The sequence below is a fragment of the Oncorhynchus keta genome, chromosome 34 (assembly GCF_023373465.1).
Source record: "Oncorhynchus keta strain PuntledgeMale-10-30-2019 chromosome 34, Oket_V2, whole genome shotgun sequence".
Classification (NCBI taxonomy): Eukaryota; Metazoa; Chordata; class Actinopteri; order Salmoniformes; family Salmonidae; genus Oncorhynchus; species Oncorhynchus keta.
Genome location: NC_068454.1, coordinates 75,969,132 through 76,021,691, shown reverse-complemented (window position 1 = coordinate 76,021,691; position 52,560 = coordinate 75,969,132). Strand labels below are relative to the sequence as shown.

The 52,560-nt window shown below is 46.7% G+C and overlaps 2 protein-coding genes across 5 annotated transcripts; one reads left to right on the top strand and one right to left on the bottom strand.

The window, feature by feature from the left end:
• Positions 1–8,532: 8,532 nt before the first annotated feature.
• LOC118371239 (rap1 GTPase-activating protein 2) lies at positions 8,533–16,746 on the bottom strand. Of its 4 annotated transcripts, none has more exons than XM_052494916.1 (19): positions 16,069–16,746; positions 15,885–15,917; positions 15,625–15,718; positions 15,087–15,122; positions 14,926–14,973; positions 14,447–14,644; positions 14,227–14,324; positions 14,051–14,129; positions 13,882–13,935; positions 13,600–13,683; positions 13,402–13,502; positions 13,113–13,242; positions 12,826–13,011; positions 12,665–12,736; positions 12,494–12,580; positions 10,071–10,226; positions 9,895–9,981; positions 9,760–9,785; positions 8,533–9,687 (listed from the first exon to the last, which is right to left on the bottom strand). In XM_052494916.1, the coding sequence occupies exons 1-19, from the start codon at positions 16,137–16,139 to the stop codon at positions 9,588–9,590; spliced, it is 1,740 nt and encodes a 579-aa protein (XP_052350876.1). In that variant the 5' UTR covers positions 16,140–16,746; the 3' UTR covers positions 8,533–9,587. The 4 variants fall into 4 exon arrangements, 3 of the variants coding, with proteins under 3 accessions (XP_052350876.1, XP_052350878.1, XP_052350877.1); XM_052494918.1 differs by having other exon boundaries at positions 14,447–14,638; XM_052494917.1 differs by having other exon boundaries at positions 15,625–15,715.
• An 18,120-nt stretch (positions 16,747–34,866) lies between these two features.
• On the top strand, positions 34,867–47,375 carry LOC118371240 (caspase-2). Its single transcript, XM_035756615.2, has 12 exons — positions 34,867–34,955; positions 35,640–35,793; positions 36,196–36,357; positions 36,482–36,622; positions 38,791–38,863; positions 39,394–39,485; positions 41,944–42,126; positions 43,430–43,558; positions 43,642–43,732; positions 43,841–44,029; positions 45,060–45,169; positions 45,281–47,375. Exons 2-12 carry the CDS (start codon positions 35,641–35,643, stop codon positions 45,413–45,415), a joined length of 1,458 nt encoding a protein of 485 aa, XP_035612508.1. The 5' UTR covers positions 34,867–34,955; position 35,640; the 3' UTR covers positions 45,416–47,375.
• The last annotated feature ends 5,185 nt before the right edge of the window (positions 47,376–52,560 follow it).

The following is a 52,560-nucleotide window of genomic DNA, read 5'->3' as shown; positions in this document are numbered from 1 at the left end:
ATATTGATCTTCAACTAATAGTCATAAACCACCTGAATATTGATCTTCTACTAATAGTCATAAACCACCTGAATATTGATCTTCAACTAATAGTCATAAACCACCTGAATATTGATCTTCAACTAATAGTCATAAACCACCTGAATATTGATCTTCAACTAATAGTCATAAACCACCTGAATATTGATCTTCAACTAATAGTCATAAACCACCTGAATATTGATGTTCAACTAATAGTCATAAACCACCTGAATATTGATCTTCAACTAATAGTCATAAACCAACTGAATATTGATCTTCAACTAATAGTCATAAACCACCTGAATATTGATCTTCAACTAATAGTCATAAACCACCTGAATATTGATCTTCAACTAATAGTCATAAACCACCTGAATATTGATCTTCAACTAATAGTCATAAACCACCTGAATATTGATCTTCAACTAATAGTCATAAACCAACTGAATATTGATCTTCAACTAATAGTCATAAACCACCTGAATATTGATCTTCAACTAATAGTCATAAAAACCACCTGAATATTGATCTTCAACTAATAGTCATAAACCACCTGAATATTGATCTTCAACTAATAGTCATCATAACCAACTGAATATTGATCTTCAACTAATAGTCATAAACCACCTGAATATTGATCTTCAACTAGTAGTCATAAACCACCTGAATATTGATCTTCATCTAATAGTCATAAACCACCTGAATATTGATCTTCAACTAGTAGTCATAAACCAACTGAATATTGATCTTCAACTAATAGTCATAAACCACCTGAATATTGATCTTCAACTAGTAGTCATAAACCACCTGAATATTGATCTTCATCTAATAGTCATAAACCACCTGAATATTGATCTTCAACTAGTAGTCATAAACCACCTGAATATTGATCTTCAACTAGTAGTCATAAACCACCTGAATATTGATCTTCAACTAGTAGTCATAAACCACCTGAATATTGATCTTCAACTAGTAGTCATAAACCACCTGAATATTGATCTTCAACTAGTAGTCATAAACCACCTGAATATTGATCTTCAACTAGTAGTCATAAACCAACTGAATACTGATCTTCAACTAGTAGTCGTAAACCACCTGAATATTGATCTTCAACTAGTAGTCATAAACCACCTGAATATTGATCTTCAACTAGTAGTCAAAAAACCACCTGAATATTGATCTTCAACTAATAGTCATAAACCACCTGAATATTGATCTTCAACTAATAGTCATAAATCACCTGAATATTGATCTTCAACTAGTAGTCATAAACCACCTGAATATTGATCTTCAACTAGTAGTCATAAACCACCTGAATATTGATCTTCAACTAGTAGTCATAAACCACCTGAATATTGATCTTCAACTAGTAGTCATAAACCACCTGAATATTGATCTTCAACTAGTTGTCATAAACCACCTGAATATTGATCTTCAACGAATAGTCATAAACCACCTGAATATTGATCTTCAACTAGTAGTCATAAACCACCTGAATATTGATATTCAACTAGTTGTCATAAACCACCTGAATATTGATCTTCAACTAGTAGTCATAAACCACCTGAATATTGATCTTCAACTAATAGTCATAAACCACCTGAATATTGATCTTCATCTAATAGTCATAAACCACCTGAATATTGATCTTCATCTAATAGTCATAAACCACCTGAATATTGATCTTCAACTAGTAGTCATAAACCACCTGAATATTGATATTCAACTAGTTGTCATAAACCACCTGAATATTGATCTTCAACTAGTAGTCATAAACCAACTGAATATTGATCTTCAACTAGTAGTCATAAACCACCTGAATATTGATCTTCAACTAGTAGTCATAAACCACCTGAATATTGATCTTCAACTAATAGTCATAAACCACCTGAATATTGATCTTCAACTAGTAGTCATAAACCACCTGAATATTGATCTTCAACTAGTAGTCATAAACCACCTGAATATTGATCTTCAACTAATAGTCATAAACCACCTGAATATTGATCTTCATCTAATAGTCATAAACCACCTGAATATTGATCTTCATCTAATAGTCATAAACCACCTGAATATTGATCTTCATCTAATAGTCATAAACCACCTGAATATTGATCTTCATCTAATAGTCATAAACCACCTGAATATTGATCTTCAACTATTGGTCGTAAACCACCTGAATATTGATCTTCAACTATTGGTCGTAAACCAACTGAATATTGATCTTCAACTAATAGTCATAAACCACCTGAATATTGATCTTCAACTAGTAGTCATAAACCACCTGAATATTGATCTTCATCTAATAGTCATAAACCACCTGAATATTGATCTTCAACTAGTAGTCATAAACCACCTGAATATTGATCTTCAACTAGTAGTCATAAACCACCTGAATATTGATCTTCAACTAGTAGTCATAAACCACCTGAATATTGATCTTCAACTAGTAGTCATAAACCACCTGAATATTGATCTTCAACTAGTAGTCATAAACCACCTGAATATTGATCTTCAACTAGTAGTCATAAACCACCTGAATATTGATCTTCAACTAGTAGTCATAAACCACCTGAATATTGATCTTCAACTAGTAGTCATAAACCACCTGAATATTGATCTTCAACTAGTAGTCATAAACCACCTGAATATTGATCTTCAACTAGTAGTCATAAACCACCTGAATATTGATCTTCAACTAGTAGTCATAAACCACCTGAATATTGATATTCAACTAGTAGTCATAAACCACCTGAATATTGATCTTCAACTAGTAGTCATAAACCACCTGAATATTGATCTTCAACTAGTAGTCATAAACCACCTGAATATTGATCTTCATCTAATAGTCATAAACCACCTGAATATTGATCTTCATCTAATAGTCATAAACCACCTGAATATTGATCTTCAACTAGTAGTCATAAACCACCTGAATATTGATATTCAACTAGTTGTCATAAACCACCTGAATATTGATCTTCAACTAGTAGTCATAAACCAACTGAATATTGATCTTCAACTAGTAGTCATAAACCACCTGAATATTGATCTTCAACTAGTAGTCATAAACCACCTGAATATTGATCTTCAACTAATAGTCATAAACCACCTGAATATTGATCTTCAACTAGTAGTCATAAACCACCTGAATATTGATCTTCAACTAATAGTCATAAACCACCTGAATATTGATCTTCAACTAATAGTCATAAACCACCTGAATATTGATCTTCATCTAATAGTCATAAACCACCTGAATATTGATCTTCAACTAGTAGTCATAAACCACCTGAATATTGATCTTCAACTAATAGTCATAAACCACCTGAATATTGATCTTCATCTAATAGTCATAAACCACCTGAATATTGATCTTCAACTAGTAGTCATAAACCACCTGAATATTGATCTTCAACTAGTAGTCATAAACCACCTGAATATTGATCTTCAACTAGTAGTCATAAACCACCTGAATATTGATCTTCATCTAATAGTCATAAACCACCTGAATATTGATCTTCAACTAGTAGTCATAAACCACCTGAATATTGATCTTCAACTAGTAGTCATAAACCACCTGAATATTGATCTTCAACTAGTAGTCATAAACCACCTGAATATTGATCTTCAACTAGTAGTCATAAACCACCTGAATATTGATCTTCAACTAGTAGTCATAAACCACCTGAATATTGATCTTCAACTAGTAGTCATAAACCACCTGAATATTGATCTTCAACTAGTAGTCATAAACCACCTGAATATTGATCTTCAACTAGTAGTCATAAACCAACTGAATATTGATCTTCAACTAGTAGTCATAAACCACCTGAATATTGATCTTCATCTAGTAGTCATAAACCACCTGAATATTGATATTCAACTAGTTGTCATAAACCACCTGAATATTGATCTTCAACTAGTAGTCATAAACCACCTGAATATTGATCTTCAACTAATAGTCATAAACCACCTGAATATTGATCTTCATCTAATAGTCATAAACCACCTGAATATTGATCTTCATCTAATAGTCATAAACCACCTGAATATTGATCTTCAACTAGTAGTCATAAACCACCTGAATATTGATATTCAACTAGTTGTCATAAACCACCTGAATATTGATCTTCAACTAGTAGTCATAAACCAACTGAATATTGATCTTCAACTAGTAGTCATAAACCACCTGAATATTGATCTTCAACTAGTAGTCATAAACCACCTGAATATTGATCTTCAACTAATAGTCATAAACCACCTGAATATTGATCTTCAACTAGTAGTCATAAACCACCTGAATATTGATCTTCAACTAGTAGTCATAAACCACCTGAATATTGATCTTCAACTAATAGTCATAAACCACCTGAATATTGATCTTCATCTAATAGTCATAAACCACCTGAATATTGATCTTCAACTAGTAGTCATAAACCACCTGAATATTGATCTTCAACTAATAGTCATAAACCACCTGAATATTGATCTTCATCTAATAGTCATAAACCACCTGAATATTGATATTCAACTAGTTGTCATAAACCACCTGAATATTGATCTTCAACTAGTAGTCATAAACCAACTGAATATTGATCTTCAACTAGTAGTCATAAACCACCTGAATATTGATCTTCATCTAATAGTCATAAACCACCTGGATATTGATCTTCAACTAGTAGTCATAAACCACCTGAATATTGATCTTCAACTAGTAGTCATAAACCACCTGAATATTGATCTTCAACTAGTAGTCATAAACCACCTGAATATTGATCTTCAACTAGTAGTCATAAACCACCTGAATATTGATCTTCAACTAGTAGTCATAAACCACCTGAATATTGATCTTCAACTAGTAGTCATAAACCACCTGAATATTGATCTTCAACTAGTAGTCATAAACCAACTGAATATTGATCTTCAACTAGTAGTCATAAACCACCTGAATATTGATCTTCAACTAATAGTCATAAACCACCTGAATATTGATCTTCAACTAGTAGTCATAAACCACCTGAATATTGATCTTCAACTAATAGTCATAAACCACCTGAATATTGATCTTCAACTAGTAGTCATAAACCACCTGAATATTGATCTTCAACTAGTAGTCATAAACCACCTGAATATTGATCTTCAACTAGTAGTCATAAACCACCTGAATATTGATCTTCGTCTAATAGTCATAAACCACCTGAATATTGATCTTCAACTAGTAGTCATAAACCACCTGAATATTGATCTTCAACTATTGGTCGTAAACCACCTGAATATTGATCTTCAACTAGTAGTCATAAATCATCTGAATATTGATCTTCATTTGTTTTTTCTTGAAGGTTGTGTCATCTTTAAAAATGTATTTTTATATCAAGAACATTTTCAAACCATCCAGCACAGATCTGTTTGGCCAAGTCTCCTGGAGAGAAAGCAGGATTTTCTTTCCATCCCTATTTTAAAGAGATTGATCCCAAATGACAAAATATTAAACGTTTGTGTCCTTACCTTCAAAGCAGTCTTTGGACAAGCAGATTCCAATCTATGATTTGGTTACCCACTACCATCAACCATTAATAGTAACATTTCCTGTGCAGAGCCTTGATGTAGTGTTTACACCCCTCTCTATGTGTCTCATACAACGTTCCACCTGATAACATTGATCAATCCCAGCTTCTAACCGTCCCACTGTTTTTAGCATTTGCCTGTCTCTCTACCTCATTTAATTACTGTGTCAAAGTGTCAACCTACCTCAAAAAATGGTAAAGAAAAGATGTTAGCATTCATCACATTACCTACCCCAAAAAAGTAACAAAGTAGTCAAATTTGGAGTGCTCATTTAATGTTCAAAGCATCCTGAATAAACCTAATTTTCCACCCTGGTAATAAGCCTAAGCCATGTCAAAATACATTGAATTTCAGGATATTCACTTTAAAACAGTAAACCCCCAGTCCCTCGTCTATGGATTGGCCAGGGGGCAATGACATTCACATAGCAAATCTCACTCCAAACTTTCTTCAAATGTTGGCAGCCCTGAATTGTTACAATGCTCTAAAATAGTAAAATAGTAATAAATATTGCATGACTTCGTTATCATACATTTACTACAATGATGTACACATATTAAAATTGAAAATATTCTAAAATAATATATCTGTATTACTTGCTATGAAAGCATCAATTTCAACATTTTACAGCTTGTACAGTGCATTTGGAAAGTATTCAGACCCCTTTACTTTTTTCACATTTTGTTATATTACAGCCTTATTCTAAAATGGATTAAATATTTGTTTTCCTCATCAATCTAAGCACAATATCCCATGATGATAAAGTGAAAACGGGTTTTTAGAAATACCTTATTTATATTTGTATTCAGACCCTTTGCTATAAGACGCGAAATTGAGCTCAGGTGCATCCTGTTTCCATTGATCATCCTTAAGATGTTTTTTACAATTTGATTGGAGTCCACCTGTGGTAAATTCAATTGATTGGACATGATTTGGAAAGACACCTGTCATTATAAGGTCCCACAGTTGACAGTGCATGTCAGAGCAAAAACCAAGCCATGAGGTCGAAGGGATTGTCCATAGAGCTCCGAGACAGGATTGTGTCGAGGGACAGATCTGGGGAAGGGTACCAAAACATTTCTGCAGCATTGAAGATCCCCCAAGAACACAGTGACCTCCATCTTTCTCAAATGGAAGAAGTTTGGAACCAATAAGACTCTTCCAAGAGCTGGCTGCCTGGCCAAACTGAGCGATCAGGGGAGAAGGGCGTTGGTCATGGAGGTGACCCTGAACCCGATGGTCCCTCTGTGACAGAGCTCCAGAGTTCCTCTGTGGAGATGGGACAACCTTCCAGAAGGACAACTGTCTCTGCAATACTCCACCTAGAAGGCCGTTGTGGTCGAGTGGCCAAACAGAACTCCTCAGTAATAAGCACATGGCAGCCCGCTTGGAGTTTGCCAAAAGGCACCTAAAGGACTCTTAAACCATGAAAAAACAAGATTCTCTGGTCTGCTGAAACCAAGATTGAACTATTTGGCCTGAATGCCAAGCGTCACATCTGGAGGAAACCTGGCACCCTCCCTACGGTGAAGCATGGTGGTGCCAGCATCATGCTGTGGGGATGTTTTTCAGCGACAGACACTGGGAGACTAGTCAAATCAAAATCAAATCAAATCAAAATCAAATCAAATTTTATTTGTCACATACACATGGTTAGCAGATGTTAAATGCGAGTGTAGCGAAATGCTTGTGCTTCTAGTTCCGACAATGCAGTGATAACCAACAAGTAATCTAACTAACAATTCCAAAACTACTGTCTTATACACAGTGTAAGGGGATAAGGAACATGTACATAAGGATATATGAATGAGTGATGGTACAGAGCAGCATACAGTAGATGGTATCGAGTACAGTATATACATATGAGATGAGTGTGTAGACAAAGTAAACAAAGTGGCATAGTTAAAGTGGCTAGTGATACATGTGTTACATAAGGATGCAGTCGATGATGTAGAGTACAGTATATACATATGCATATGAGATGAATAATGTAGGGTAAGTAACATTATATAAGGTAGCATTGTTTAAAGTGGCTAGTGATATATTTACATAATTCCCATCAATTCCCATTATTAAAATGGCTGGAGTTGGGTCAGTGTCAATGACAGTGTGTTGGCAGCAGCCACTCAATGTTAGTGGTGGCTGTTTAACAGTCTGATGGCCTTGAGATAGAAGCTGTTTTTCAGTCTCTCGGTCCCAGCTTTGATGCACCTGTACTGACCTCGCCTTCTGGATGATAGCGGGGTGAACAGGCAGTGGTTCGGGTGGTTGATGTCCTTGATGATCTTTATGGCCTTCCTGTAACAACGGGTGGTGTAGGTGTCCTGGAGGGCAGGTAGTTTGCCCCCGGTGATGCGTTGTGCAGTCCTCACTACCCTCTGGAGAGCCTTACGGTTGAGGGCGGAGCAGTTGCCGTACCAGGCGGTGATACAGCCCGCCAGGATGCTCTCGATTGTGCATCTGTAGAAGTTTGTGAGTGCTTTTGGTGACAAGCCGAATTTCTTCAGCCTCCTGAGGTTGAATAGGCGCTGCTGCGCCTTCTTCACGACGCTGTCAGTGTGAGTGGACCAATTCAGTTTGTCTGTGATGTGTATGCCGAGGAACTTAAAACTAGCTACCCTCTCCACTACTGTTCCATCGATGTGGATAGGGGGTGTTCCCTCTGCTGTTTCCTGAAGTCCACAATCATCTCCTTAGTTTTGTTGACGTTGAGTGTGAGGTTATTTTCCTGACACCACACTCCGAGGGCCCTCACCTCCTCCCTGTAGGCCGTCTCGTCGTTGTTGGTAATCAAGCCTACCACTGTTGTGTCGTCCGCAAACTTGATGATTGAGTTGGAGCGTGCGTGGCCACGCAGTCGTGGGTGAACAGGGAGTACAGGAGAGGGCTCAGAACGCACCCTTGTGGGGCCCCGTGTTGAGGATCAGCGGGGAGGAGATGTTGTTGCCTACCCTCACCACCTGGGGGCGGCCCGTCAGGAAGTCCAGTACCCAGTTGCACAGGGCGGGGTCGAGACCCAGGGTCTCGAGCTTGATGACGAGCTTGGAGGGTACTATGGTGTTGAATGCCGAGCTGTAGTCGATGAACAGCATTCTCACATAGGTATTCCTCTTGTCCAGGTGGGTTAGGGCAGTGTGCAGTGTGGTTGAGATTGCATCGTCTGTGGACCTATTTGGGCGGTAAGCAAATTGGAGTGGGTCTAGGGTGTCAGGTAGGGTGGAGGTGATATGGTCCTTGACTAGTCTCTCAAAGCACTTCATGATGACGGAAGTGAGTGCTACGGGGCGGTAGTCGTTTAGCTCAGTTACCTTAGCTTTCTTGGGAACAGGAACAATGGTGGCCCTCTTGAAGCATGTGGGAACAGCAGACTGGTATAGGGATTGATTGAATATGTCCGTAAACACACCGGCCAGCTGGTCTGCGCATGCTCTGAGGGCGCGGCTGGGGATGCCGTCTGGGCCTGCAGCCTTGCGAGGGTTAACACGTTTAAATGTCTTACTCAGGATCGAGGGAAAGATGAACAGAGTAAAGTACAGAGAGATCCTTGATGAAAACCTGCTCCAGAGTGCTCAGGACCTCAGACTGGGGTGAAGGTTCACCTTCTAACAGGACAATGACCCTTAGCACACAGCCAAGACAAAGCAGTAGTGGCTTCAGGACAAGTCTCTGAATGTCCTTGAGTTGCCAGCCTGAGCCCGGACTTGAACCCGATCGAACATCTCTGCAGAGACCTGAAAATAAAAGCTGTAATGGCTGTCAAAGGTGCTTCAACAAAGTACGGAATTTGCAAAAATATCTAAAAACCTGTTTTGACTTTGTCATTATGGGGTACTGTGTGTAGATTGATGAGGGGGAAATACTGTTTCATCCATCTTAGAATAAGGCTGTAACGTAACAAAACATGGAAAAAGTCAAGGGGTCTGAATACTTTCCCAATGCACTGTACATACAAAGTATCCACTCGGTTATTACTCAAATATACACATAATTCTGTCTGCCTACGTATTCTCCTGGGGACTGGAGTGGTCTTTGACCTCTGTGGAGCCCAGGTTGTCTGTGGGCGGAAAGCTGGTTTCAGGGGACTTGTAGGTCAACTCTCTGAAAGAAAAAAAACATCTGTCTGTCTGTCCATCCATCTGTCTGATTTGTCCGTTCTCTGTAGTGTCTTACCTCTCTCCATCCCTCTCTGTAGCAGCCTGGAGAGGGAGACAAAAACCAACAGGGGTGGTCAGTATTTCCCAAAAACACATTGATTAGATATTCACTGATAAAAGAGAAAGTGCTTCCATCTTCAGTATGGGTTACCTTGGACTTCTGTGGGAGTGGCACCCCACCCATCTTTCTAGGCCCCCCAAGAGTGTCAAAAGAATTACTGCGTACCCTAATGGCTCTCTGCAACAAAGACAGGAAATATGGATGCCAAGTCGAAAACCCACCCTTTCCCCACACTGTAGTGAAAAGTCAAGGATTTCTGACCTCACCTTAAAGTTTTCGATGAACCCTCCACTCCCCTCAGTTACACCCCTCATCCCCTCAGAAGTCGAGAGGGTGGACACAGGCGAATCTCCCATCATGCACTGGGAGCGGGTGGACAGTTCCGCCTGCAGACCCTCCAGGAGGGATGAACGAGTGCGCAGCTTGAAAAGATAGGATGAGAGGAGAGAGGGAGGCAGAGACGGAGGAGAGAAGGAGGCAGCATAGAGGAGAGAGGGAGGCAGAGACGGAGGAGAGAAGGAGGCAGCATAGAGGAGAGAGGGAGGCAGAGACAGAGGAGAGAAGGAGGCAGCATAGAGGAGAGAGGGAGGCAGAGACAGAGGAGAGAAGGAGGCAGCATAGAGGAGAGAGGGAGGCAGAGACGGAGGAGAGAAGGAGGCAGCATAGAGGAGAGAGGGAGGCAGAGACGGAGGAGAGAAGGAGGCAGCATAGAGGAGAGAGGGAGGCAGAGACGGAGGAGAGAAGGAGGCAGCATAGAGGAGAGAGGGAGGCAGAGACGGGGGAGAGAAGGAGGCAGCATAGAGGAGAGAGGGAGGCAGAGACGGAGGAGAGAAGGAGGCAGCATAGAGGAGAGAGGGAGGCAGAGACGGAGGAGAGAAGGAGGCAGCATAGAGGAGAGAGGGAGGCAGAGACGGGGGAGAGAAGGAGGCAGCATAGAGGAGAGAGGGAGGCAGAGACGGAGGAGAGAAGGAGGCAGCATAGAGGAGAGAGGGAGGCAGAGACGGAGGAGAGAAGGAGGCAGCATAGAGGAGAGAGGGAGGCAGAGACGGGGGAGAGAAGGAGGCAGCATAGAGGAGAGAGGGAGGCAGAGACGGAGGAGAGAAGGAGGCAGCATAGAGGAGAGAGGGAGGCAGAGACGGGGGAGAGAAGGAGGCAGCATAGAGGAGAGAGGGAGGCAGAGACGGGGGAGAGAAGGAGGCAGCATAGAGGAGAGAGGGAGGCAGAGACGGAGGAGAGAAGGAGGCAGCATAGAGGAGAGAGGGAGGCAGAGACGGAGGAGAGAAGGAGGCAGCATAGAGGAGAGAGGGAGGCAGAGACGGGGGAGAGAAGGAGGCAGCATAGAGGAGAGAGGGAGGCAGAGACGGAGGAGAGAAGGAGGCAGCATAGAGGAGAGAGGGAGGCAGAGACAGGGGAGAGAAGGAGGCAGCATAGAGGAGAGAGGGAGGCAGAGACGGAGGAGAGAAGGAGGCAGCATAGAGGAGAGAGGGAGGCAGAGACGGAGGCAGCATAGAGGAGAGAGGGAGGCAGAGACAGAGGAGAGAAGGAGGCAGCATAGAGGAGAGAGGGAGGCAGAGACGGGGGAGAGAAGGAGGCAGCATAGAGAAGAGAGGGAGGCAGAGACGGAGGAGAGAAGGAGGCAGCATAGAGGAGAGAGGGAGGCAGAGACGGAGGAGAGAAGGAGGCAGCATAGAGGAGAGAGGGAGGCAGAGACGGAGGAGAGAAGGAGGCAGCATAGAGGAGAGAGGGAGGCAGAGACGGGGGAGAGAAGGAGGCAGCATAGAGGAGAGAGGGAGGCAGAGACGGGGAGAGAAGGAGGCAGCATAGAGGAGAGAGGGAGGCAGAGACGGGGGAGAGAAGGAGGCAGCATAGAGGAGAGAGGGAGGCAGAGACGGAGGAGAGAAGGAGGCAGCATAGAGGAGAGAGGGAGGCAGAGACGGAGGAGAGAAGGAGGCAGCATAGAGGAGAGAGGGAGGCAGAGACGGAGGAGAGAAGGAGGCAGCATAGAGGAGAGAGGGAGGCAGAGACGGAGGAGAGAAGGAGGCAGCATAGAGGAGAGAGGGAGGCAGAGACAGAGGAGAGAAGGAGGCAGCATAGAGGAGAGAGGGAGGCAGAGACGGAGGAGAGAAGGAGGCAGCATAGAGGAGAGAGGGAGGCAGAGACGGAGGAGAGAAGGAGAAAGCATAGAGGAGAGAGGGAGGCAGAGACGGAGGAGAGAAGGAGGCAGCATAGAGGAGAGAGGGAGGCAGAGACGGAGGAGAGAAGGAGGCAGCATAGAGGAGAGAGGGAGGCAGAGACGGAGGAGAGAAGGAGGCAGCATAGAGGAGAGAGGGAGGCAGAGACAGAGGAGAGAAGGAGGCAGCATAGAGGAGAGAGGGAGGCAGAGACGGAGGAGAGAAGGAGGCAGCATAGAGGAGAGAGGGAGGCAGAGACGGAGGAGAGAAGGAGGCAGCATAGAGGAGAGAGGGAGGCAGAGACGGAGGAGAGAAGGAGGCAGCATAGAGGAGTTAAGTAAGAAATGGGGATCAGAAGAGAGGAATTAGAGAAGAGGAAATACTTGTTTCTTAGGTTTCTGTTCCACTTAAAAAGATACCAGATTTGCATCTAGGAAGTCTTTGCCCGTGTGAATGTAATGCCTCAAGCATTACTGTATACATTTATAATGGTGTTAGTGTTGTTCTTCTGTGGTTACCTCCAGTCTACTGAACCTCTCAGCCTTATAACAGGAGATCTCTGCATTGATAAGCTTGGTCAGAAGGAACTCTCTCAACAGGGAGCTCTGGAAGATAGGCCAATAGAGACACACTGAGAATGCATCAGGGCCTTTACCATGTCACCAAGTTCAGATGTGAATTCTGCTCACCTCTGTGAATATGGGAGGATCAGGGAGGGAGGGACCAAAGGGAGGTACATCCTCTCTGGCTGTGACTGACACCTGCAAACAGACCACTTCCCGGTTTGAAAAAGCCTTTCCATTCAGTGATAAACGATCAATGTGTCTCTCATTTTGTTTTATCTTCTTACCTGGAACACCCCTCCTCCTCCTGCCTCCTCCCCCTCCCCCTCGTCCCCCACTCTCTTCCTCACCCTCCTGACCACTAGGAAACAGTGCAGGAAGTGTGAGCCGATGACATCAGACAGAAAAGGGGTGTGGCCCTCCTGGTAAACAACAGCAACGATGTCGTTGCCTATGTGTCTCTTCCTCTGTAGCTGTAAGGAGTAATGAACAGAGGGTAAGAGGGAGTCACTGGAGGGGGGTTGAAGTGATTGACTGTGGGTGAGGATGATTAGGTGTCATTATTCAGGCTAACCTGTTGTGCATCGCCCTCTGTGAAGGGCAATTTGGTGGACACATGGAACATGATCTCTCTGCCGTGGAAGGAAGTGAAGACCGCATCATTTCCTGTCTGGCCGTGATACACATCCAAACCTCCTCGGAACCTGGAAGAGAGGGAGGGAGAGAAAGAGGGAAGAGGCAGTCGGGGAGAGGGAGTGACAGTAAGCTGCTGGTATCTTCTTATTCATCTCTTCCTGTTACAATGTCATATTTCTGTAATTTCTCCATAAGGCCATGTCACCATGTAGGTTACTGTACATTACCCAGTGAACCCTTGAAGTGCGACTGTAGCTCCCAAAATAGAGAGGAATTCTTGAAACTCTTCACTTTCCTCATTGTTACAGAGTATGTCCTCCTCTGTCAACTGTAAAAGATAGAGAGAAAATATGAGAGGTAATGTACAGTAGACAAGTGCTACTATTTAATGCTTCCAAGCTTCTTCCTGCATTCCAGTTATTTACCTGTCCCTCTCTCTGATACAAGACACCAAACTTGAAATTCGGAGACACTCTGTGTTCATCAAATGCTGTTATAAGATCTGGTGCCTGAAAGACAGAGAGGGGAGGAGAGAGAGAAAGAAAGAAGCAAAGAGAGGGAGAGAGAGATAGAGAGATAAAGGGGAAGGAGAGAGCACACATTTTTTGTCAAAATGGTCTCAGGGTTTAGAGGTCATTTGAAGAGTACATTCTGTGTAACATGAAAGCCTAAAGCATTTGGGACTGTGTACAGTGAAAAAGAAGTACCTTGAGGTAACTGACCACATCAAATCTGGACACAGTCACACTGTCACATAGCATCTGAAAAGGACATGGTCAGTTTGGGTTTTTTCAATGATGGTAAATGTTTTCAGTAAAAGCACAGTAAAGGTTCATCTAAAATACACACGTCTGTTGGAGAGACTAGTAATGGTACCTTGGCCAGCTCCACAGCAGACGGGATGTTTGGGAACAGAGACACAGAGAAAACCCCATGCATAGAGCATTCCCTCATCCTGGAAAGAAAAGACAGACGTAATAACTGTTGCTCATGGAATTCACCAGGGTGTTTCATTACATGAATTGAATAAATTATATTCTTTCTGATATAACCTCAGGATTACTCTCAGCCTCTTCTCTTCTTCCTCCAAACAGATAGAGAGAAGGAGGGGTCCCAGGGAGGGGTCCACTGCTGTGAACGAGTGATGATACTGACATAGGAGAGAAAGTCACACAGCTACTATGTATGTATTTCATCATCTTGGATCATAGTCCATCTCTACCATCAAATGGAACAGAATAAGAGTAGTCCTATGGGCGCTACTCTACTAACTCGTGAGCGGAAGAACTGCTGGTAGTATGTGGCCTCGCTGTCTCTCTCCATGATGTCATAGGTCTCTGGGTCTAGTCCATAATGAGAGGATGTCGGACTGGTCTCAGCAAACTTCTGTAGCGGGGGGTCTATCCAGTAACCACCCAGCTTTGGAGGCAGGATCAGAGGAAGGTCACGACCTATCTTCAAAAGCTGAGACTTTCAAAAGGGTGAGATGATAATTAAACGTCTGGTGTATCCAATTAAATGTAGATCTAGCAGTATCCGTGGGATGATGTTTGAACTGACATGCTCATGGTTGCATCAGCAAACCTAATAATGAGTTGTATGTATGCTGGTATGAGTGTTATAACTATTGTGATGTCAGTGTTTTAGGGAACAAAAACATCTGTATCATTGAGAATATTGAAAGGTCAATGTCAACACACACACACGTGTGCACACAAATCTTGACATTATATTTTAGGAGAAAGACTCACCCTCAAAGGCAGAGGGAATTCACAGCGCTGTTCATCTAGCCTGCTGCTCTGATGAAGGAGAGTGAAGGTAACAGTGACTGACTGATTGACTAACTGGGGAGAGAACTGATGTACACACAGAGACTACACAAAACAGAGAGGGAATGGTGCTGTACACTCACCTGCAACTTCTCAATGATCTCAAACAGCTCTGTCACCTTACATGGAAAACACAGACAGACAGACAGAGTCAGACAGACAGACCAACATACAGTCAGACAGACAGACCAACATACAGTCAGACAGACAGACAGACCAACATACAGAGTCAGACAGACAGACCAACATACAGAGTCAGACAGACAGACCAACATACAGTCAGACAGACAGACCAACATACAGAGTCAGACAGACAGACAGACAGACAGACAGACAGACAGACAGACAGACAGACAGACAGACAGACAGACAGACAGACAGACAGACAGACAGACAGACAGACAGACAGACAGACAGACAGACAGACAGACAGACAGACAGACAGACAGACAGACAGACAGACAGACAGGAGGTTCAGCGAGAAACAGGAACAGAAAGAGAAACAACATTAGACAAACACAGATGCAGGGAAATGCAAGGAGACTAAATTAGTGACGATGTGATCAACAAATGCAAAAAGGATATGATGAAAGACACATTATCACAATGAAGTCCTTTTACCTTCTGGTTGCTGCCAGCAGAAAGGAACGGTTTGGTCTCGCTGGTAGGGGAGTCCAAAATATCCAGAATGCTGTGTTCTAAAGGCTCTGGTCTGCTGCAACAGGTGGAATGACAGAGCAAAGCAATTGCAACCCATCACTTTTCCTATTCGTCAACTGCAAGTGTATCAAGCTTTAAATCCAGTGTAAAATGACAAGCGAGAAATAAACTACATCTAATGTGGATAAAGGTAAATAAAGGTATTTTTAATTTTTTCTCACCTCGTCTCATTTTCACATATGAACTTGTCCACACTGTGAATAGGGAAAGTGGTAACTCCTTAGACAATGTGCCGCATGACATTAAGAACTATTTCTATTATCAACTATTTGAAGATTTTATTCAGATTCTGACACTAGATCCAAAGCATTTTAATTTGTTCTCAATACTGTGACTGTTACTCACCCTCCATATGCCCCAAAAGTGAAACTTCTCTTTCTGGAGAAGTACTTCTCATTTCTGCTGTCTCTCTCCATCGTTCGGTGTGGGTGTTAGTGCTTGTGAGTGCCAGTGTGCGAACTATAGTCAATCAGTACTGCCTAGGAATGAATTAAATTACTCCCCTCCCTCTCTCTCTCTCTCTCTCTCTCTCTCTTTCTCTCCTCTCTGCCCCCTGCCTCTCACTCATTTAATCTCTCTACTTCCTTCCCTATATCCTGCTGTCAGCCAGACGAGCAATATTAACCCCATCTTGGCCGCAGGGACACGCACTGATGGATAACAAACCCCCATGACCCTGCCCTGACATGCAGTACATGTATGGACACAGAGACAGAGGGGTCGCTGGGTATCGATCACCATGCTCTAAGAAACACAGATAGTGGTCTCACTGACTTGGCGTGTGTAAAGATAGGAATGGTAAATAAATAAATAAACGCATGAGCGATTGCCTCTTTAGACCTGTTACCCTTTGAGTCTGTAGAACCATCAATTATTGACAGCACATACTGAGAGAGGTGCAAGGCAGCGGGAGAGGAGAGGAGAGAGGAGGGGAATGGGGAGGGGTGGTAGTGGAGGGGGAGGGGAGAGGAGAGAGGAGGGGAATGGGGAGGGGTGGTAGTGGAGGGGGAGGGGAGAGGAGAGAGGAGGGGAATGGGGAGGGGTGGGAGTGGAGGGGAGAGGAGAGGAGAGAGGAGGGGAATGGGGAGGGGTGGTAGGGGAGGGGAGAGGAGAGGAGAGAGGAGGGGAATGGGGAGGGGTGGTAGTGGAGGGGGAGAGGAGAGGAGAGAGGAGGGGAATGGGGAGGGTTGGTAGTGGAGGGGAGAGGAGAGGAGAGAGGAGGGGAATGGGGAGGGGTGGTAGTGGAGGGGGGGGAGGGGAGACGAGAGAGGAGGGGAATGGGGAGGGGTGGTAGTGGAGGGGGAGGGAGAGGAGAGAGGAGGGGAATGGGGAGGGGTGGTAGTGGAGGGGAGGGAGAGGAGAGAGGAGGGGAATGGGGATGGTTGGTAGTGGAGGGGAGGGGAGAGGAGAGAGGAGAGGAATGGGGAGGGGTGGTAGTGGAGGGGGAGAGGAGAGGAGAGAGGAGGGGAATGGGGAGGGGTGGTAGTGGAGGGGGAGAGGAGAGGAGAGAGGAGGGTAATGGGGAGGGGTGGTAGTGGAGGGGAGAGGAGAGAGGAGGGAATGGGGAGGGGTGGTAGTGGAGGGGAGGGGAGAGGAGAGAGGAGGGGAATGGGGAGGGGTGGTAGTGGAGGGGGGAGGGAGAGGAGAGAGGAGGGGAATGGGGATGGGTGGTAGTGGAGGGGAGAGGAGAGAGGAGGGGAATGGGGAGGGGTGGTAGTGGAGGGGAGAGGAGAGAGGAGGGAATGGGGAGGGGTGGTAGTGGAGGGGAGGGAGAGGAGAGAGGAGGGGAATGGGGAGGGGTGGTAGTGGAGGTGGAGGGGAGAGGAGAGAGGAGGGGAATGGGGAGGGGTGGTAGTGGAGGGGAGGGGAGAGGAGAGAGGAGGGGAATGGGGATGGGTGGTAGTGGAGGGGAGGGAGAGGAGAGAGGAGAGGAATGGGGAGGGGTGGTAGTGGAGGGGAGAGGAGAGGAGAGAGGAGGGGAATGGGGAGGGGTGGTAGTGGAGGGGGAGGGGAGAGGAGAGAGGAGGGGAATGGGGAGGGGTGGTAGTGGAGGGGAGGGGAGGGAGAGAGGAGGGGAATGGGGAGGGGTGGTAGTGGAGGGGGAGAGGAGAGGAGAGAGGAGGGGAATGGGGAGGGGTGGTAGTGGAGGGGGAGAGGAGAGGAGAGAGGAGGGGAATGGGGAGGGGTGGTAGTGGAGGGGGAGAGGAGAGGAGAGAGGAGGGGAATGGGGAGGGGTGGTAGTGGAGGGGGGGGAGAGGAGAGAGGAGGGGAATGGGGAGGGGTGGTAGTGGAGGGGGAGGGGAGAGGAGAGAGGAGGGGAATGGGGAGGGGTGGTAGTGGAGGGGAGAGGAGAGGAGAGAGGAGGGGAATGGGGAGGGGTGGTAGTGGAGGGGGGAGGGGAGAGAGGAGGGAATGGGGAGGGGTGGTAGTGGAGGGGAGGGGAGAGGAGAGAGGAGGGGAATGGGGAGGGGTGGTAGTGGAGGGGAGGGGAGAGGAGAGAGGAGGGAATGGGGATGGGTGGTAGTGGAGGGGAGCGGAGAGGAGAGGAATGGGGAGGGGTGGTAGTGGAGGGGGAGAGGAGAGGAGAGTGGAGGGGAATGGGGAGGGGTGGTAGTGGAGGGGAGAGGAGAGGAGAGAGGAGGGGAATGGGGAGGGGTGGTAGTGGAGGGGGAGAGGAGAGAGGAGGGGAATGGGGAGGGGTGGTAGTGGAGGGGAGGGGAGAGGAGAGAGGAGGGGAATGGGGAGGGGTGGTAGTGGAGGTGGAGGGAGAGGAGAGAGGAGGGGAATGGGGAGGGGTGGTAGTGGAGGGGAGGAGAGGAGAGAGGAGGGGAATGGGGATGGGTGGTAGTGGAGGGGGAGGGAGAGGAGAGGAGAGAGGAGGGGAATGGGGAGGGGTGGTAGTGGAGGAGAGAGGAGAGAGGGAGGGGAATGGGGAGGGGTGGTAGTGGAGGGGAGAGGAGAGAGGAGGGGAATGGGGAGGGGTGGTAGTGGAGGGGAGGGGAGAGGAGAGAGGAGGGAATGGGGATGGTTGGTAGTGGAGGGGAGGGGAGAGGAGAGAGGAGAGGAATGGGGAGGGGGTGGTAGTGGAGGGGAGGAGGAGGAGAGAGGAGGGGAATGGGGAGGGGTGGTAGTGGAGGGGAGAGAGAGAGGAGAGAGGAGGGTAATGGGGAGGGGTGGTAGTGGAGGGGGAGAGGAGAGAGGAGGGGAATGGGGAGGGGTGGTAGTGGAGGGGAGGGGAGAGGAGAGAGGAGGGGAATGGGGAGGGGTGGTAGTGGAGGGGAGGGGAGAGGAGGGGAATGGGGATGGGTGGTAGTGGAGGGGGAGAGGAGAGAGGAGGGAATGGGGAGGGGTGGTAGTGGAGGGGAGAGGAGAGAGGAGGGGAATGGGGAGGGGTGGTAGTGGAGGGGGGGGAGAGGAGAGAGGAGGGGAATGGGGAGGGGTGGTAGTGGAGGTGGAGGGGAGAGGAGAGAGGAGGGAATGGGGAGGGGTGGTAGTGGAGGGGAGGGAGAGGAGAGAGGAGGGGAATGGGGATGGGTGGTAGTGGAGGGGGAGGGGAGAGGAGAGAGGAGAGGAATGGGGAGGGGTGGTAGTGGAGGGGAGAGGAGAGGAGAGAGGAGGGGAATGGGGAGGGGTGGTAGTGGAGGGGAGGGAGAGGAGAGAGGAGGGGAATGGGGAGGGGTGGTAGTGGAGGGGAGGGAGAGGAGAGAGGAGGGGAATGGGGAGGGGTGGTAGTGGAGGGGAGAGGAGAGGAGAGAGGAGGGGAATGGGGAGGGGTGATAGTGGAGGGGAGAGGAGAGGAGGGAGGAGGGGAATGGGGAGGGGTGGTAGTGGAGGGGGAGAGGAGAGGAGAGAGGAGGGGAATGGGGAGGGGTGGTAGTGGAGGGGAGGGGAGAGGAGAGAGGAGGGGGAATGGGGAGGGGTGGTAGTGGAGGGGAGGGGAGAGGAGAGAGGAGGGGAATGGGGAGGGGTGGTAGTTGAGGGGGAGGAGAGGAGGAGAGAGGAGGGAATGGGGAGGGGTGGTAGTGGAGGGGAGGGAGAGAGGAGGGGAATGGGGAGGGGTGGTAGTGGAGGGGAGGGAGGAGAGAGGAGGGGAATGGGGAGGGGTGGTAGTGGAGGGGAGGAGAGGAGAGAGGAGGGAATGGGGATGGGTGGTAGTGGAGGGGGAGCGGAGAGGAGAGGAATGGGGAGGGCTGGTAGTGGAGGGGAGAGGAGAGGAGAGTGGAGGGGAATGGGGAGGGGTGGTAGTGGAGGGGAGAGGAGAGGAGAGAGAGGGGAATGGGGAGGGGTGGTAGTGGAGGGGAGAGGAGAGAGGAGGGGAATGGGGAGGGGTGGTAGTGGAGGGGAGGGGAGAGGAGAGAGGAGGGGAATGGGGAGGGGTGGTAGTGGAGGTGGAGGGGAGAGGAGAGAGGAGGGGAATGGGGAGGGGTGGTAGTGGAGGGGAGGGGAGAGGAGAGAGGAGGGGAATGGGGATGGGTGGTACTGGAGGGGAGGGGAGAGGAGAGGAGAGAGGAGGGAATGGGGAGGGGTGGTAGTGGAGGGGAGAGGAGAGAGGAGGGGAATGGGGAGGGGTGGTAGTGGAGGGGAGAGGAGAGAGGAGGGGAATGGGGAGGGGTGGTAGTGGAGGGGAGGGGAGGGAGAGGAGAGAGGAGGGGAATGGGGAGGGGTGGTAGTGGAGGGGGAGAGGAGAGGAGAGAGGAGGGAATGGGGAGGGGTGGTAGTGGAGGTGGAGGGGAGAGGAGAGAGGAGGGGAATGGGGAGGGGTGGTAGTGGAGGGGAGGGGAGAGGAGAGAGGAGGGGAATGGGGATGGGTGGTAGTGGAGGGGAGGGAGAGGAGAGAGGAGGGGAATGGGGAGGGGTGGTAGTGGAGGGGGAGAGGAGAGGGAGAGGAGGAGGGAATGGGGAGGGGTGGTAGTGGAGGGGAGAGAGGAGAGGAGAGAGGAGGGAATGGGGAGGGGTGGTAGTGGAGGGGAGGGGGGGGGAGAGGAGAGAGGAGGGGAATGGGGAGGGGTGGTAGTGGAGGGGGAGAGGAGAGAGGAGGGGAATGGGGAGGGGTGGTAGTGGAGGGGAGGGGAGAGGAGAGAGGAGGGGAATGGGGATGGGTGGTAAGTGGAGGGGAGAGGAGAGGAGAGAGGAGGGGAATGGGGAGGGGTGGTAGTGGAGGGGAGGGGAGAGGAGAGAGGAGGGGAATGGGGAGGGGGTAGTGGAGGGGAGGGGAGAGGAGAGGAGAGAGGAGGGGAATGGGGAGGGGTGGTAGTGGAGGGAAGGGGAGAGGAGAGAGGAGGGAATGGGGAGGGGTGGTAGTGGAGGGAGGGGAGGAGGAGGAGGGAATGGGGAGGGGTGGTAGTGGAGGGGAGGGGAGAGGAGAGAGGAGGGGAATGGGGATGGGTGGTAAGTGGAGGGGAGAGGAGAGGAGAGAGGAGGGAATGGGGAGGGGTGGTAGTGGAGGGGAGGGGAGAGGAGAGAGGAGAGGAATGGGGAGGGGTGGTAGTGGAGGGGGAGAGGAGAGGAGGGAGGAGGGAATGGGGAGGGGTGGTAGTGGAGGGGGAGAGGAGAGGAGAGAGGAGGGGAATGGGGAGGGTGGTAGTGGAGGGGAGGGGAGAGGAGAGAGGAGGGGAATGGGGAGGGGTGGTAGTGGAGGGGAGGGGAGAGGAGAGAGGAGGGGAATGGGGAGGGGTGGTAGTTGAGGGGGAGAGGAGAGGAGAGGAGAGAGGAGGGAATGGGGAGGGGTGGTAGTGGAGGGGAGGGGAGAGAGGAGGGGAATGGGGAGGGGTGGTAGTGGAGGGGAGGGGAGGGAGAGAGGAGGGAATGGGGAGGGTGGTAGTGGAGGGGAGGGGAGAGGAGAGAGGAGGGGAATGGGGATGGGTGGTAGTGGAGGGGGAGCGGAGAGGAGAGGAATGGGGAGGGGTGGTAGTGGAGGGGGAGAGGAGAGGAGAGTGGAGGGGAATGGGGAGGGGTGGTAGTGGAGGGGAGAGGAGAGGAGAGAGGAGGGGAATGGGGAGGGGTGGTAGTGGAGGGGGAGAGGAGAGAGGAGGGGAATGGGGAGGGGTGGTAGTGGAGGGGAGGGGAGAGGAGAGAGGAGGGAATGGGGAGGGGTGGTAGTGGAGGTGGAGGGGAGAGGAGAGAGGAGGGAATGGGGAGGGGTGGTAGTGGAGGGGAGGGAGAGAGGAGAGAGGAGGGGAATGGGGATGGGTGGTACTGGAGGGGAGGGGAGGGAGAGGAGAGAGGAGGAGGAATGGGGAGGGGTGGTAGTGGAGGGGAGAGGAGAGAGGAGGGGAATGGGGAGGGGTGGTAGTGGAGGGGAGAGGAGAGAGGAGGGGAATGGGGAGGGGTGGTAGTGGAGGGGAGGGGGGGAGAGGAGAGAGGAGGGAATGGGGAGGGGTGGTAGTGGAGGGGGAGAGAGAGGAGAGAGGAGGGGAATGGGGAGGGGTGGTAGTGGAGGTGGAGGGAGAGGAGAGAGGAGGGGAATGGGGAGGGGTGGTAGTGGAGGGGAGGGGAGAGGAGAGAGGAGGGAATGGGGATGGGTGGTAGTGGAGGGGAGGAGAGGAGAGAGGAGGGAATGGGGAGGGGTGGTAGTGGAGGGGGAGAGGAGAGGGAGAGAGGAGGGGAATGGGGAGGGGTGGTAGTGGAGGGGGAGAGGAGAGGAGAGAGGAGGGGATGGGGAGGGGTGGTAGTGGAGGGGAGGGGAGGGAGAGGAGAGGAGAGGAGGGGAATGGGGAGGGGTGGTAGTGGAGGGGAGGGGAGAGGAGAGAGAGGAGGGGAATGGGGAGGGGTGGTAGTGGAGGGGAGGGGAGAGGAGAGAGGAGGGGAATGGGGATGGGTGGTAAGTGGAGGGGGAGAGGAGAGGAGAGAGGAGGGGAATGGGGAGGGGTGGTAGTGGAGGGGAGGGGAGAGGAGAGAGGAGGGAATGGGGAGGGGTGGTAGTGGAGGGGGGGGAGAGGAGAGGAGAGAGGAGGGAATGGGGAGGGGTGGTAGTGGAGGGAAGGGGAGAGGAGAGGGAGGGGAATGGGGAGGGGTGGTAGTGGAGGGGGGGAGAGGAGAGAGGAGGGGAATGGGGAGGGGTGGTAGTGGAGGGAAGGAGAGGAGAGAGGAGGGGAATGGGGAGGGGGTAGTGGAGGGGAGGGGAGAGGAGAGAGGGGGAATGGGGAGGGGTGGTAGTGGAGGGAGGAGAGGAGAGAGGAGGGGAATGGGGATGGGTGGTAAGTGGAGGGGGAGAGGAGAGGAGAGAGGAGGGGAATGGGGAGGGGTGGTAGTGGAGGGGGAGGGGAGAGGAGAGAGGAGGGGGAATGGGGAGGGGTGGTAGTGGAGGGGAGGGGAGAGGAGAGGAGAGAGGAGGGGAATGGGGAGGGGTGGTAGTGGAGGTGGGGAGGGTGTTGAGGCACACTGCTAAAGGGGGAATATAAAAGAGGAAGGGAGGTTAGAAATACTGTATCTATGAACACAACATTATGCTTCATTTGTGCAATAAGGTTAATTATGTTGTGGCATTGGTAGTATTTAAACAAATCTTTGTTATCAAGGAAGATTTTTCATATCAATCAAAAGACCCTTTTCTGTGTTTGCAAACATTTCCGCAGGGGGGTGATGCCATATTGGGAGTTCCCATAGACGGCCAGCTAAGAAAGCCTCCATTTACATGTTGCTTATGAGTAGATTTATAATAATTATAATAATAATAATAATTAGTTGGGTGCTTACATTTGTCCTATTTCACACATGTACAAGTGTGTGTTATACACATTTGTGAATTGTACATGTGTTCGGTTACTGGCCCAGTGCTCTTAACCGCTCAACTACCTGCCGCCTAATTTCACATTACTTAGGGATTATAATTGGATTTTCGCATTCTAGCTAACAACTGCTACATCCAAAATATGTTTTTTAAAGATCACAAACAAATATAATCTTTGCGACTATTCAAGCAATAATCAAAACATTTTAAGTGTATGAGAAACCAAAAAAGTGTTCGCCCAGCAAAGCATCAATCAAAATTCCCTGAACTGTCATTGGCTATAATCCTAAATTTATTCTGCAGAGGTGCGGAAGTTGTTTGTTAGTAGGGTACGTTGTTTAACCTCTGATGGAAAGTCCCTGATCTAGGGGACTAGTAGCGGTTCTGGACTGGTTCAGAGTGACCAAAATGTTTGTGTACAGAACGTCTATGAACAGTGCAACGTCAATTGCTTTAAATTCAGCAAAACAGCTCTCCACATTCAGATGGCACCGTTCGCAAGGAGCTGAGATGTAGGCTTTGTAATCTTGCACCTCATTTGCATACGAGTGACTTGTCAAATCTTTTGTCCTATCCAGACAAAGGATCTATTCCTCTGGCTGTGAGCATAGGAGCCCCACTTGCTTTTGAGCCGGGCTATAGAGCTGGGCTGAAACTCAATGAAACTCAAGATCCTCAAATGGAGATAACGTTCGCGGTATTTAGTTTTAGCTATGTTGGATGAACAGATTGCTATACTTCTATATGAAAACCCTTCAGTTGGCATGCTGAATGGCAGTCAATAAACATGATATTTTTGTCACGACTTCCACCGAAGTCGGCTCCCCTCCTTGTTCGGGCGGCGTCCGACGTCACCGGCCTTCTAGCCATCTCCGCTCCATTTTTCATTGTTCCGTTTGTTTTGTCTTGTTCCCCGCACACCTGGTTTACATCAAATCAAATCAAATGTATTTATATAGCCCTTCATACATCAGCTGATATCTCAAAGTGCTGTACAGAAACCCAGCCTAAAACCCCAAGCAGCAAGCAATGCAGGTGTAGAAGCACGGTGGATAGGAAAAACTCCCTAGAAAGGCCAAAACCTAGGAAGAAACCTAGAGAGGAACCAGGCTATGTGGGGTGGCCAGTCCTCTTCTGGCTGTGCCGGGTGGAGATTATAACAGAACATGGCCAAGATGTTCAAATGTTCATAAATGACCAGCATGGTCAAATAATAATAATCACAGGCAGAACAGTTGAAACTGGAGCAGCAGCACGGCCAGGTGGACTGGGGACAGGAAGGAGTCATCATGTCAGGTAGTCCTGGGGCATGGTCCTAGGGCTCAGGTCCTCCAAGAGAGAGAAAGAAAGAGAGAAAGAGAGAATTAGAGAGAGCATACTTAAATTCACACAGGACACCGGATAGGACAGGAGAAGTACTACAGATATAACAAACTGACCCTAGCCCCCCAACACATAAACTACTGCAGCATAAATACTAGAGGCTGAGACAGGAGGGGTCAGGAGACACTGTGGCCCCACCCAATGACACCCCCGGACAGGGCCAAACAGGAAGGATATAATCCCACCCACTTTGCCAAAGCACAGCTCCCACACCACTGGAGGGATATCTTCAACCACCAATTTACCATCCTGAGACAAGACCGAGTATAGCCCACAAAGATCTCCGCCACGGCACAACCCAAGGTGGGGCGCCAACATTCCCTAATCAACTGCATATACAGTATATATTCCTCTGTTCTCGCCATGTGTTTGCATGGGATTGTTTTGTTACTTGTTTTGTATTGACGCGCCTAGCTGGTTTTTCCCCAGATACTATGTTTCAACCCGGAGTATGTTTAATTGTTAAATATTTTTGCTTATTTGTGACTTTGTCGCGCTTTGCACTTTTGCCTTTGGCTGGAGGTTTGTTGGACACTGTTGCATCCGTGTGTTGTTGCTTCTGCCGAATAAAGTGTGCGCCTGATCACAACTCTCTGCTCTCCTGCACCTGACTTCAACACCAGTAGATCACAACTCTCTGCTCTCCTGCACCTGACTTCAACACCAGTAGCACACAACTCTCTGCTCTCCTGCACCTGACTTCAACACCAGTAGATCACAACTCTCTGCTCTCCTGCACCTGACTTCAACACCAGTAGCACACAACTCTCTGCTCTCCTGCACCTGACTTTAACACCAGTAGATCACAACTCTCTTCTCTCCTGCACCTGACTTCAACACCAGTAGATCACAACTCTCTGCTCTCCTGCACCTGACTTCAACACCAGTAGATCACAACTCTCTTCTCTCCTGCACCTGACTTCAACACCAGTAGATCACAACTCTCTGCTCTCCTGCACCTGACTTCAACACCAGTAGCACACAACTCTCTGCTCTCCTGCACCTGACTTCAACACCAGTAGCACACAACTCTCTGCTCTCCTGCACCTGACTTCAACACCAGTAGCACACAACTCTCTGCTCTCCTGCACCTGACTTCAACACCAGTAGATCACAACTCTCTGCTCTCCTGCACCTGACTTCAACACCAGTAGATCACAACTCTCTGCTCTCCTGCACCTGACTTCAACACCAGTAGCACACAACTCTCTGCTCTCCTGCACCTGACTTCAACACCAGTAGATCACAACTCTCTGCTCTCCTGCACCTGACTTCAACACCAGTAGCACACAACTCTCTGCTCTCCTGCACCTGACTTCAACACCAGTAGATCACAACTCTCTGCTCTCCTGCACCTGACTTCAACACCAGTAGATCACAACTCTCTGCTCTCCTGCACCTGACTTCAACACCAGTAGCACACAACTCTCTGCTCCCCTGCACCTGACTTCAACACCAGTAGATCACAACTCTCTGCTCTCCTGCACCTGACTTCAACACCAGTAGCACACAACTCTCTGCTCCCCTGCACCTGACTTCAACACCAGTAGATCACAACTCTCTGCTCCCCTGCACCTGACTTCAACACTAGTAGAACATACGTTGACAATTCCCCCAGTTTGACTGATAAATAAAATGTACCAGGAACATATTATACATGTAATTGTATTCATGAACATTGAAGGGAAGAAGTCTGAATTTGCTCAATCTAGTTCTGTTAATCCACCACAAATATAGATTTTTGATGGAGATCAAAGTTCACAACTGGTTCCATAGTGGCAACATTCTTATTGATTTCAAGCAGCTCCTTCCTAGAGATCAAACACAACTCATGGTAACCTTGCAGAATCATCCGTATCAGTGAGCTGTTGTGAAGCTCCTTCTAAGAATCGACCTTACAAAAAAAGTGACATTTTAAAATCACATGTAACAGATAGATTCTGAAGGAGTTGGGGAAGTTTTCCACTTGAACTTCAAACAAGCAAAGTCTAGATACCTGGTGCTGAAAAGGGGGAAGACTGTGGACAAGTTCCGCTTCACCATTCAAACCGGTAAAGAGTCTGGGCAAGATGTTTGACAGCAGCCTGAGGGATAAAGCATCCATCATGACATCCAACCAGGAGCTGGAAGCGTGGTTGGCTACAGTGGACAAGTCAGGTTTACCCGGCAAGATCAAGACCTGGATATATCAACATGGTGTCCTCCCACGGAACCTCTGGCCTCTCCTGGTATACAAGGTCCCGATTTCTATAGTCGAGCTAATGGATGGGATTACCACGAAGTCTGAGCAGCACTGCCCTGTACAGTCAGAAGAACAAACTGAAGCTACCCATCAGCATGAATGAGGAATTAATGGTGACTCGTACAAAGGAGGTGCTGCAATAGAGGGAGTCAAGCAACCCGAAAGTCTCCTAGACAGGTATCTCAGAGGTGAGGACAGGAAGGAAGTGGAGGGCTCAGGATGCAGTAGAGCATGCTGAGTCACGGCTACGGCACAGTGTGCTGGTGGGTAATATGACTCCGGGAAGAGCTGACCTTGGTAGCATTACTGGTGGTGCAGGAGGAAGTGTGAGCAACAGTTGAGGAGGAGGGAGCCAGCAGAATGGTAGGAATGCAGCAACAAGATGGGAGAAAATGGTGGAAAGTACATGGTCCGAGCTAGGGCTGGGCGAAATGGCCAAATTCTCATATCCCGATAAAGGTAATTTCATATAACGATACATATAACGATATAGCACATTTTCTGTAAATTCAATGAATAAATAGTTTATATATAATTACCATAAGTAAAGGCCTATTTCTTATTACATTTTGAATTATACTCAACAAACAAAGGTACTTACTCATATTTTATTATTTCTTATTTTATTTAGAACCTTTGTGCAAATTTTCAATTAAGCATTTAACAAAATGTAAAATATGAATGTATAAAATCTAAAAAGGTAAATAGAAAACACTTCAACTATAGTTGCAAACAAAATAAATATAGGCCTAATAGATTTATTTTTTTGCCTGTTTGTATGTTATTTTGGTATTAATACATGTCACATACCAATTTGCATTTGATACCTTGGGTCGAGTGTTAGGACCAACTCACGAAACCCCCGTTTCTCGACTGTGCAAATTGGGGCCTTGTCTTTGCAGATGTAAGTTGTAATGGCAACTGTTCTCTCCTTCCACCTTCGTGATTTTTGTAATATGGTGTGCCGCGGGGAAAAGCCTCTTGCAACGCCTGAGTCGGGGGATTGTTTTGAACACTCAACTGTACTTTTTTGGGTCTCATCCGTAGACTCTCTTCGTACTGTTTCACATGATTCTTGCGTAGGTGGTAAAAGAGGTTAGTGGTGTTTAAGCCTGTTGTCGGGACCGGACTGCGGCATATTTTGCAGAGGACCAGAATATGCCATGCGACCAAAGTAGCCCCTCTTTTAGGTACGAGTTCTGTGTCTCCGTGCTCGGTGTCACGTTCACTCTCCTCCATGTTTGTTTGTGTTTCACATTTTCCGGGGTCTCCCGCCTGTCTAGCACTGTCAGAGCCTTCCTCTCCAGCGCTGCCGGAGTCTCCCGCCTGTTTAGCGCTGCCAGAGCCTTCCTCCTATCCAGCGCTGTCAGAGTCTCCCGCCTGTTTAGCGCTGCCAGAGCCTTCTTCCTCTCCAGCGCTGCCGGAGTCTCCCGCCTGTTTAGCGCTGCCAGAGCCTTCCTCCTCTCCAGCGCTGTCAGAGTCTCCCGCCTGTTTAGCGCTGCCAGAGCCTTCTTCCTCTCCAGCGCTGCCGGAGTCTCCCGCCTGTTTAGCGCTGCCAGAGCCTTCCTCCTCTCCAGCGCTGTCAGAGTCTCCCGCCTGTTTAGCGCTGCCAGAGCCTTCTTCCTCTCCAGCGCTGCCGGAGTCTCCCGCCTGTTTAGCGCTGCCAGAGCCTTCCTCCTCTCCAGCGCTGTCGGAGTCTCCCGCCTGTTTAGCGCTGCCAGAGCCTTCCTCCTCTCCAGCGCTGTCGGAGTCTCCCGCCTGTTTAGCGCTGCCAGAGCCTTCCTCCTCTCCAGCGCTGTCAGAGTCTCCCGCCTGTTTAGCGCTGCCAGAGCCTTCTTCCTCTCCAGCGCTGCCGGAGTCTCCCGCCTGTTTAGCGCTGCCAGAGCCTTCCTCCTCTACAGCGCTGCTGGAGTCTCCTGCCTGTTCAGCGCTGCCAGAGCTGCCAGTCTGCATGGAGCAGCCAGAGCTGCCAGTCTGCATGGAGCAGCCAGTCTGCATGGACTAGCCAGAGCCACTAGTCAGCCAGGATCCGCCAGTCAGCCAGGATCTTCCAGATCCGCCATTCAGCCAGGATCCGCCATTCAGCCAGGATCCGCCAGTCAGCCAGGATCCGCCAGTCAGCCAGGATCTGCCGGAACCGCCAGCCAGCCAGGATCTGCCAGAGCCAACTACCTGCCTGAGCTTCCTCTCAGTACTGAGCTTCCTCTCAGTCCCAAGCTTCCTCTCAGTCCCGAGCTTCCTCTCAGTCCCGAGCTACCCCTCAGTCCCGAGCTGCCCCTCAGTCCAGTGGGGTCCTTGGTGAGGGTTACTAGGCCAAGGTCGGCGGTGAGGGTCGCCAATCAAAGGACGCGATGCAGGTGGACTAAGACTTTGTTGGAGTGGGGTCCACGTCCCGCGCCGGAGCCGCCACCACGGACAGACGCCCACCCGGACCCTCCCCCATGAGTTTAGGTGTGCGGCCAGGAGTCCGCACCTTTGGGAGGGGGGGGTTCTGTCATGCCCTGGTCTTAGTATTTTGTGTTTTCTTTATTATTTTGGTCAGGCCAGGGTGTGACATGGGTTTATTATGTGGTGTGTTTTGTCTTGGAGTTTTTTGTAGGTATTGGGACTGTGAATTAGTAGGGTTATCCAGAAAAGTCTATGGTTGCCTGAAGTGGTTCTCAATCGTTGTCTCTGATTGGGAACCATATTTAGGCAGCCATATTCTTTGAGTGTTTCGTGGGTGATTGTTCCTGTCTCTGTGTTACTGTGTACCAGTGTAGGCTGTTTCGGTTTTCGTGTTATGTTTCTTGTTTTTGTATTGTTCGTGTTTATTCGTTATTAAACATGTCTGAAAATTACCACGCTGCATTTTGGTCCGATCCTTGCTACACCTCTTCGTCAGAGGAGGAGTTAGAAGAAAACCGTGACTACCAGTTGCTTCTATGATTTCCTAAAAGTTACGTCACTGTTTTAGCAGTGTATTACCAAAGTTCTCTAATGTACAGTACACCGGGACTAAACCTTGCACTGGGTAGGTTATCCTTTGGAACCAGGATTGATCATCACGTGTTGTTAAAGGGAAAGTTCACCCTAATAATAAAATGACATATTGATTTACTTATCCTGTAAGCAGTCTATGGGAAAGGTATGAAAGCAATCCATGATTTGGTTTAGTTTTCCTAGCAGTTTGCACATGAAAAGGTTAGCATTTGTGGCGCAAATCCAATAAAAGCCATGTGCAATGTTCACTCACATTTTTTGGGGGCACAGCAAATTTCAGGTCTGCAGTGCGCAAACTTGAAAAGTCAGTGGAAGGTTAGTGCAACTTCCAGCACAAGTTTTCTGTGAACACAGAGGCTGTACACGCTTTAAGTTACAGTTTTAACAGTGGCCAAGTAGGCTTCTGTGGCTATTTGTAGACCTACTAGAGTGGACTACCATCAAAAACAATGGAGAAAATGCAACCCATAACATTGTTACATAGAAATAGCTATTCTGTCATTAAGCCTACAGCAGCAGCCAATGAGTAGTGTTCAATGTAGGCCTACATTCCATGAGACTTTTATTTATTTTTTATTTTACCTTTATTTTATGAGGCAAGTCAGTTAAGAACAAATTCTTATTTTCAATGACGGCCTAGGAACAGTGGGTTAACTGCCTGTTCAGGGGCAGAACGGCAGATTTGGACCTTGTCAGCTCGGGGATTTGAACTTGCAACCTTTCGGTTACTAGTCCTTTCGGTTACTTATGTTGTGCTGTTTGATGCAAGAAAGCACTTTACAAAATAAAATGCATTATTATTCCCATACCATTATTACAGAGAATCAGACAAATTATGCTACCCTCTGCCTATTGGCTACTTAGCTTATTCAACTCTGTCTCAAAACACAACACTGGCCCTTTAAGACAAAAAAAAGCTCTTTACCTGACTTGCTTTGCAAAGATGCCTAGGAATGTGCACGTTTGTCCTCTTGTAGCAAGCAATCACTCTCCTATTGCTGACTACAAATGATCTAACAGGGATAAAAACTCACTAACTAGAGAAGGATATGAACTAAATGTGCACACGTGGCTACATGTAGCTCTTGTTTTGATCTCATCCACTGAAGAAGGTTAAACCAAGGCCTTATACCTTTTAAAGGGTCAATAAATGATGTTATGATAAACTGTAAGGTTTCCTCTTCAGGAGACCTCTGAGTGTGTGTTAAAACCTGTTTTGCGTGTTGTGACCTTCAGACACTATCAGAAGGATCCAGACTCCTCCTGTCTGGATCCCACTGTGGTTATCTGGTTTTCTGAGAACACAAGGCTGCCACAGACCTGATGAAACCAGCCACCTGTCAGAAGATGCTTACACTTGTTCACATTGTTATGACTCTATACTTGTGATGAAAGGTCAAGTTTCGGTCAAACCCACTTCTGAGTTTTGACTTGCTGATAAGATGGTTTCTGCTGACAGGAGGATGTTAGATTTAGACATTTTGCAGAACTTGGGGAGAACTTGGGGAGAACTATCATATACTGTTATATTGTACTCTGTACCAACTTCTGCCTAAAATTGTATTACTACAGGAGAATTTTAAAACTTAAAGAGTCTGTGTTTCCTTTCCGTTACTAATGTATGTTTGATAATTATATAGACCTGATCATTTGTTGAAGAAATTGACCAACACTGCTCATGACCACTCATGCTATCTGTCACGCCCTGACCTTAGAGATCCTTTTGATTTTTTCCACATAGCTGTTTGCTTCATGGTTTGTTTTTGTAGTGTTTGTTGTTTTGTTTGGTGTCTTTTTTCCAAATAAAGAGAGAATGTACGCTCACCACGCTGCACCTTGGTCCTCTTCTTTTAACGGCCATGACACTATCAACACAGTCCAGTTCAAAGTAAATGGCAGGCACAGATCCATATACAGTTGAAGTCGGAAGTTTACATACACCTTAGCCAAATACATTTAAACTCAGTTTTTCGCAATTCCTGACATTTAACCCTATTTTTGCTATTTTTGTTTCATCAGACCAGAGGACATTTCTCCAAAAAGTACTATATTTGTCCCCATGTGCAGTTGCAAACCGTAGTCTGACATTTTTATGGCGGTTTTGGAGCAGTGGTTTCTTCCTTGCTGAGTGGCCTTTCAGGTTTAGTCAATATAGGACTCATTTTACTGTGGATATAGATACTTTTGTACCTGTTTCCTCCAGCATCTTCACAAGGTTCTTTGCTGTTGTTCTGGGATTGATTTGCACTTTTCGCACCAAAGTACGTTCATCTCTAGGAGACAGAACGCATTTCCTTCCTGGGTGGTATGACGGCTGCGTGGTCCAATGGTGTTTATACTTGCGTACTATTGGTTGTACAGATCTTCCAGTCCCTGCCATTGAAAAACATCCCCACAGCATGATGCTGCCACCACCGTGCTTCATCGTAGGGATGGTGCCAGGTTTCCTCCAGATATGACGCTTGGCATTCAGGCCAAATAGTTCAGTCTTGGTTTCATCAGACCAGAGAACCTTGTTTCTCATGGTCAGAGTCCTTTAGGTGCCTATTGGCAAACTTCAAGTTGGCTGTCATGTGCCTTACTGAGGAGGGGCTTTCATCTGGCCACTCTACCATAAAGGCCTAATTGGTGGAGTGCTGCAGAAATGGTTGTCCTTCTGGAAGGTTCTTCCACCTCCAAAGAGGATCTCTGAGCTCTGTCAGAGTGACCCTTGGGTTCTTAGTCACCTCCATGACCAAGGCCCTTCTCTCCCGATTGCTCAGTTTGATCCGGGCAGCCAGATTGCTCAGTTTGATCTCTGGAACCACCAGAGTCTTGGTGGTTCCAAACTTCTTCCATTTAAGAATGACGGAGGCCATTGTGTTCGTTGGGACTGTAACAATGTGTGCTGAGAGTCGGGAAGCAAGTTCAGGGAGTGAGTGTTTTAATAAATAAACACAACATAATACAAAATAAGAAACATGAACAACACACAGTCATGACACAGAAACAATAATGCCTGGGAAAGGAACCAAAGAGAGTGACATATTTAGGGAAGGTAATCAGGGAAGTGATGGAGTCCAGGTGAGTCTGATGACGCGCAGAAGCGCGTAGCGATGGCGACAGGTGTGCGCCATAATGAGCAGCCTGGTGACCTAGAGGCCGGAGAGGGAGCACACGTGACAGTTCCCCATCCCCAACGCACGGCTCCAGCCACACTGACCTAAATGACGATCCCGGGGATCAGGAGCGGACCGGTCACCTCTGCTGAGGCACGGGAAACCTGTCAGTCTGGCTGAGACGCGGGAGCATAGCGACCTAGAGCGCCGGAGAGATTATACATGAAGGTAACCCCTCCCCGGGAGTTCGGCTTCAGCTGCAAGACGCCAACCAAAGAGACAATCTCGGGGATCATGAGCAGACCGGTCGTTGACTGGAGCGCAGAAACCTGACAGAACGGCTGAGGCAGGGGAGCCAGGAGCCAGTTGAGGCATGAGAGCCTGACGAGCCAGTGGAAGCGGGGGAGCCTGGCGTTCTGTCTGAGGCATGAGAGCCTGTAGCGGCTCCCGGACCCAACGTCATTCCCACCGGGAAAAAAACACTCCCTGGGTGAGGTGTTATTCTATGGATCTACAGGTTCCCGCACCTTAGCAGAGGTGACCGGTCCCCTCCTGATCCCCGGGATCGTCATCTTGGTCAGCGTCCTGCAGATGGAGCCACGCGTCGGGGAGGGGGTACTGTCACGTGTAATCCCCCTCCGACCTCTAGGTCACCAGGCTGCTCGTTAGGATGCACACCTATCACCAGCGTTACACGCATAATGACACTCACCTGGACTACATCACCTCTTTGATTACCTGCCCTTTATATGTCACTCCCTTTGGTTTCTTCCCCAGTCGTCATTGCTGCTGTTTCATGTCGGTGCGCTGTTTGTGTTTCTGTTTTGTTCATTTATTAATTAAATGTATTCACTCCCTGAACTTGCTTCCCGACTCTCAGCGTACATCGTTACAGGGACCTTCAATGCTGCAGAATTTTTTTTGTACCCTTCCCCTTCCCCATATCTGTGCCTGTCTCGTAGCTCTTGACATGCACTGTCAACTGTGGGACTTTATATAGACAGGTGTGTGCCTTTCCAAATAATGTCCAATCAATTGAATTTACCACAGGTGGACTCCAATCAAATTGTCGAAAAATCCTGAGCTCAATTTCGAGTCTCATAGCAAAGGGTCTGAATACTTATGTAAATAAAATGTGCAAACATTTTGAAAAACCTGTTACTGCTTTGTCATTGTGAGGTATTGTGTGTAGATCGATGAGGAAAAATCTATTTAATCCATTTTAGAATAAGGCTGTAATGTAACAAAATGTGGAAAAAATCAAGGGGTCTGAATACTTTCCGAATGCACAGAATGTTCATAGTGTATCTATAAATACAACATATTTGGCTCCATTTGCACAATAAGGTCAATTATGTAGTGCCATCATCATTTCTCACATCAATCAACATTATTTGGGAAAACATGGATTTTTTACAATCAAAAATTCCTTGTGGACAGATGTGAGCTGTTTCCAGTTCATTCCTGAATCTCTGAATCTCTCACTCTCTTATTTCCTACAAATGACATGCCATCCTCTACCTCGTCTAAATATTAGATAGCTGTTTATGTTAGTCTTCCATGATCTTCTTATCAATTGGTTGATTATTTACTGTAACAACAGATACAAATTCAAAATTAATTTGATTAATATGTTTCCAACCACGCCCTCCTCATGGGAAAGCTGACTTGTATTCGCCTCGGAAAACGTCAATCCAAATTCTCCGACCTGCATTGGCTGTAATTCAACACAATGAATTTAGACCACTCCCACTACCAATTCCACACATTGCAGAGGCGCGGAAGTTGGTTTCGTAGGGTACGTTATGTTGTTATATTGTGCGAAATAACTTCAAATACAGTTAGTTAAATCTGTTTTTAAGGACATGTGGTTTGGGAGCAGATGAACGCATTGAAAGTGTTCTGAATGTTTGAAATTCTCGAAAAAAATAACATCCCAACGTTAGCATGCCGATGTAACAATGTGTTAAGCGAACCTGACTGGCTAACGTTAGTTATTTGCATATCTAAAGTTCAGTGTACATTGTTTTCTGAAATGCAACGATACTGACTGACATTTGCTTACAATTTATTATTGTTCGGACGTCAAAGTGATGTCAACTTTTCCTTGACACATTCATTATTAGCTAGCTAACGCGTTAGCTGGAGACAGCTGGCTAACGTTACCTGACAGCCTTTGTAAGTATCTGCTGCTGAGTGTTACCAGACTTTGGAAAGAATATGAGATATTACTTTCTCGTATTCATCCAGACAGCTACTTTAGCTAGCTAGTATAATGTTAGTTGTCTTACAGAAAGACACATTCAGCATCCTTACCACTCCGATTTAGAAAACAAGGTATGTTGAGCTATTATAATAGCTGGATACAATGCCAATGAGTAACGTTAATACGTTGTTGAGAGGCCTATATACCCCGCACGGTTTTGCAAAAATGTAAGTTGACAGTAAATAAAGCGTTTTCCTGTGTCTTGTCTCGTAGCAGAATGTTGGGGGAATTCGGTATGCTGGAACGAGACAGAAGGGGGCTTCGGAAATGCTCTGTGACTCTCTGCAAAGATATGGTGGTGGACGAGCTGTTCATTCAGTCGCTGCAGACAGACGACATTCTCACCGACAGCATGGCAGAAAGCATCCTGGTATGTTGTGTTCACCATGTTAAATTGTGTAGTTCGATACTATTACCAGGTCAGGTGACTTATGACACTATCAACGTCCAAAAAATGCATTCATGGCCCAAATGTCTTATTGTTGATTTATGTCATTAACTTCAATCATGTAATCAATAGTGAATGTCAGTGTAGATCAGGGTTTCCCAAACTCGTCCTTGCCCCTTGTGTGCATGTTTAAAAATGTTTTGCCATAGCACTACACAGCTGATTGAAATAATCAAAGCTTGATGATGAGTTGATCATTTGAATCATGTGTAGTGCTAGGGCAAAAAAAAAAATATGCACCCGGTTTCAGAAACCCTGGTGTAGATTACCATGTCTTTCACTTTCTATTTTTTGTAATCTGTGTTGATATCCGTTGTTCCCCAGGTGGAGCCGAACTCCCACAAGCGGAGCTGGCGTTTGCTGTCCCTGCTCCCCAAGCGTGGTCCCAGAGCCTTTAGCAGCTTCTGCTCAGCACTGAGAGACACAGAGCAGCAGCACCTATGTGCCCTGCTCACAGAGTCACCAGAGAGGGATGGAGAGAGACAGGTGAGTGGGCACTGGGTGCCACACAAGATGTTGATCCAGACAGATGAGCAGAAGGACAAAGATATAAAGGGAGAGGGGTGAGCGCCACAACCAACCTAAGCCTCAAACTGTGCCCCTTACACAGTGTCCCCAGACAGCTAAAGCGAAAGACAGGGCTGAGGAGGTGATATCCACAGCATACCCAATCCAAGCTTCAGACCGCAACGCCCCATTCACAAAGACCCCAGTCAAAGACAGTGAGGAAGAGGGGGATGAAGAGAAGGAGGTGAGCTCTACCCAACACCTAAACCAAGCTACAGACTAAGTTGGAATATTTTCCTGGCATTTTACAAATGTTCCATCCCAAGAATAAAACAACTTTTCTCCCGAGTAACCCTGTATTTCCCTCCAAAACTGGAAGTGTCATTCAAAAACATTATAAAGCATATGTAATGAAAAACATTCAAACCTAATGCTACCTGAGTCTGATACATTTTACGAGGCCTACATTAAAGACATTTAATGAGCCCAAAGCCCAAATAATTTTTCCATTATCTATAGGATATAGGCTACTGCACATTACGCACGACAGGGAAGCATACAACCCATAGATGTAGATGTAGCTCTTGGGTAAATAAATGAAACAAGCTCCATTAGGCTAATCTTTTTGAGTGTGAACTGTATTACTCTATTGTATTATACTGTATTATATGAACTGGAATTACGCACATCATTTCAAACCATGATAAAGCAGAAGAGACCATGAAGATTGAATGGTTGTGGGTCTGAATGAATAACTGCATTAGCCTGCTGCCTTGGCACGCATTCACTGTTCTTTCAAACTACCCGTGAGTTCTGTTGGCTGCTGTATTTAACATTCAGCAACAACAACAAAAATTGCATCCCTCTTCGAATAGTCTATTGGTGTAAGAAATGCAAAAAAGATTGTCTAGCTTTTCCTGCATGGGATTCAGAGCTAAGGAGTGTTTTTTTGAGAGGCCAGCGGAGCACAGTCGCTTGCGCATTGTGCAAGAGACAGAGGCTATAAGTTAGATGCTTATTATGCATTATCCATCATTAATTAACTTAATATAAGGTTAATAATGTATTACCTGAAAGAGGTAGGCTAGAACATCTATATAATCTCAATTTAGAACAGGATTATCTATTTTAGATGCAAATTGAATGGGGTTGATAGTGTGTTCACTGATTTAAAGCAACAATGTTAGAGTGATAGGCTGTTTTCAAAACTCTTGAGCTGCAATAAAAAAATATATATATATTTACAAAAAATTTAAAAAGTTGACCCCTGAATGCCAGATGGAGATGGGTAAATTAGACGTGCATTCTGTCTCTATATTACTGTTGCGTAGGCTATGCTGCAGCCAATGTAGGCCTACCTGTCACAAGAAAAAACGTTACCATGATGAGATGGAGCTCCATACTGAGCTGGGCTGCCTGTCTCGCCCCTAAGCATTGATTCATCATGCAGCGGCCGTAGAGAAACCACATTTAGACATTGCATATCATTTTAACAGTTCCATTTCACGCCATGCTGTTCATATAAATCATTTATTATAATTTACCGGTTTCTCGCAGTTATTTATCCCGGGAAAGGGGAGTGGTTTTGGACGGTAAATCTCTGAAACTTGGTTCCTGCCATTCAACCCTACTACAGACTGTCCCCCCCAGAGTCACTAGAGAAAGAACTGACCACAACACTCCCAAGCTACGACAGGGAAGTGGGAGAAAGAGGAGGAGAGATGTAGATTGGGAGAGAGGTGAGTCAGCCATCACTCCCAACCCAAGCTACAGACTGCTATAACAGGGAGAAATAGGAGGAGAGATGTAGATTGGGAGAGAGGTAAGAGTCAGCCATCACTCCCAACCCAAGCTACAGACTGCTGTAACAGGGAGAAAGAGGAGGAGAGATGTAGATTGGGAGAGAGGTGAGAGTCAGCCATCACTCCCAACCCAAGCTACAGACTGCTGTAACAGGGAGAAATAGGAGGAGAGATGTAGATTGGGAGAGAGGTGAGTCAGCCATCACTCCCAACCCAAGCTACAGACTGCTGTAACAGGGAGAAAGAGGAGGAGAGATGTAGATTGGGAGAGAGGTGAGTCAGCCATCATTCCCAACCCAAGCTACAGACTGCTGTAACAGGGAGAAAGAGGAGGAGAGATGTAGATTGGGAGAGAGGTGAGTCAGCCATCATTCCCAACCCAAGCTACAGACTGCTGTAACAGGGAGAAAGAGGAGGAGAGATGTAGATTGGGAGAGAGGTGAGTCAGCCATCACTCCCAACCCAAGCCTCCTCTGGATGTTTTGGTATTCACACTGCAGGCGAGAGAAAATCAGGAATGAACTGGTTTCACCTATAAATGTTTAGATTGTATCTTACGTCGAAGGTAAGTTAAAAGATGGTTAAATTCTCCTTTTCCTTTGTCCTTCAGAGATATGTGGACTCTCCCCTCCCACATCCCACCCAGGAGGGGATTGTTCCAGCCAAGAGAGCCAGAACACAAGGTGAGTAGAGCAGTCATCTGAGGTGGGTGCATTCAAGATCACAGTTTTACAACCGTTTCATTCACAATATTTGCACGATTCCTAGGAGATCGTGGGAGGGGTTGTTTGTGTGGTGTTTTGGAGAAGAAAAAAAATCAAATGTAATCATTCTGTTTGTTGGCTTGCAACTCAGTAAAAAAAAGCTTATTTTTAATAAACCCAATAAAACTGTAAATGAAAATGTCCCAATTGAGTCCAGTTGTATAATTTTATCAGTGTGGAAGCAGTGTGCTGTAGCCTTGGTATGGAGTGCCACTGCCCAGCCAGTCTCACCACCTGCAGGCACCACGCCCGTGTGACTTGCTCACATAGCTGTAGTACAAAGGTTGTTACAACACCATTATATATTGCTAACAGCTTCCCTTTCAAGGCAGAAACGTGACCTTGACTGGAACCCTGCTCTGATGGGCATTATTGGAATTGTCTCCACTGGTGTAATTTCTGGAATGAAATACATGCAGGGTGTAATGTTATCCTAATATGTGTTTCAGAGTCAATGGAGATGTGTCTGGATGCAGACAGTCCCATCACCAGCTCTGTTCTTCCCTGTACACCAGACTTCTACCTAAAACACTGCCAACAGGTACAACACTCACTGTTAATACAAACCAGTAAATCACCTGTCTGTACCATGTCACTGCCAACAGGTACAACACTCACTGTTAATACAAACCAGTAAATCACCTGTCTGTACCATGTCACTGCCAACAGGTACAACACTCACTGTTAATACAAACCAGTAAATCACCTGTCTGTACCATGTCACTGCCAACAGGTACAACACTCACTGTTAATACAAACCAGTAAATCACCTGTCTGTACCATGTCACTGCCAACAGGTACAACACTCACTGTTAATACAAACCAGTAAATCACCTGTCTGTACCATGTCACTGCCAACAGGTACAACACTCACTGTTAATACAAACCAGTAAATCACCTGTCTGTACCATGTCACTGCCAACAGGTACAACACTCACTGTTAATACAAACCAGTAAATCACCTGTCTGTACCATGTCACTGCCAACAGGTACAACGCTCACTGTTAATACAAACCAGTAAATCACCTGTCTGTACCATGTCACTGCCAACAGGTACAACACTCACTGTTAATACAAACCAGTAAATCACCTGTCTGTACCATGTCACTGCCAACAGGTACAACGCTCACTGTTAATACAAACCAGTAAATCACCTGTCTGTACCATGTCACTGCCAACAGGTACAACACTCACTGTTAATACAAACCAGTAAATCACCTGTCTGTACCATGTCACTGCCAACAGGTACAACGCTCACTGTTAATACAAACCAGTAAATCACCTGTCTGTACCATGTCACTGCCAACAGGTACAACGCTCACTGTTAATACAAACCAGTAAATCACCTGTCTGTACCATGTCACTGCCAACAGGTACAACGCTCACTGTTAATACAAACCAGTAAATCACCTGTCTGTACCATGTCACTGCCAACAGGTACAACACTCACTGTTAATACAAACCAGTAAATCACCTGTCTGTACCATGTCACTGCCAACAGGTACAACACTCACTGTTAATACAAACCAGTAAATCACCTGTCTGTACCATGTCACTGCCAACAGGTACAACACTCACTGTTAATACAAACCAGTAAATCACCTGTCTGTACCATGTCACTGCCAACAGGTACAACACTCACTGTTAATACAAACCAGTAAATCACCTGTCTGTACCATGTCACTGCCGACAGGTACAACACTCACTGTTAATACAAACCAGTAAATCACCTGTCTGTACCATGTCACTGCCAACAGGTACAACATTCACTGTTAATACAAACCAGTAAATCACCTGTCTGTACCATGTCACTGCCGACAGGTACAACACTCACTGTTAATACAAACCAGTAAATCACCTGCCTGTACCATGTCACTGCCAACAGGTACAACACTCACTGTTAATACAAACCAGTAAATCACCTGTCTGTACCATGTCACTGCCGACAGGTACAACGCTCACTGTTAATACAAACCAGTAAATCACCTGTCTGTACCATGTCACTGCCAACAGGTACAACACTCACTGTTAATACAAACCAGTAAATCACCTGTCTGTACCATGTCACTGCCAACAGGTACAACGCTCACTGTTAATACAAACCAGTAAATCACCTGTCTGTACCATGTCACTGCCAACAGGTACAACACTCACTGTTAATACAAACCAGTAAATCACCTGTCTGTACCATGTCACTGCCAACAGGTACAACACAGTCTCTGTCTGGTATCTCTTACCTGAGACAATTAACGTTGTTAACTGCTGTGTATTTTTGGTTCTCATATTTGTCACTGCAAATACAACTGTTATAATACAATGCAACTATATGCAGTCCCCTAGGGAAGTTAGTTTCAAGGCAGCAGCCACTGCAACATGCACCTTTGCAACGAATACATGCATGCACTTCCTGTGTCCAGAATGTGTTTCCAGATGCTGTTTAGCTGCATTGTTCCCCAAGGTATTTCTAGGGAACAGGAGAGTAGATCTTCCTATTCAACCACCTCAACCTGTAACAGCTGTTGAAGTGTCTCCGCTCTAAACAGACAGCTATTAGACCTCTGCAGTATAGACAGAGTTTAGACAGTACCAGGCGAGTCCCACTGGTCCATAGAAGACAGTGTTTGTCTAGACCACAGTCAGTTTGACAGGAAAGAGACACGGGGAGAATTCCCCCAGCCCATGTGTTGAAGTCTCTGTAAACCTGCTCAGGTTGAGGATGATTCATCACTGAGCTCCACTGGGTTGTAAAACTGTCATTTAAATACAGGGACAGAAACCACAACAAACACTACTGAGAACAGCAGCAACAGAAGCACATTATTATTTTCCTTCAGGTAAACCATGTCATTTTCTCATGCTGCATTTTTGTCTCTTGTCCCTCACTCTTTTCTCCTCCTTTCCCTTCTTCGCTTTCCTTCCTCCCTTTGCATCTCTCTCTCCTCACCTCACACTTTCTCTCTTCCCCCTCTCCTCTCTTTCTCCTGCTCTCTCCCCTTCAGTCCTATAGTATGGTGTCCAGTCCTCGTGGCCTGGCCTTGGTGATCAGTAATGTCTCCTTTGACCCCTGTGCTGCTCCTGACCTGGACTCCAGGAAGGGAGGGGAGGTGGACGAGGAGGTCCTCAGGAAAGTGTTCACTGAGCTGGACTACATAGTCACCGTCCGGAGAGACCTCACAGCTCCGGTAACAGAGACATACAGTTGAAGTCTGAAGTTTACATACACCTTAGCCAAATATATTTAAACTCAGTTTTTCATAATTCCTGACATTTAATCTAGTAAAAAATCCCTGTCTTAGGTCAGTTAGGATCACCACTTTATTTTAAGAAGTGAAATGTCAGAATAATAGTAGAGAGAATTATTTATTTCAGCTTTTATTTCTTTCATCACATTTCCAGTGGATCAGAAGTTTACATACACTCAATTAGTATTTGGTAGCATTGCCTTTAAATTGTTTAACTTGGGTCAAACGTCTCAGGTAGCCTTCCACAAGCTTCCCACAATAAGTTGGGTGAATTTTGGCCCATTCCTCCTGACAGAGCTGGTGTAACTGAGTCAGGTTTGTAGGCCTCCTTGCTCGCACACACTTTTTCAGTTCTGCCCACACATTTTCTATAGGATTGAGGTCAGGGCTTTGTGATGGCCACTCCAATGCCTTTGACTTTGTTGTCCTTATGCCACTTTGCCACAACTTTGGAAGTATGCTTGAGGTCATTGTCCATTTGGAAGACCCATTTGTGACCAAGCTTTGACTTCCTGACTGATGTCTGGAGATGTTGCTTCAATATATCCACATCACTTTCCAACCTCATGATGCCATCTATTTTGTGAAGTGCACCAGTCCCTCCTGCAGCAAAGCACCCCCACAACATGATGCTGCCACCCCCGTGCTTCGCGTGACATACTTTCTTGGATTTTCCATGCCGTTTAAAGGCACAGTCAACTTAGTGTATGTAAACTTCTGACCCACTGGAATTGTGAAATAATCTGTCTGTAAACATTTGTTGGAAAAATTACTTGTGTCATGAACAAGTAGATGTCCTAACAGATTTGCCAAAACTATAGTTTGTTAACAAGAAATTTGTGGAGTGGTTGAAAAACAAGTTTTAATGACTCCAACCTGAGTGTATGTACATTTCCAACTTCAACTGTACACACACACAGAGAGTAAGACAGTGGTGCCAAAGGTACAGCAGTGCTTCAACAACATGGACTGTATCGGTGGATCCCCCACTGGCTTCAATCAGTGGCACTCAGGCATTTGTTTGCCTTGATCTTCATAGACCTGTTGCTATTAGAGTCGTGTTGTTAGCTAGTGGAGACAGCTGTGTGTAGCGTTGGTCTTTCCATGACCATGTTTAATGCAAAGAACAAAGGGTGAATTTACAGCTCTACACTGCACTTTGTGACAAAATGTACCTAAAGTTCGAAAAGTGCTATGTAATTAGAATATAGTTTAATACTTGATTGATCTCTCTCTATGACAGGGCATGCGGGAGTGTATTGAGCAGTTTGGCAGACGACAGCAGCACCAGACCGTATCCAGCTGTGTGGTGTGTCTGCTGTCCCATGGAGTAGAGGGGGCTATCTACGGCACAGACGGACAGCTGCTGGAGGTGTGTGTGACCTCATTCAGTTGAGAGTGAAACCCTTTCTGATGATAATAATCATATTAATTGAATCTCTGTCTCTCTCTCAGTTGGACTGGGTGTTTGAGGCATTTGACAACGCCCACTGTCCTCTACTGCAGAATAAACCCAAGATGTTCTTCATCCAGGCCTGCAGAGGAGGTGAGCTCACACACGATCTCTCTGCCCTCACTCTCCCTCCTTCCATTTCCCCAACCCTCCCTTCCCTGTTCTCTTCTTCTAACCCGTCTTGTCTCTGTCTCCCTCCAGAGGAGATGGACTGTGGGGTGGAGCAGCCAGACGGGCCAGAGAGGACCCAGTCTCCTGGCTGTGAACAGAGGGATGCAGGGAGGGAGGGAGAGGGAGATGGAGACACCAGGCAGACGGAGGAGAGAGGCAGGCTCAGAGTCAAACTGCCCCAGCGCTCTGACATGATCTGCGGCTTCGCCTCCCTCAAAGGTGTGAGTGTGTGTAGGTTATGTGTGTTGTCTGAGTCGGTTTATGATGTGAATGTTGGAGTATTTGGTGGTATTTCTTTGTTATGTGTGTTGGGCCCTACTACGTAATGTAGTGTCTGTCGAGCCCTGTTAGGTAATGTATTGTCTGTCGGCACTGTTAGATAATGTAGTGTCTGTCGGGCCCTGTTAGGTAATGTATTGTCTGTCGGGCCCTGTTAGATAATGTAGTGTCTGTCGGGCCCTGTTAGATAATGTAGTGTCTGTCGGGCCCTGCTAGGTAATGTAGTGTCTGTCGGGCCCTACAAGGTCATGTAGTGTCTCTCGGGCCCTACTAGGTAATGTAGTGTCTGTTGGGCCCTACTAGGTAATGTAGTGTCTGTTGGGCCCTACTAGGTAATGTAGTGTCTGTTGGGCCCTACTAGGTAATGTAGTGTCTGTTGGGCCCTACTAGGTAATGTAGTGTCTGTTGGGCCCTGTTAGATAATGTAGTGTGTGTCGGGCCCTACTAGGTAATGTAGTGTCTGCCGGGCCCTGCTAGGTAATGTAGTGTCTGCCGGGCCCTGCTAGGTAATGTAGTGTCTGTCGGGCCCTGCTAGGTAATGTAGTGTCTGTCGGGCCCTGCTAGGTAATGTAGTGTCTGTCGGGCCCTGCTAGGTCATGTAGTGTCTGTCGGGCCCTGCTAGGTAATGTAGTGTCTGTTGGGCCCTACTAGGTCATGTAGTGTCTTTCGGGCCCTGTTAGATAATGTAGTGTGTGTCGGGCCCTACTAGGTAATGTGGTGTCTGTCGGGCCCTGCTCGGTCATGTAGTGTCTGTCGGGCCCTGCTAGGTAATGTAGTGTCTGCCGGGCCCTGCTAGGTAATGTAGTGTCTGCCGGGCCCTGCTAGGTAATGTAGTGTCTGTCGGGCCCTGCTAGGTAATGTAGTGTCTGTCGGGCCCTGCTAGGTAATGTAGTGTCTGTCGGGCCCTGCTAGGTAATGTAGTGTCTGTTGGGCCCTGCTAGGTAATGTAGTGTCTGTTGGGCCCTACTAGGAACTGCAGCCATGAGGAATACTAAGAGAGGATCCTGGTTCATCCAAGAGGTCAACTCAGCACTCCGATTCAGAGCCAGAGACACACACCTATCAGACATACTGGTGCAGGTAAACACAAACACACACCACATATCACAGTCATAGTAAGTACATTTTCCCTCAATAAAGTAGTTATCAGCAAGTTCAGTGCTAGTAACCTTTTGTAACCTCTGTCCTCAGGTGAATGGTCGTATTAAAGACAGAGAAGGCTATGCTCCTGGCACCCCCCACCATCGCTGTAAGGAGATGTCTGAATTCACCAGCTCCCTCTGCAAAGACCTCTACCTGTTCCCCAAGTACCACCCTCAGTACTGACAGGCACACATTTCTGCACCCCTACAGCACCACACACATACCGAACCCACTACTGACACACACACATGCTGTTACACACACTCACAGAGGATTAATTCATTCACATTTGCTGTGCAAATTCTCTCACAGACAAACTTGGAAAGAAAAATGGAACGAGTTGTTGTAAATCTATGTGCTTGGTAATGGGCATGAAGTATACATGACTGGTATGAAGCTGATGTGTGTGTACCTACCTATCAGCTAGGCTTGCTATATGTGTATCTGTGCCAGTTAGAAATGGGATTGAAATGTTCTAGGAAATATTTTTAGCTCGCTAACAACACCAGAATATATTTAAATGTATCGCTTTTAATTTCTTACTAAACAGTAACTTTTGCGTTTCAAGTTTATTCTTTTTTTAAACATGTATTTTGTATGCAGATCTATTTTTATCAATTTATTTTGTATCAAATCATTTTTAAGCTGTTTGTTTGTAAGAATTTTAAAGCCCTCGTCTCCTTTTTGTATTCAAAAATGTTCATTATAAAATGCATAATATTATATGCATTATAATAGGAAATCCCCCCTGACCAAATGAAGGTATGTGTCTTTGTCCATCTGATGGGCAGACAGGTGGTGGTGTAGAGTTATAGGCTGAGGATGCAGCATGGAGGGAGCTGCATTTCAATACCCTCCTAGTAATCTGAGTCTTCCACTGAAGGATACTGGGACAAGTAGATGTGATATTGGGAGTTTCAGGGTTTGTTAGCAATGATTTGATGTGTTATTGAGGCAACAAGTGTACTGCATTCCATTTGAATAGAATGGAGTCATGACCATTTCTCTCACAAACAACTGTCCTCCCCCTCCCATCTCTACCTCCATGAGGGGGTTACGGTCTAAGGCACTGCATCTCAGTGCAAGAGGCGTCACTACAGTCCCTGTTTCGAATCCAGGCTGTGTCACATCTGGTTGTGATTGGGAGTCCCATAGGGCGGCGCACAATTGGCCCAGCGTCGCGTCATCCAGGTTTGGCCAGGTTAGGCCGTCATTGTAAATAAGAATTTGTTCTTAACTGACTTGACTAGTAAATAAAACATTTAGGTTAATTAATGTTGTAACTACACTGGTAACCAGACTGTTATTACTTAGATGTGATGAAAGATGTCAACATGTATTTAAATGAATTACATTTATATGTTACACCAATGAATTTAATTAGAATTCTATGTAACTGCTTGTTATCTCTGGTCAACTTGAGACCTAAGTTACCTACTGTCAATGTTTCCTTGACCATTAAGATTTCAGTTCACAAGATGGATGTACATGGATGTTTTAAAGATGTATGGATTGGTTTTAAAGCAGCTACAGTATTTTCCTTTTCAATTTGATATGCAATATTCCATAGCAATGTGTGCCATGTGGAATATGTGTTTAAGTATTGTCTTTAAAATACTTGGTTAATCATTTACATAGGACGATGCATTCCATTCAAGTGTATGAGCAGCAATATTGATGTTTCTCAGAATGAGCAGCAATGTGTTTGGTTCTAACAGTGTTGTAGGGAAGAGTGATATGACAGGAACAGTATGAATTGAGCTGTTGACCAACCAATCACAGAGACAATGCGTAGTGATCATCTTTATAAGGGACAGTTCTATAAAGATCCTGTTAAATTAGTATTCTAATTCTATGGACAATTCACCCCAAAATCAAAGTGCCAGATGTTAGACGTTTTCCAATCGGTTTGAAGCCTCTAGTTCGGTTTGAACTAACTTGATGTGTACAATATAGCATCTACACAACTGGTGTGGTGGAAAGTCATATTTTTTTGTAAATGTTCCAAAGGTGGATTTTGTGGTGAAGTAGGTTATCCCTTGAAAGTGAAGTACTGAGGGATGGGGGGAGGAGATGACTGTATTTATGTCTAAAACAAAGACTGCCAAATGTTCAAGAAAATAAACAGCTTTTTTTTCTATGAGTTGTGTTAACATGCGCTGTGTGTGTGTGTGTGAGAGAGCACTGTACATATGTATATTATATTTTGATCTCTCCTTGTTGCTGTTTGTTTATATCGTAGTGTACATCCAGTCCTCCTCACTGGTATGGTATAACTCGCATAACCCTGTAGTAAGGACTGTATGATGACTGTATGATATGCGTCATGAGTCACACACTGACCACCACCACTGTGATAATGTTCTCTGTGTATCAGGTATTGCCTCAGCCAGCTGTCCATAATCATTCTCCCTGACACATCACACACTCGCCCGCTGTCGGAGTGACACATTTTTCTCTGTTCACCACCATGCAGTGAGATTAGGTTGTAATATGGTGGTGTGTGGTCTCCAAAGCAGAGAAGGGTTAAGGGATTGGTGGGGCCGGGGCCATTCTCTCTCTCCCTCTTCGGGCGGGCCATGTGCCATGCTGTCTCATCCGGCTGAAATGGAAACCGGTGATTTCAGATCAGTAAACATGATTGAGTGAGAACCACTTCAGACTTTTGAGATGAACGCCTACAACCCAGACTGAAAACCATTATATCAGAAGGGATAGATGGCAATGTGCGTTATGTTGACTGCTACATCTGGCCTAGTGAAGAGGTATGTTGATACAGCAGGGGGAATGAGGGCTTGGAGCATGTGAGGGGTTCGAAGGGATAGCCTTGCATCATTGGCTGATGAGTTGATACCTGTCACGGGGGTGTTATGTGCACCCACCCTCACGTTGCAGAGGCAGCCCCGTGGGGGGTGGCATCACGCTCACCCCTGACTGTCCAAACAAGAACACTCCATCCAAAAACAAAGATCTAATGGCCCATGGGTCGAGCTGGCCTGCTCACAGGGACAAGAGGTGTGTATGCCAGTGTCGTTGTCGTTAACATGAGCCCTGCTGTGTGTGTGATTAGGTGTCTGCTGATCTAATAAAGGAAAGCGCTGTGTCTGTCTCTGCCTCATATCACTACCAGGAGTCTCTGTACAGACGTCTTTCTGTTGACTGTCTTACAGGACAGGTGGAGGGAACACCGCCTCTGGATCAACTGAACAAGATTGGATCTGAACAAGTATCAATCTCAAGTGTGTGTGTGCACTGAACTGCTGTGTGTGTTCGAATGCATATGTAAGAAAGTGTGTACACTCTTGATGTGTGTGTTTAGCTGAGAGTGTGCGGGTGGAAATGCTGAAGTGACCATCAGGGCTATTTTTGGGTCTGTGTCAGCATGTCAATGGCTGCAGATGCGTCGCAAAGGAAGGTCCTGAGATACCAACAGACCCTGGTAAGTCTCTGTCCATCAGTCTGCCCACTTCTCACTCTCTACCTGTCCGAGTGTCCGTCCGTCGCAGTCCATCTCTGTCTCTACCCGTCTGTCCACCTCTCACTCTCTACCCGTCTGTCCACCTCTCACTCTCTACCGTCTGTCCATCTCTCACTCTCTACCCATCTGTCCACCTCTCACTCTGCCCGTCTGTCCACCTCTCACTCTTTACCCGTCTGTCCACCTCTCACTCTCTACCGTCTGTCCACCTCTCACTCTCTACCCGTCTGTCCACCTCTCACTCTCTGCCGTCTGTCCACCTCTCTCACTCTACCCGTCTGTCCACCTCTCACTCTCTACCCGTCTGTCCACCTCTCACTCTCTACCCATCTGTCCACCTCTCACTCTGCCCGTCTGTCCACCTCTCACTCTCTACCCGTCTGTCCACCTCTCACTCTCTACCCGTCTGTCCACCTCTCACTCTCTACCCGTCTGTCCACCTCTCACTCTCTACCCGTCTGTCCACCTCTCACTCTCTACCCGTCTGTCCACCTCTCACTCTCTACCCGTCTGTCCACCTCTCACTCTCTACCCGTCTGTCCACCTCTCACTCTCTACCCGTCTGTCCACCTCTCACTCTCTACCCGTCTGTCCACCTCTCCCTTTCTTCCCGTCTGTCCACCTCTCACTCTCTACCCGTCTGTCCACCTCTCACTCTCTACCCGTCTGTCCACCTCTCACTCTCTACCCGTCTGTCCACCTCTCACTCTCTACCCGTCTGTCCACCTCTCACTCTCTGCCCGTCTGTCCACCTCTCACTCTCTACCCGTCTGTCCACCTCTCACTCTCTACCCGTCTGTCCACCTCTCACTCTCTACCCGTCTGTCCACCTCTCACTCTCTACCCGTCTGTCCACCTCTCACTCTCTGCCCGTCTGTCCACCTCTCACTCTCTGCCCGTCTGTCCACCTCTCACTCTCTACCCGTCTGTCCACCTCTCACTCTCTGCCCGTCTGTCCACCTCTCACTCTCTACCCGTCTGTCCACCTCTCACTCTCTACCGTCTGTCCACCTCTCACTCTCTACCCGTCTGTCCACCTCTCACTCTCTACCCGTCTGTCCACCTCTCACTCTCTACCCGTCTGTCCACCTCTCACTCTCTACCTGTCTGTCCACCTCTCACTCTCTACCGTCTATCCACCTCTCACTCTCTACCCGTCTGTCCAAACTGAAAAAACTGTAAAAAACGGAATAATAGTAACACAAGGAATCAAATCAAATACAAGAATGGATCTATATCCAGGGAATACCAGTACCAGATCAATGTGCAGAGGTACGAGGTATTTGAGGTAGATACAGTTGAAGTCAGACGTTTACATACACCTTAGCCAAATACATTTAAACTCAGTTTACACAATTCCTGACATTTAATCCTTGTAAAAATTCCCTGTCTTGGGTCAGTTAGGATCACCACTGTTTCAAGAATGTGAAATGTCAGAATAACAGTAGAGAGAATGATTTCTTTTGATTTTCCCATGATGTCAAACAAAGAGGCACTGAGTTTGAAGGTAGGCCTTGAAATACATCTACAGATACACCTCCAAATGACTCAAATTATGTCAATTAGCTTATCAGAAGCTTCTAAAACCATGACATAATTTTCTGGAATTTTCCAAGCTGTTTAAAGGCACAGTCAACTTAGTGTATGTAAACTTCTGACCCACTGGAATTGTGATACAGTGAATTATAAGTGAAATAATCTGTAAACAATTGTTAGGAAAATTACTTGTGTCATGCACAAAGTAGATGTCCTAACCAACTTGCCAAATCTATAGTTTGTTAACAATACATTTGTGGAGTGGTTGACAAATGAGTTTTAATGACTCCAACCTCAGTGTATGTAAACGTCCAACTGTATGTACATGAAGGCGGGGTAAAGTGACGGCATCAGAATAGATAAGTGTAAACTAAAGAAGAGTAGTAGCAGCAAATGCCGTGTAGCGGTGTGTGTAATGTGTATATATGTGTTTTTGTGTTGTGTTGGTCTGCGTGTATGTGTGGGAGTGTCAATGTAATGTGTGTGAGTTAGTGTGTGCATTTGTATAGAGTATATCACCTAGTGAGTGTACGTAGGGTCAGTGCAAGATAGTCATTGCAGATTGTTTGGGTACCATTCACTGACTATTTAGTAGTCTGGCTATTTAGCAGTCTTATGGCTCACAGGTAGAAGCTGTCTCAAAGCCTATTGGCCCAGGAGCCAATGCTCCAGTACCATTTGCCGGACGGTAGCAGAGTGAACAGTCTATGGAATTGTTTCAGTTCTTCCGCTGACACCGCCTGATATAGAGGTCCTGGATGGCAGGGAGCTCGGCCACAGTGATGTACTGGACTGACCGCACCACTCTTTTCTTGAGGCTGTGATGTGGGCGCCAAGGAACTTGAAGCTCTCGACCTGCTCCACTACAGCCCTGTAAATGTGGATGGGGGCATGCTCTCCCCGTTTCCCCTGTAGTCCACATTCAGCTAATTGGTATTTTTCCTCTGTACGTCTCGATGTCTGTCTCTTCATCTGTCTCTTCCTTCCTTCCTCCCTCTCTATCTCTCTAACCTCAATAGTGTTCTGTGTTCAGGTGTTATGTGCTTGTCTGACCTGCTGGTGTGATGACATAAATATGTGACGCTGTAGAGAACCTAGTCCTCCCTCGTTCTCTCCTTTATTCAACAAGAGAATCTGAATGCTCGTTGCTTCTTCATGTACGAGATTGCATGGCCCACCACTCATCCATACACTGAGTATAGCAAACATTAGGAACACCATCCTAATATTGAGTTGGAACAGCCTCTATTTCTCTGATGTGGCAAGATGGCGCCGACAGATATGGCAGCTATGCTTCTAGCTCCTAAGTAACTTTGCAGTATTTCGTTTTTTTGTGTTATTACATACAGCCGGAAATAACTTTTGAATATCAGAGCGACGGTAACTCACCAGCATTTACGACCAGGAATACGACTTTCCCCAATTGGATCCTTTGTTCGTACCCCCCAGGGCAATTTAACCTATCCCAGGGGCTGCTACAAGACGCCGCGGACGGAGAAGAGGTATTCAGAGTTGATTTCAAGTCCGACTCAGGAGGCATGCACATAATCCACCACTTCTGAGTATATTACTTGCTTATGTTCAGTCTCTGGACAATAAAATAAACAAGCTTAGGGCGAGGATCTCCTTCCAGAGAGACATCAGGGACTGTAACCTACTGTAACCTGTTTCACGGAATCATGGCTCTCTCGGGATATACTCAAATCAAATAATTGTATTTGTCACATACACATGGTTAGCAGATGTTAATGCGAGTGTAGCGAAATGCTTGTGCTTCTAGTTCCGACAATGCAGTAATAACCAACAAGTAATCTAGCTAACAATTCCAAAACTACTACCTTATAGACACAAGTGTAAGGGGATAAAGAATATGAACATAAAGATATATGAAAGAGTGATGGTACAGAGCGGCATAGGCAAGATACAGTAGATGGTAGTGAGTGCTGTATATACATATGAGATGAGTATGTAAACAAAGTGGCATAGTTAAAGTGGCTAGTGATACATGTATTACATAAGGATGCAGTAGATGATATAGAGTACAGTATATACGTATACATATGAGATGAATAATGTAGGGTATGTAAACATTATATTAGGTAGCATTGTTTAAAGTGGCGAGTGATATATTTTACATCATTTCCCATTATAAAAGTGACTGGAGTTGAGTCAGTGTGTTGGCAGCAGCCACTCAATGTTAGTGGTGGCTGTTTAACAGTCTGATGGCCTTGAGATAGAAGCTGTTTTTCAGTCTCTCGGTCCCAGCTTTGATGCATCTGTACTGACCTCGGCTTCTGGATGATAGCGGGCTGAA

What these genes read in the sequence shown, in the direction of transcription:
- LOC118371240 (XM_035756615.2), top strand. Translation starts at nt 35,641, where the DNA reads ATGTTGGGGGAATTCGGTATGCTGGAACGAGACAGAAGGGGGCTTCGG. An exon ending in AGAGGGATGGAGAGAGACAG is followed by an intron (nt 36,358 to 36,481) that starts GTGAGTGGGCAC and finishes CCCCTTACACAG; the next exon opens with TGTCCCCAGACAGCTAAAGC. An exon ending in CGGCTTCGCCTCCCTCAAAG is followed by an intron (nt 44,030 to 45,059) that starts GTGTGAGTGTGT and finishes GGGCCCTACTAG; the next exon opens with GAACTGCAGCCATGAGGAAT.
- LOC118371239 (XM_052494916.1), bottom strand. Translation starts at nt 16,139, where the DNA reads ATGGAGAGAGACAGCAGAAATGAGAAGTACTTCTCCAGAAAGAGAAGT. An exon ending in AGGCTGAGAGTAATCCTGAG is followed by an intron (nt 14,130 to 14,226) that starts GTTATATCAGAA and finishes TTTTCTTTCCAG; the next exon opens with GATGAGGGAATGCTCTATGC. An exon ending in CTGCTGTGGAGCTGGCCAAG is followed by an intron (nt 13,936 to 14,050) that starts GTACCATTACTA and finishes TGTCCTTTTCAG; the next exon opens with ATGCTATGTGACAGTGTGAC.